The sequence below is a fragment of the Lytechinus variegatus genome, chromosome 5 (assembly GCF_018143015.1).
Source record: "Lytechinus variegatus isolate NC3 chromosome 5, Lvar_3.0, whole genome shotgun sequence".
In the NCBI taxonomy this organism is placed as follows: domain Eukaryota; kingdom Metazoa; phylum Echinodermata; class Echinoidea; order Temnopleuroida; family Toxopneustidae; genus Lytechinus; species Lytechinus variegatus.
Window position 1 is genome coordinate 47,515,406 of NC_054744.1, and position 72,089 is coordinate 47,587,494.

General features: G+C 35.6%; 1 protein-coding gene and 1 non-coding gene across 3 annotated transcripts; one reads left to right on the forward strand and one right to left on the reverse strand.

Annotated features, from left to right (window-relative positions):
- Positions 1-266: 266 nt before the first annotated feature.
- On the reverse strand, positions 267-50,267 carry LOC121416328 (peptidyl-glycine alpha-amidating monooxygenase B-like). 2 transcript variants are annotated; one of them, XM_041609890.1, is made up of 20 exons: positions 50,182-50,267; positions 45,366-45,896; positions 38,140-38,194; positions 37,469-37,559; positions 36,460-36,545; positions 33,676-33,762; positions 27,376-27,424; positions 22,707-22,774; positions 21,725-21,885; positions 20,263-20,363; positions 18,170-18,627; positions 17,343-17,472; positions 16,130-16,243; positions 13,697-13,989; positions 12,082-12,285; positions 7,605-7,717; positions 7,181-7,283; positions 4,937-5,038; positions 2,104-2,324; positions 267-1,045 (listed from the first exon to the last, which is right to left on the reverse strand). In XM_041609890.1, exons 2-20 carry the CDS (start codon positions 45,549-45,551, stop codon positions 878-880), a joined length of 2,790 nt encoding a protein of 929 aa, XP_041465824.1. In that variant the 5' UTR covers positions 45,552-45,896; positions 50,182-50,267; the 3' UTR covers positions 267-877. The 2 variants fall into 2 exon arrangements, with proteins under 2 accessions (XP_041465824.1, XP_041465825.1); XM_041609891.1 differs by lacking the exon at positions 4,937-5,038.
- On the forward strand, positions 10,683-10,814 carry LOC121416397. Its single transcript, XR_005970166.1, has one exon. It is a non-coding gene; the product is annotated as a U4atac minor spliceosomal RNA (small nuclear RNA).
- Positions 50,268-72,089: the final 21,822 nt, after the last annotated feature.

The window sequence follows — 72,089 nt, forward strand, 5'->3', positions numbered from 1 at the left end:
CTATAAATGCGTATACATTCGTAATTCCGAAGCTTCGTATATTCCAAAGGTTCGTTAATCCGAAATCGAAATACGGTTCGTTGTTCCGAAGGTTCTACAATGATCAATCCGAAAACGAAATGAGGTTCGTTGTTCCTAAGGTTCGTTAATCCGAAAATCAAATGAGGTTCATTGTTCCGAAGGTGCGTTTATCCGAAAACGAAATGAGGTTTGTTGTTCATTTCCTTTTCGGACTAACGAACCTTCGGAATTACGAACCTCATTTCGTTTTTGGATTAACGAACCTCATTTCGTTTTCGGACTAAGGAACCTTCGGAATTACGACTCTCATTTCCTTTTTGGATTTTCGATCCTTTGGAATTATGCCACAAATGTTCGGATTAACGGACCCTTTTTCGTTAACGGATTAACAAACATCGAGGCAATTTACTTGTTTCGGAATTATGAACCTTCGGGATAAAGAACCTTCGGAATTACGAAGTGTAACCCTATAAATGCTATATGTGACATAGTGATAAATTTATTCTTTATCATTTTTCAATAAGCTGAGTTAAGCTAAAAGCTAATAAGTTAAGCTTAAAGAAATATTGTTTAAATGCACATTCTTAAACTAACTCAACATTTTGTTATATCAATTTGAAAATATGTTTTAATATTTCAGCAATTGGTTACATTTAACCCATATTCTTTCAGGGAATTCTCATTTGACCTTAATTCATTTATGAAAATAATGTTTTTTATTAAAAGATAATCTGTAAAAAACATTCTGCCAAAAAAAAATGGTTTTGAGGATGATTATCTTGGTTAAGAAATGTAATCAAACCTTGTGATAGATACTGGCAATGATGTAAATGGAATAAAATGTTGATGAGAGGGTTTACAGGTTTTGTGTTCTCTTTGTGTTGTTTAGAATACTGTATTCCTCAATATCAGATTCTTCACTCCATTGTGCTGCATCAGGATCACTATCTTCAGTAGCTACTTGACTGAAACCATTCCTCTTATTTAGTAAGCTACCAAGACTGAATTTATCTCCTGCTGACACCTAAAACAAGAGCAAAACAATTCACACTCTTACAAATCTATGGCAAGATTAACTATGTTCTGATAGTTTGAAAACAAGTAAAATGACTCCCAATCTTTAATGTTTCTACCTCGGATGTATACCTGCCTCTACAACTTCACACAAATTTTTTTAGCGAAAACAACATGGATTTGTACTTTTCAAAATTTTGAAGCCTATTTCAAAACTTAAGGGAATGCTTTAACAATTTTTAGCATCATTTTTCAACATGAGAGCTCTGCTTGCTATTACATAAGGAATAGTGAAATTACTCTCCAAATCTTCTGAACAAAAATTGAGAATCTCATGTGCTTTCAAAATAAAATCAATATTGTGATCCCATGAGGTCTAACAGAGGGCCAAATCTCTTCATTCTGCCATTCTACCAGTGAGACTTTCATCTTGGCAAACTTAAATGGTCAAATAAAAAAATAAGCACATAAACCTACATGTACAATATTCTGAGTTGCATATTTGGCTTCTATGGATTCCAAAGCAACTCTGTGTAAGGTTTGGTGATAATGACATGGTTTTCACTTTAACTATGGAACATCCTTTATTAACCCAGGTTCCAAAATAATAAAAAAGAAATTGGAATAAGTTGACTCCAGATTACTTGTTAAAAATATATTTCACTCTACAGAACAGTTTTGTCAAAAATATCATAGACAAAACCGATTCTGGAATACATTGACAGATGGGCTAATACAAGGTGGGGGGGGGGGGTAGCATTGGGATATACAGAAATTTCTTCTTTCACATTATACCAAAACCAATTCTAAACCTGTACGAGATAAGCAACAGTAGCTACACAACATACCTTGCAATTCTAAACCTGTCTGATATAGGTTTATAGTGGAGGTTACATCACACACCTTATAACTCTAAACCTGTCTGATATAGGTTTTTAGTGGAGGTTACATCACATACCTTATAACTCTAAACCTGTCTGATATAGATTTTTAGTGGAGGTTACATCTCATACCTTATAACTCTAAACCTGTCTGATATAGGTTTGTAGTGTAGGCTATATTACATACCTTATAATTCCGTCTTTTCTTGAGCCTGAAGTGCCCTTGAGCATGTAACCTTATCGCCACAGCAACAAGAAGCATGAGTAGGATGGGTACAGCTAGTACAGCCACTATGATAGTGGTTGTACCTAGCCTGGCATCACTGCTCAATCCATTCACTCTTGTATTAACACTTTCATTCATCAACTGTCCATCTCCTGGTATTGGTTGATATGTAGTACTATTACCTGAGGGAAAAGATTAAATGAAGAAATATAAAAAATTATGTACTGAATATTGGACCATATCCTGTTACTGATTGATAAAACACTGAATAATTTGAGTGTCAGTTTGGATCTATTGCTGGTATAGTTTGTTGCTTGACTGGCATTAAAGTGATCAAAAATATACATTCCTAATCTTGTTGGTCAGGCAGGAGGGTGTCCATGGTTTGGTTCATACCAAGTACATTAATAACATCTGATAAACACAAATTTTCTTCGCTATCCAAATAAACATGAAACCTTATCAGAAGATTGGGTGACGACATAGAACAAGTTATTTTGTATACAATAACAATTTTGAAAGCTTTCATAAAAAAAGGTGAACTTGCTTTAAATAATGTATTAAATCTGCATGTAATGGCATATATAACAATTCAATAAAATAGCAGGGTCAAAATAACCTGTTCATTTCTCTTTTTCAAATATAACAAAATAAATTTCTGAGATAAAGCAGTTAACTAATTGAATCAAGAACCTATTTCATTAAAGCTTGCAACAATAACAATGTTAATATTGATTTCAGCTTTTGTCAAAATTTAGGGGAACTTGGAAAAAAGAAGAAGACACTTTACAAGTTATATTAGAAAAACAGAGCACTGACCAAATTATACCACTTTTATACTGTCAGCCGAAGTGGAATTACTCCAGAGTCCAGGAGTTACTCAGCTTTGGAGGGCAGTGAAAATTCTAGGATTATTTTGATCCAGATTCAAAGTAGAGAACTCAACCCACTTTGAGAACAGGGTTACAGAGTTAGAAGTGCAGTATCGCCTATCTCGCGCGTAACTTCATTCATTTCTGCATGGGGGAGATTCCGCACACCACATATATGGTGGAACTTGACGGAAACAACAGCTGATACCCTGCTGCGGAGCTTGCCAGTTTGAAAGGGGGTGTAATGATGGTCCACAGTACAAGCGTATCAACTCAATCTGGAGTAACTCCACTTCACCTTCAGTATGAAAACAGCATTACATGTATTGTAACACAATTAACATGAAGCTAGGTCAACGCATTTCCAAATAATGTGGATAATTGCCATGGTGCGGTCACAAGGTCACCCTTTTCCAACACAACAGCATCGGAAGGGGCGTGTCCAGTTGTCATGACGATTATCAGCCTTTTTCAGGACGGGCGCTCGTAAAAATAATGCGGCTTATTTTCGGTGTTTGTGAACACAATTTTTATTGAATTATCCGCATTACTATTAGGCAGCTAATTGGAGGAAAGGTTTATGGAAGGGATATAAGTCTCGCCTTCACCTCTGGTGGGCAAGACAACAAAATGCTACAAATATCCATTGAGAAGATGATCATGCAATAATGACTTAACTACTGTATTGATATTGTAATTTATAAAATGTGAAATCAATGATCATATTGCTTGGTAGACTGAACCAATCAGAATTGTTCTTTCAAATTAGCAATTAATCATATTTGTGTTACTGGGCCCTAGTGGGTGTTTGATAAAACTCTTTGCAAATTATGAATGACTTTATAAAAGACTGATGACTCTTTCTTGTGCTGAATGATACAACTGTGATGTATAGAAAACCAATAAATGTGGTCTCTTCATATGTGTAACAAGTTTTGAAGGGTTTGAAAGAAAAAACAATCCAATTCAAATTCAAACTGCCAACCCATTTTATGAAACAAATAATGCACATTTTTGAAATTTTGACGTTAGAGGTGATGTGGGCATCTTAGGTATTCACAATGTTATTCAAAAGTACTCCACATTGGTCTTTTATTTTGTAAATACCCTTGAGTATTATACAAATAATAATAATAATAATAATAATAGGCATTTATATAGCGCCATCTATCTAGAAATATTCTATTCCGAGGCGCACAAGAAAAGAAAGAGAAAGTTTGGATGAGTGTCAAAGTGCCAATAACTAATACTGTTAGAAAAGATAAGATTTCAGTTTTGATTTGAAGGTCTCCAGTGATTGTATAATTCTTAAATTTAATGGCAAATTATTCCAGAGAGAAGGTGCTGAGGCAGAGAAAGCTCGTGCACCATATGCAACACGTGTCTTGGGAGTCTTAAGAAGTTGCTGGTGTGATGATCTCAGGCTTCTAGCTGGTGCATAAGGCGTGACAAGCTCTTGTAGATATTTTGGTGCCAAACCATTACACACTTTCCAAGTGAGAAGAAGTATTTTAAATTCTATACGCTTCCGGATTGGCAACCAATGTAACTTTTGGAGAATTGGTCATGCCCGTGCTTTTAACTTGTATGATAGTAATGGCGCAGTCACATTTCCCCTATGGCGGCCATACGGTGAGTCGAAAACAGCTGTTTTAACATATTTTGTACCAGTTACATAGAGATGGACTGAAAGAAAATGAATAAACGGCTGTTTTCAACTGACTGTATAGCCACTGTAGGAGGAAATGTAACTGCAGCATTTGCAGCACTCATCCTGTTAGGGGGTAGGATTATATGGTATTACATTGATAGCAATGTCACTGATTTGCTTTTCTTATAATGCCTATATCACTTGTTTTTCTTGTCTATTGTTGGAGAGGAAAGACATAGAAATATTTAAGACAAGAAACCTATCATCTCACCTGTGTTATTAAGCATATGACCTGCCTCAGTAACAGTGGCAGTATCTGTTTCATTTGTTGACAACACAGTTTCAGATGAATTCACACTAAACGATAAAACCTCTAACGAAACCAAGGAAAGACAAAGGAACACCATAATTAACAAACATGCCAATACACAAATCATTCCTTTATCATGCAAAAATACTATATGGATGCAGCTGAAATTAGTAATTTAGAAAATTTTATATTTGATTTACAGCAAGCTTACAATTTACAGCAAAACAAATATAATTACAAGGTTGAGTCTTAAAGATTAATTGAATGTGATTGGAAGGAAAGTATCATTCCTGATCCAATGGTAACATTTATTTATTGCTATTCTGATAGAGCAAGATTCCTGCTTGAATGACATTAATTTGATGTTTCAAAATTGCCTTACTACATACTGGCCCGTATTCTGAAGTCGGGTTTAACTTCAGAGACCACGGTCTAACTCTGTGCTAAAATTATGGGGAGCCAAAAATTCTGTTTATGTTGTATATCTCTTTTATGTTTACTATTTTGTTTCCTGTTGCTTTTATAATGAAGAAAATACTTTAGAATACTTCAATAGACAATTATGAACAATGTGTCAAATGAGTTAATAAATAGGATGTGTACAATTAGGAATTTGTGCCCCAATAGGCTGTCCTTAGTTAAACCACAACTTTACACCAGAGTTTAATTTAAACCTGACTTCAGAATACGGGCCACTGAGTTTAAACTGAGAAGATAGATGTGGGTCAAGTATGAACAAAGATCTTCCATACATGTATCTGGGCAGCATCATGACAAAACATATCTTCTAAATCTGCTATTGAAAGAGTCTGCACTACAAAGTAGAAGTGTCCCCACCCCCTTACAATTTTTCAAGTAGAGGAAAAAAAGCAAGAACAAAACAGATGAAGACAATGGGGGGGGGGGGGTTATCAATAAAAGCGATGTTGGTATAAACCAATAATCCTATTATTCAATGTTCAATGGAGAGATAAAAAAATAATTCATTGGTTAATTTTACTACTTTTTCATAACTTTATGCATTCAAATCACTAGGTACATGTTGTGGATACAAGCTCACACCACCAGTGCATATTTTGATGAAAATGACAAAATTTTACTATTTTCATGAATATTTTTTGGACTGAGCAGTTTTTGGTATAAAAACATCAAAAAAGTCCCTGTCCGTAGAAAAGAAGAAAAAATATCACCTTTTTCTTTCCAAAATTTTCAACAGATAAACATCCCGTTCGATTTCCAGTGTTAAAGATGTTTAAATTGACAAAAAATTGGCATTAAACACATTAAAAATAGAAAAAACAGAAATCTTAATCATTCATGTTAAATGCCAGACTCTTAAAAACACAATTTAATTAATCTCAAATGATATCAGTGAAGGAAAGCGGTAAATTAAAAAGCATTGATTTACATACATGTAAAAACTCCAAAAGTGGATTTAGCTCCTTTTGGAATAAAACTTAATGAATAAATTGGCCAGTATTCTAAATTCTGATTTAACTTAGACCATCGTCCAACTCAGTGCTAAAATTAAGGGAGGCTGAAAATGTCAATTTTTTTGCATATACATGTAGTACGTTTCCTCTGTTCACTGTACTCTTTCATCATACTACAATGGCAATAAGAAGTAATTCAGTTACTATTCTAAGAGAGTCTTGAATGATCTAAGTGATAGATGAGCTGTTAGTGATTTGTCACAATTGGTTATCATAACTTTAGACGAGAGTTTAAATCAACAAAGAGTTCTGAATAAAAGGCCATGAACAATAAGAAAAAAAAATAAAAATAAGGAAGGAAAGACAGAGATATAAAGGCGTGATGCCTGACTCGTGCAACCACAAAGGAAATTACCATATATCCCATATACATGTATATTATTAAATTTGTATTGTAACAATGTTATCATTCTTAGTGTAAAATGAAAAGATAATAAAATCACCCGACTGTCTGATCTTTCATTCAATCAATCAAATATTGATTAAAAATGAGCATCAAATACAAAATTGCAAGAGCCAAGTTTAATGTTGATAAATAGCAGTTTGCTAAAAAAATAAGAGGACAAGTAACCCTCTGCCTATGCAATTTCTAAACAGCAAGGATAAGGTTAATATCCAAAAATCTAACCAAAACATTTCTTTAAGTGGAAGGGGGGGGGGGGGGGCTTTACCTGTGTACATTGAATTACAATGATAAAACAATACTTCTTACCTGCATTAGTTGTGAATTTCCAGACCTTATTTGGACCAATTTCAGCCACATAAACAAGTTTGCCATCTGGTGTGCAGGCAATATCATGTGGTTTCTCAAAGTTCTAGAAATGAAATTGGAGGGAAAAGAGATTCTTTACATCATCATATTAAGTAAATGCAAGTGATTAATAAAACATTAAAATGAATATGTTGGGTGGGAGGTGGTGGTGATTGATAAAGCGATTGTCCTTAAACTTGAAATGTGTATGAAATCAATATAAGCCACAACTGGACATATTTAAAGAGAGTCCTAAAGATATTTCCAAATTCTATTGATCATATGATCTAATTCTCATATGAATAGAAATTACCATTTTATTATATTTTCTTTGACATAAATAATTGATAATAAAAATGCAAAAGGTTATCTGTAATAGAACTACCTGACTATGTGGTTCCCACATGCGTAATATCTCAGTACTTGTATAATTGAGAGCAAATCCTTTGACAGGTTTCAGACCATTAGAGGGACCATTCACTGCATATAGTAATCCACCTTTAAAGGATTTAGAAAATATACATTAGTTAGTCATTAAAAAAAAGACAAACAATGTTTGCGGATTGTGACAAAAATGTGCGCGATAGTAGAAATTGATGTAATCTATGTGGTTCGACAGGTAAAATTCACAAACTCATATATTTAATTTCATATGATTTATTCTAATCTATTCATGAAATTACACTTTTTACTCTAATTCGTTGATACAACTCATAGAATAATTTTTCGTGAAAATAGCATACCTAATAATTGCAAATGGAACAAATTTCTGCACCAACATCAATTTCTTATGTATTTGTTTAATTTGTATTTCGTTGGTTTTATATTTGTTGACAAAATTTTTTAAAGACAGTATTGAAAAAAGATTATTTGAAAAGATTTCCGGCAATAAATTGTCAAACAGCATCAAATTACACAACAGTTGACAATAAAAGTGAAAACAAAAATAATCACTTATTTATGAATTTTAGCTAAAAAAAATATTTGGAATTGACTTTATACATGAAATCGTGAGTCTGACATGCACAATGTTGTGTAATTTTGTAACCACATACCCGAGCATAGCAAATTTGGTCTCAAGAGTTGCGTGAGACTTATCACAAAAATTGTCAAAGGGGAATCACGTACCCAACTCCATAGTATAGGGGTTTAATTGAAACAAGCCTCTTTTTAGGGTAGATTGTAAAATAAAGATTGGTCATTGGGTTCTTTTACAAGAACAGTGGCCCATAACACAAAGCTTAGCAATGATCGTAGAACATTTTTCTACGATTGATTCCATTGGCTACACTGTACAACCAATCGTAGAAATCAAGCGTACGTTTAATTGCTTACCTTTGTGTTACTGGACACAGGATTACATGATCCATGATATCGATCACGATGATCCCAGAATATAATAATTTGCATTACATATCATTTTATTGAATAAATACCAATAAAGAAAAGGGGATACAGATTCATGTTATAGAGTGAATGATGCTTATTCAAAAGATAGTCCAGGGGCCCTAAACACAAAGCTTAGCAATGATCATAGAATAGTTTTCTATGATTGATTCCATTGACTATAATGTACAATCAATCATGAATATCAAGCGTACAATTATTGGTAACATTTGTGTACGGTACCCAGGACATTACTGACTCGGGCAGAGCAACCCAACATAAAAACAGTAACCAAAATGAAATTATATACTGTAATCAACATTATCTCATGATGTAGGCGTGAGGCCACCGCACACCTTACGACCCAACTGGTCTACGACTGGCTTGCGACTGAGTGAGGTGAGATATGAGGCCACAGCTCTTGTCAGCTTGAGAGTTGCAGACCGGTCAGAAACAAGTCACGAGGAAAATTGTGAGGATTTGAAATGTCGAATCCTTATGACTGGATTACAAGCTCAATCCAACTTCCAGCCAATCAGACAGCAGAGTTGCACAACGCATATACGATAAACAACACGCATATGCAGAAGTGCATTTTCTCAGTTGCTATGGCAAAAGGCAAAAAGCGCATGCATGAGTCGCAGACAGCATGGTAGTCAGATCGCAAGGTGTGCGGTATCAAGGCTTATGACTACCTTGCGATTCATCTCCCCTCACTCAGTCACATACCAGTGGTAGACCAGTTGGGTCGTAAGGTGTGCGGTGGCCTTTCAAATACATACCTATAGCCCCATGATGTTCTATTGAATGGACCTTCATTCATTATGTCAATGAACCCTGTACAGTACATACTTAAATAATCTTTGAGCTTTTAGTCCTAATAATATCATATAAAACCATTGTCACTCCTATAATATAAGCCAAGTTGAAAGCTGATCTGCCATATTGGACCTAGGTAATCTTCATGAATAGATTTATCAGTTGTCATCTATATCCTAAATGTACAACCTTGTGAACCCAGATCTGATCAGGTGAGCAATGCTAACACATGTTGAGGTTGAAGCCGATCTCTCAATCTACAGATTTTAATTTTCAGGTAAATGACCTCTATGACCTTTGACCTCTTGAACCCCAAAATCTTATCAGATCATCGTTTCTCTAAACTGCATGGATGAGCCGAGTTGGAAGTTGATGTGTAAAATTATTATTGAGTTTTTAAATCTTGAGCAAAGAATTTTCAGGAGTATGTTGACCTGTATGACCTTTGACCTCTGATCTTGATAACCCTAAGGGACTCACATCCCAATCTCACCAAAATGCATACATGGACCAAGATTTAAGTTGATCAATTAAACATTCTTTTTTTTTATTCATTATAAAAATGAGCAAATTATACTAGTAAAACAGGTCTGTGAATAAGACTAGCATACATGTAGCATACAACTCCCTAATGAATATTAAAAATTACAAATACAATATCATACACATTCTGTCTTATCTATATGAGGACATCATTTCATTTATGTTGGATTCAATGGGGGAAATGAGAAGTGAAAAGCATGAGCAGATAGTTGTGTAATAAACACTTGACCAATTTAGTTATGAATTTGCTTTGACAGCAAAATAAAGCATACATGTATGATGACCAAATTTACCTTATTAGCATAAACCATTGTTTATTTCTTAATAATACAAAAGAATGAAATTGTCATTTATAGTTAATCAAATGTCATAATGTAAAATTAAGATTTTAATGTGCAAGCAGCTTTATTCAAACTAACAAGGCAATTTATTGTGGGAAATGAGTCAACCTAGTTCTCAGAACTCATATGAATATTCATTAACATCTAATTACATATGCACAATACAACTTTTAGTCATTTTATAATGGTTTCCTATTTTTACACATATTTCTTTTTTCTAACTTTTTGAAACTTTTATCGTTGGATATTATCACATGATTTTTTACAATAACAGATACAATAAATACATAACTTTATTTACTTTGACAATTTACTAACCATGACATAAAATACAGAATTTTGGATAGTGTCAATTTGCCTTCATAATTCAGATGACAGTCCTTATCTTGGGGAAGCATGATCATTCAATGAACGTATAGTGAGGATGATTTTGCTAACACCAATTACCAACACATACGTCACCGCCTCCAGTTTAGGCTGATAGGTTTGGTGCAATTTATGGAAGATTCCCATTCAGACCAGATGGGGAATATAACTTATGAAACAGTGAAAGACAAAAGCATAACACTATGTGGCCAGGAATATGTTTTGCAACTAATATCAATGTTTTAAATTCCTTTTTTTTATTCACTGCCCTATTGAAATATTTCTCTTTTTTATTTTTCACTCATTCATCTTTTTGCTTCCTTTAGTTCCAAATACATATAAAGTTATGTGTCAAGACATGGGCCTATTAATATTATTTATCATGTTTTTATTGACTTTGTAAATTTCTTTCCTTTATTGTGTTTTCAATAAAGTGATATTGAATCAAACCTTTTATTTATCATTTTTTATAATAAATATATATTTTTGTAGGAGAGAAAGAAGAGTTGGGGAAAACAATGATGCATTTAGCAGAAGGAATAAGGTAGAAGGAATGATAATGCTCCATCAAATTAGCAATGGTACAGGTAATAACTTCACAAACAGAGAGTGCAATGTATATTTCAAGTAATCTCACATTTTCTGAGCACATTAATGCAGGAACCATTTTAACACAGGAATTCAAGTATGAATGTATAAAGTCAAACTTAACTCTTTATGAGCTAGCCATATCTAAAAAAATCCCCATATAAAAAAGTACATCATGTATATGACTAGCTTAAATTTACATTGGATTTACAAAGTCCTGTATACAGTGGCAGTCAGCAATCTTTGAGTGTAATAACACAGAAATCTATACTCAGGGACAGAACAATAGCAGAACAATGGATTCACTGGACCATTTTCTTTATTCTTGCTCAAATGTAAAATCAAGTGAAATCATACTCAAAGATAACTGACTGGCTCTGTATGAGTGTATCTACCACTTGCGCTTGTATGCTCAAAGATTACTGACTGGCTCTGTATGAGTGTATCTACCACTTGCACTTGTATGCTCAAAGATTACTGACTGGCTCTGTATGAGTGTACCACTTGCGCTTGTATGCTCAAAGATTACTGACTGGCTCTGTATGAGTGTATCTACCACTTGCACTTGTATGCTCAAAGATTACTGACTGGCTCTGTATGAGTGTACCACTTGCACTTGTATGCTCAAAGATTACTGACTGGCTCTGTATGAGTGTACCACTTGCACTTGTATGCTCAAAGATTACTGACTGGCTCTGTATGAGTGTACCACTTGCGCTTGTATGCTCAAAGATAACTGACTGGCTCTGTATGAGTGTATCTACCACTTGCGCTTGTATGCTCAAAGATTACTGACTGGCTCTGTATGAGTGTACTTACCACTTGCGCTTGTATAGGTTACAGCATACAGACGGCCACCAAACTCAGGGAGATGGAATTGCTTGGTGAAATCACCTGAATCAGTATTGAAACACTGAATACGTCCCGCTTCTCTGTCTGCCACACAAACCTGATTCTTATCCGTTACCATGGTAATACAATGAGGAAGATTGAATTGTCCAACTGGTAAACTGGCAGGCATACCTGATTCAAAGATGGAAACAAAATTTTTTTAAGACTAGTAGTCATGAAAATATGTTGTTGTTATATGCATGGCTGTACAAGGTAGATAATATGGGTACATGTAGGTAGAAGGTAAATCAATTTTCTAAATGCTAAATGGACTTTTCATGAGAAAACAATCAATAAATCATTGCTCAGATATGATGCAACAAAGCTCATCATTTTTAAAAATTGTTATTCATACATGGTGAGACAAATTTCTCCTCAAAAATGCATACTATACGCTTCCAACTTAAAATTTTTCCACAATACATCTTATTATGTTGTCATGACTCACATCATAAGACATTGAATGCCATGAATTTGACTGACAGATTATTTTTGTATAATATGTGTAATTTAAAATGTGAACAAAGACTATCCAAAGGGAAACAAGAGATCACTATAAGCAGGTGGTCTTTATGGAAAGGTACCTATAATAGGAGGTTGAAAATGGAATATTATTCAAAAGAAGCTCAGCTTGTGGCATTATTGACAGGTGGTTCTTGTAAACGGGTGGTTGCTCAAGCAGGTTTTAACTATCATATGACTGATAATTTGGTTAGTATTATGTGAACTGCCACATAACAATTGTTAGACAATTATTAGGGACAGTGATTTTTTGCGATAGCGGAAAACGGTCGAAATTCACGGAATCGGCCTTTCGAAACGGAAAGTGGCTTTTCAAACGGAAAATCACGGAAAACATATTTTTTCTCAAAATGCACAGAATAGCAACAGAAATTACTCCAAAATCCTCTACAAAAATATGAATATTAACTGGAAAAGAAACACTATCTCACTTCGCTATAACAATCTTGACAATCTACACATCGTGACTGCACTTGAGCCCCTCCATCTAATCTCTTATCTAACTTAGTTTATACTCACGTCCGCATGTCAGCAGAAATGATCGCGGTATTCAACAAATCCAAAATGGCAGATAGGCGAAAGTCGTTGAATGCTCAAAACAATGCCCCCAAAACCCAAAATTAGCAATAAAATCTCATTTAACCATAAAGTAATGCGAATACTGTGAAAGGTGAGGATGTATTCATGTTGATTTTGTTTCTTTAGATACTTTTGTACTCGAATCTCATTGATTAAAATCAATTTCAAAGCATCGTTATTACAGTAGCAGGTACAAATTTTGACCAGCGTAAGCATTTTGACATCGCTACTCATAGCATATTTATTTTCTATGTAAATGAAATTGTCACTTTTTTCTCTACACAATGTCTAAGGGGAAATGGAATTTTGGTTTTCAGACATGCTGAAAAGGAATTTAAGATTTTCTGAAATGGAAAATGCAATTTTTAGAAACGGAAAATCACTGTCCCTAGATTATATTTCACATGAAGTGGGAAATGAAACCATAGGCAGGAAAGCTTACCCCTAAGTTGGTGTCCCCACTGTAATAACAGCTTTCCATCAGGAGAGAACTTCATAACCCTGGCATTGCAATAGCCATCAGAAACAAAGAAATTTCCAGTCTTAGGGTCAACTGTGACGTCTGATGGCTTGCAGAAATGTTGCCTATCATCACCTGGTTCAAGCTTGGTACCTAGAGTGAGTAGGGGTGTTTCAGATCCCCCTGGAGGATACTTGAAGACTTGATGCATAGCTACATCTGTTAACCAGATATTGTCTTCATGATCAATAGATAAACCATGAGGTAAGTAGAATCTACATACAAAACAAAGATTAATTATTTGAAATTTCTTTCAAAAAAGGATAATCAAAATGTAGAGAGGAATTTCAAGAGATTATTTAATTCAATTTTCTTGCTCAATATTAACTAGATTACAATTTTTACAAAATAGCATCTCATTTTTGTTATTGCAACCTATCCTGTACTAATGAAATCACATGACTCAACTATATGATGGAGGAGACAAGAGGTATGAATTCAATCTTTCAGGGTTCCCAGCTTTTCAAGAAAACAAAATTCCCTGATTTTTCCTGATGAAGTTTAAAAGTTCAGTGATAAATTATTTACACACATTCCCAGTTCCACATATTTTCTAAGTTGTTGCAGTGAATTACATGTATTTTTCAGTATAAATCAATCATGTAAAACTAATAAGTACCACCATAACCAGTCATTCAATGGCTATTATATGTAACAAAATATAACAGAGTCTGACTGACTAACATGCTTTGGACTTTTGTGCCAATAAAAATTCCCTGATTTTTCCCTCATTTGGGGCATTTTCCCCTGATTTGAGGTATTTTAAAATCAAATTCCCTGATTTTCCCCTGACTGGAAAAGGGTAAGATAATTTTCCCTGATGGGCTTTGAACCCTGTCTTTGCTTTAAGACTACAGACAGAATAATAATTGATACTTTCATATCTTTAATTCATGCATCGCCTTCTGTGATAAAGACAAGATAAAATATGATTCTTTCTAAACAATGATGACACAAAGTCTTGTCACTTGAGTCATTATCTATTGCAGGTTAGAATCACCATCATCGTGAAATTACTTAAATTTGATTTCATTTCATTAATTCATTGATCCATTTCTGAGAGAGTTGTACAATACATGGAAAAGTATATATACAGTGCTTATCAAAAAAAGTTTACACTTTGAAAAACCCTGGGAATTAAAAAATATACAACATGTGTGTAACTTTTCACATATATTCTTGGGTTTGGGCCTCATCTATCCAATAAGAGTAATAATTTTGACAGAATGTTACACTTGAATGAGCACTGTCCATTTTTGTAAAGCTCGCAGAAATCTGCGTAGTAATGCTTGTTTTCACGCTGTGTCAAGGGGAAAAGGTGAAATCAAACTTACCTGCAAAATATTTCTCATGCATTTACCTTGCACTCTTAGTCAATTGGGGTAAAATGGATACATGCAAACATTTTGTAACAACTTTGCCAACAAAATTAAAATTTTAACACTTAGTAAGCACAACCTTTTCCCTTTTTGTGCCGGCTGGATCTGAGGACATAACTACATAGCGACATAAACAAAAGCTTATATCAGGCATCTCCAACATTTTTTTTTTCACTATTAAAGTTTTTATCACTTAAAGTGGGTTAACATTTCATATTTGTTTCTCCACACTTTTCTGAAACTTGACAATGATTAACAAAATGAAAATCAAGCCTATGCCATTCCATGAAAATCACAGCTCAGTGTAAAGCAAATATCGTCATGATGGCCTCGGTGTGTAGGGGAGTGGGGTGGGCGCAATGGCACTCTTCGAAGTGTTTTGGGCAAGGAAACAAGTTAAAAAGGTAAAAGATATATTCAAATCAATTTCACTAGGTAAATTCTATGTGTTCCTTATGATTAAGGTCTACTTTCATTCGCATAACTATTTCAAAGTTCTGCGCAAATCATTTTTTGCGAACTTTTCAAAAGTAAGTGGTGCTCACTCAAGTGGAAATATTTTTCGATAGTTATTATATATTGTCATTTGCTTACATGGATCTGTACCAATGTTAAAATGTCAAAAAATCTTCAGGATATTACAAATGTATAATTTTACAGGACTTTTTCTAAGTGTTAACTTTTTTTGATACACACTGTATGTAAGTTGGCAGGGTTCCAACATAAGCATAGCTTTAACTGGTGCCACATGGCGGTAAATAAATACAAACACATAATAATCAAAATAACCAATGGGGGGATTGTAATCAACATAAAATTTGAGCTCATGAGGGCAACATAACAATTTCATTTGTCAGAAGGGGGGGGGGGGGGAGGGTGCCATGAAACAAAATAAAATCACCATGTTGAATTCATTCAAGACAATTTCTTTGAGTATGTGATAATTTGCTTGTATAAAGAGATGTGAAGTACTTACTGATTTGCTCCCCACTGACTGAGTACTTTGCCTGTGCTAGAATCATATTTGATGATTGTATTATTTTTTATTGGTCCTTGATTAGACTGAGTGAAGACATCTCCTTGAAATGAACTAAAATAAGGAAACAATCATGAAAATTACGAGACTACACACTTTACACTTAACCCTATATAGCCCGGGCTATTTTGAAATTGCATAGCCCGGGGGGGGGGGGGCCTATTAGGCCCCCCCTCAGATCTCGGCCGTTTATCGACCGATTGCAACCAAATTTGGTGTGTAAATGCAATGGAATCAAGCATGTTAGTAGCCAGTCATGTAATCTAAAAGACAGCTCACTCAACTGTATTGAAATTGTATAATTATTACATTATAATAGTAATTAATTATGCGCATATGCTAATTTTTCGCGATAATATTCTTGTTTCCTTTCGTGTTTTTCTAAATTCTTATGTATTTCTTTGTTTTTAATTTTTTATGTATTTCTTTGTTCTGAAATCTCTATTTTTTATTGTTTTTTTAAATCTAGAATAGTTGGTGATAGCCCAAAAAGGAAGTTATGTGAGGAAAAAAAAGAAAAAAACATTCATCTGACGACATTTCTTGTAAAACCCATACATTGTACACACAAAAGTCAATGGAAATTGCCATTTTCGGTGACATTGGTCACGAATATGTGCTATATCTCCGCAAGTACACCCCCGATATTCGCAAACAGGGTCTCAAAATGTGCGGGAGATGTGAAAGAAAAAAGTCATGAAATTTCAGCGTATTATTTTTTTGCATTTAGAAATTATCGCGAAAAATGTCAAGGGGGGGTGCCTTTTAGGCCCCCCCCTCCCGGGCTATATAGGGTTAAAACTTTTATTTTAATCATGTGTTCTTTATACAAATACATTTTTTATTTTCAGTTCAGGAAACATTAATCTTTGACAGTTTTTCATGATTAATTTCACTTTTTAGGAAACATTTTTGAAATTACATCTGACTTTTGGTTAGTACAGATTCATTTCTATTTCTATATTATTTTAGTTTTTTTTTTTTTTTACTTAACAGTACTAATACCAATCACTTCAGTATTGCAGGTCTAAATGCTGCAATAGTATTTAACTTACATGTAGCAATCATACTTTAATGTGCATTCAAAAGGCAAATAAAATATCTTCCATCTTTTAGTTATCATAGCAAGGATCATTGAAAAGTTGGTACTCACTGAATATCCCATGGTCTTGATGCACGATGAAAGATGTGAACGTTCCCTGATGAATCAACAGCGACCCCTGACACTTGACCTAAGGTCACTTCATTATCACTAGATGGCCATCCATCAATATCAGATACAGCTGCAATATAGAAATCAACATACACTAGGGGTGTGAGAGATCACAGATAAATATAGCTGAAATAAGCAGAACTGTCACACCCCTGTTAGACAGTGTATACAATTACAGAAAAAAGTAAGCATATTTACAATAAAAGCTTTCAAATACCATCCTACCCCATTTGGATGAGCTTTTTCTTCTCTTTTATAATGATTGAACAGATTTTGATAGTCTGGTATACGTTATGCAATATTTTTTTTTTCTTTTCAGAATATACTGCATTCTAGTGTTTTGGATATCATATTAAACAGTGACAACACTGTCGCATACTCCCCTTATTCTGATGGGCAGAGGTACATGTAAATAATGTCTCTTAAAAAGCTTCATTTAAATCAAAAGATGGGGCTCAACTACTGCCCTTTGAACAACATAAAACTTACTTCGGAGCAGTCTTAATAGTTATGTTGAAAAAATCATAAGTGATTTTATAAATGTTAACTTCAAATTAGAACTTTCCATTATAGAATTTTTGAGATTAAATGGAAACTAAAACTACGAGAATCTTTAACAAGATGCTTCATTCACAGAAATTTCTGTGTTTGGACTTTAACTTTTCCACGAAAAAAAGGCCCATTAGCTGTTGGGAAACATTATGTAAGTAACAATAGTTATCAGTCAACTACAAACCCCAAAATAGCTACAAATTGAAGCAACTTACTAAATGATTGTATTTTGCTTGATATGATTGGTTGAGTAACTGTATTACTGGGAGCAACCGGAGTAGAGTCTGATTCTGAATCTGGTGGAATGATGTCAACAGGCTTAGAGGTTACTGATGGTATTTCCTCATCACCACCATCCTCATCTTCTAAAGAAGGGGAAACATAATCAACATTGCTTCCATCTTGTAGGTAACTCTGTTGACCTTCATCATAATCTTGTTGATTATCATAATCATAATAACGATCCCATGGATCAACAGGAGCAGGTCGGTAACGAGAATGAGGTTCAGATTGAGAGTCAGGTTTCATGACAGGGATGAGATTGGAACCAGGAGGAACGGATGAGAAGAAGCTGCTTGGAGCAGGTCTTCCACAAGCTTGGAATGCTTCACCACGGGTTGCATCAGTGTAATACATTAGATACAGATTGCACATTTCATCATTGTGTGTGGCTCTGCACATCATAAAAAAAAGGAAGGAAGAAAAAAGTAAGTCAATTGCAAACAAGTATAAATGTAATACACTTGTGCTCAAGTTAGTAAACCCCACCATACGATGCACTTCTCCATGCTGAGTGTTGAATGTAGAAAACAACATTACAATGCTTGGCAAGCCCGGGGGAACAAACTTAATTGAATGTAATCATTTAAGCTGACATCACAATTAAATGTCTAAAACATAGCAGAACCTCAACACTCTACATATGTTCATTTATTGGTAAGGTTCACTAACTTTTGTGCACCACTGTACGTACATGTACAGTAGTAGGATTTTACAAAAGCTCATGATGATGATATATATAGCAAAAGCCTATTATCTGGGGGGCGTTTCATGAAAGGACTTGTCAGACATTTTATCCGACGAGTCCCATTTTCTCCGACAGTTACCATAGTAACAGTACCTCTCAGCCAATCAACATCAGAGAAAGATGTCAGATCTGACAACTTGTCGGATGAAAATGTTGATGAAACACGTCCCTGGTTTGTTTATTTTAATCAGCTCTTTAAATAACTCCATCAAGGGGTTAATTAATGGACTACCCTGAATAATCAAGCAAATAAATAAGAAAATGCTCCCTTTTAAATGTTTAGGTTGAATTCCCCTTCAATGATTAAGGTACACACATTATTTACACAATGACTAATTCAATACAAGTACATGTTCAAGGATGATAATCCATTTTATTAGAACATGTTAACCCTACAATGTATCTAGGCCGGGGTATTTTGGGAGTTCATATGGCTCGGGGGGGGGGGGGTGGCCCCCTTGAGATCTCGGCCGTTAGCCGTGCGATTGCGCCGAGAATTGGCACGCAGGTTGTCTGGGACATAATCTACAAAATTGTATAGTAATTTATTTCATGCAATTAAGTGATTATGCTTATTTATGCATAATTAGTATGCAAAATCATACTTTCCCTCTAACTCCCTAAATGAAGCTCCAAATGTTCTAATTTTTCGTTTAGAAACTCCTTGTGGTGTTCTTAGCAGGTGTACATTAAAACAAATGTGATATCAGATCAATTTCTTATGTATTATATTGCTTTTTACAATTTCTTATGTATTTGTTTGTTTCTTGGACCTTTTGTTTTTCATTGTTTTTTTAATGAAATTTGTTAGGGACTCTTCTGAGATCATAAACAGTACAAAATAAATATATTTGGACCAGCAAAACAAAAAATAATGATTATCATACATTTATGATTTTTGGTTGAAAACACAATTTGCATTGACTTTGTACACGAAATCACGTCTTTGAGCAATTTTGGGTCTAACATGCACTTGCATAATGTTGCGTAATTTCGAAACCGCGTACTCGGGTGACCGAAATCGGTTTCAAAAGTTATGCAAGACTTGAAAGTAAAAAGCCAGCGAGTGGCGCGGTCAAGAAATTTCGCACGGCGAAAATATTGCGCGAATCGTTGAGGGGGGAGGGCCTCCTGGGAGGCCCCCCCCCCCCGGCCTGGATAGTGTTAATGCTCAACTGTGTGCTGAACAATGCAATCCCCAATGCTAATAAAAGAGACATGAATGATAAGTTGCCCCGGCATGAAGACTGGCATCTAAAGGCCTTGTATTGTCTAGCTTACCCTGCATACGTAGCGACGTCTTTGTCCGAGTCATAGGTACATCTAGCAGCAAGGATATCACCAGGCTGAATAGTATAGGATTCTTCAATGGGATAAAAGGCCTAACAAAACAAAACACATAAATATCATCATTACACGTATATACAAAGGATGCAGAAAGTTTTAGACAAAAATAAATAACTTGGGCTTTACATTTAGGTACATCTCTCAACTGGACTTTTAATCAATATCTCATTTTTTCAGTCACATCAGTCAATTTAGAGTTCATTTTTGGTAATTCTTAAAAACAATTTTACAAATACATTATTGGTATCTAAGAACCAAGTGGACTTTGAAAACATGACCATGTCACAAGGTGAGAGAGAAAAGAATACAGGCTTGAGAGATTATATTTCTAGAATGCTCTCAGATTATTAGGAGACCTTCCAGGAGACCCAGTATTCGGATAGATACTACAAGATACAAAATCATTTGGTTTTGACCATATGGACCCTTATAATACAGGAAGATAAAGCAGATAGTGAAGAATTGCCATGGCCAACCCCATAGAATGAGACACAAAACAAATAAAAAAGCTACTGTTGATGCTGGGGAATTTGATTTATTACCTCTCTTTGTAATGGATGAAGATGGTAGGAGGATGGTCCTACAATAGAGTAAGATGCTTAGAACAGAAAAGAGCCCCATCATTTGCTTATTTTTTTTTGCAATTTGCTTACTTGCAACCCTGAGAAATTATGTGCAAATAATAATTAAAACTAGAAATTTGACGTGTCCAAATGACACAGATCCCCCGCCTAACGGGATCAGAAATTCATTCAATACTTAATTACTTTTAATAATTGAAGTTATCATGAATCAGAAATTCATTCAATACTTAATTACTTTTAATAATTGAAGTTATCATGCGGAAACCAACTCGCATATTTAATTAGCTGTGACCTTTGACCTGCTGACTACAAATTTGAACCCAGCCTGTACTTTGTTGTCATCTACATATACACCCAAATCTTGTTTAATCTCTTGAATATTTCATAAGTTATCATGTGGAAACCAACTTGTACATTTAATGAGCTGTGACCTTTGACCTGCGGACTCCAAATTTGAACCTAGCCTGTATTTTGGTGTCATCTATCTAAACACCAAAATTTTTTAAAATCCTTTAAATATTTTTAGAGTTATTGCGTGAAAACCAAGTGGAGGGACAGACGGACGGACAGATAGACGGAAGGACGTATGGACAGGGACAATGCTTAATGCCCCCTCCAGACATCGCCTGCGGGGGCATAAAAATGGGTTACTTCCGCATCTCCTTTACAAACTCACACATACCAAAGACACACAAGATGTAATCTCACCCACAATATGTTAAAGGTTTTGTTATGAGTACGAAACTCTGTGCATATCTGTCCCAGAAAGTTAGTAGGATCACTTTGGAAGGAAAGAGTAAAAGATGGTATACCTGTGGCCACTTAGGGTTTCCTTTGGCAATGACTGTCCATTCACCATTACGTATGAGATAACCAGTGATGACTTTACCACGATCATGAGCATGAGCTCTGAAGGCAAATGGATGGATGTTGGCAGAACTGTCATACTTACAAGCAATATCAACATGAGTATCTGGATAGAAAACAAAATAAATATTAACATGAGTGTCTGGAAAACAGAAATTTCTCTTCTAATCTCAGAAATTTCCTAAAGTCTTGGGCACTTTTGGCAGCAATTCAAATTATTCTATGAAACATATTTCTCTTTATAGTTTTTGAACTTCTACATGGGCTAAACAATGTGAGATTGAGAAAGCTGTAAAGAAATGCTACATACACTAAAGGCCAAAAGGTGTTAATCCTTTTGTTACAAAGATTGGTAGATCTGTGCCATACTTATGCTGCATTTCTTATAATACCAAGTACAGTAAAATTATCTATAGATTATCAATAATAGACAACCTAGGTCTAAGCTTTGTCTGACCAGGGCCCTATGACATATTCATTGGGCTTTAATATCTTTAGGATTGGTTGCATTAAATATTGTGTATAGTCAATCATAAACATCAGCCCCACAATCAATCACTGAGTTTTGAATTACACTGACCTGAAACATTCTGGCATACATGATACCATCTTCAGGTCCTCACACTTTCACAGATTTTCCTATCCTTACCAGTGATCATTAAAAGTGTATTGTCACCTCTTGTTTTCAATCATTTATAGAATTTTTCTTTTAATCCCAAGTATTTAACAGAACACAGTGTGCTTTGAAACACCAGTAGTAAGCACCTTTAATATGTATTAAACTATTCTCACAAAAAGAATAAAGTATGACATTAAGAAGAAGGTGAAGGGCTGTTTACAATGACCTGTAATTTATGAGTAGGTATTTCAATCTTTATCATAGCACACTATACAATATAAAAATAAATCACTCAAATGAATACTTACTTTTAGAATGAGGAGGAATATTAATATCACCAGACCAAAGCAAGTAAATTCCACCAATGAATGGCTGTCTGTATCATACAAAAAAAAACAGAATGAAAGTCCACTGAGAGATATATTTCAGAATAATAGCATGTACAGTATTTGCTGGTGCAATACATCAGAGGCTTGAAGGGCATTCTATTGCCTGTTTGTATTCTAAGGGAGATGTACAAATAGCGTGAAACAATAAAACAGTCTCAAGGACCCATATTCTGCACTCTGGACTAAATAAAATTCTATAAATTCAAATTAGAGGTTCAATCTACCAGCTGATAGGATCATACTCAATTCAAATTAGAGGTTCAATCTATCAGCTGATAGGATCATACTCAATTCATTCACAAATGTCTGGGGATGAAAAACAAATCAAAAGAAAGAAAACATCTTTTCTTCCCAGTATTGAGATTGATCTCAAGATTTTGATTCAAATATTTTTTCAATATTATCGAGCATTTACTACAGAATTCAGATACTTGTTTTGATTTTTTTGAGCATTACAGAATGGCTCCAAGACAGAGGGAATGCCCCTAAAGAGAGTAGACTTTTAATATTTGTAAGCATTACCATATACCAAGACAATCTATCCTAATGAACATGAATGCAGGTAAGTTACTGGTTCAACATTCCTTGACATGAAAAAAGCATTCGATACAGTGGATCGTCAGATTGTATTAAAGACGCTGGAGTATGTGACTTAGAACTTGATTTGTTTACTTCTTACTTCCATGAAAGAAAGCAGATTACTAAAGTGAATGGGGAAAACTCACAAGTGGATACTCTCAAGTATGGGGTGCCATAGGGGTCAATCATTGGCCCCTTAATATAATGTATATCATGTAAATTTACCACTCTCAGTCACCCAAACCTCCAACAAAATAAAAGTGAATATGTATGCAGATGATGTTATCCTTTTGTTTGATGGAACATGTAAAAATGACTTAAAAATATGCAAAACAGGATTCCTCATGGCTGAAAGACTATGAACTAACACTCAATATTACAAAATCTAAGTTCATGGTGTTTGGCACCAAGCAACACCTCGGTTCCTTTAACAACATTCATCTTGACACGAATAGAGGAAATTGAAAGTGACATAGTTCAAAAAATTAGGAGTCTATCTACATGAAAATTCTGTCACAGCAAAGAAAATATAAAAAAGAAGTGGAATTCTTAGAAGGTTGGGGAAAGAATATATTCCAAACTTCATGTTCAAATTGTTATACACCTCACTAGTAATGCCTCTTTTCAACTTTTGTGATGTTGTTTGGTCCAATTGTTAAGTCTGGTTGCTAGACTTGTAAAACTCCACAATAGACTTGCCAGGATGATATTGGGGGCTCATCCCAGAACCCATATCCATGAGCACTAAATTGGAAAAACATGCACTCCAGATGGGATTCACATATAGATTATGTGAGGTTTATAATGTGTCAATGGATTGTCTCCATTCTTGTCAATCTAAATTGCAATGAGTCATGGGAAACATTTTTCTGCCAAACTTCATTGATGTATGGAAGCAAATACTCCCAAACGTGTGAAAGGTAAATGTAGAAAGAGAAACATTTCTATCACTCACGAGGCTTTGACTCTCTCAAAGAAGAAGCAGAGATTGTGGAAAAGATACTTAGATTATAGGAGTTCTGTCGATTACAATGTTTATGCTCGTGCACGAAACTCTCTACGAGATATGACTCAGGATCTGTGCAATAACTTTGAACTTCAGCTTGCATCGGAAGTCAAATCTAATCCCAAATCTTTTTGGAGATATCTTAACAGCAAGACGAAGAGTAGAAGCAAAATAGGCAACCTACATGTATCTAAAAGTAATGGATCAACAGCTACTTACATTAGGAGAAAGCTGATGAATTAAATCTATAATTTAGTAGTGTTTTTACTTTTGAAGATACTTCATGTATACAAGCTCCCTTTGCGTATTCACATGACATTTTGCTTGACACTGTTACTTTTCCACCTGCTGCTGTGAAAAAGAAGCTATTATTGTTAAAGAATAGTAAATCAGCTGGACTGGACAAATTGCATCCACGTGTATTAAAGTAAGTAACTGGCAGACCAGATTAGTGAACCACTTGCCATGATTTTCAACTAATGGAATTTTGTCACTAATGGAACGTGTCCTCCCTTTAGAATGGAAGGCAGCAAATATTAATGCCATCTTCAAGAAAGGTAGCAGAAAGGATGCTGGTAACTACCGGCCCATAAGTCTCTCGTCTTTGGTGGTGAAAGTTATGGAATCCATTCTGAGAGACGCCATTGCCAAGCACATGAGTCATCAGCAGCCGTTTTGTGAAGCACAACATGGATTTGTACCTTGCCGTTCATGTACGACACAGTTGCTTTGCCAGCTTGAAGATTGGACCAGAAGTATTGATTGTGGTGATCCTGTTGACGTGATATACCTGGACTTCAGAAAAGCCTTTGACTCTGTTCCACACACCAGACTCATAAGAAAAGTTGAATCTTTTGGAATACTTGATCCCCTTTTAACATGGGTCAAGGCCTTTCTTTCTGAACGTTTACAGCGCGTTGTTGTTGACGATCATAAATCGGATTGCAAACAAGTACTTAGTGGCATACTGCAGGGTAGTGTGCTCGGGCCAACCCTCTTTGTTATGTATGTAAATGATCTGCCAAATGTTACTTCAAGCTCTACACTATTATACGCTGACAACGCTAAGATATATGCCAGAGTACCAAATTCTGACTGTAGTCAATCACTGCAAGATGATTTGAATGGCATTGAGAAATGGTCACTCTCATGGCAGCTTCCTCTGAACTCTGATAAATGTAAGACTCTTCATATAGCAAATAACAATATCCATCGTTCACACTCTATGGATAATTGTTCACTGGTTGATGTCAACTGTGAGAGGGATTTCAGTGTTCTCATTGATAGCAAAGTCACATTTCATCAACATGTATCTGCATCTATAAAAAAAAAACTAACCAAATATTGGGCATCATCAAACGTGCATAGTTTGTGAACATTAAACCGGATATATTCCTGCCCCTGTACAAGGCTCTTGTTCGACCACATTTGGAGTATTGTAGTGTTGTGTGGAGCCCTACATTCATCACCGATGATAGAAGGATTGAATCTATTCAACGTAGAGCAACAAGACTATTTCCAGGATTTAGCTCCTTATCCTATAGTGAAAGACTTGTGAAACTAAATGTGTACTCCTTACATTACTGAGAACGAGGGGACATGATACAAGTATTTAAAATATTGCATGGTAACTATAGACTGAGTCGATCCAGAATCCCTCTTCATGAGGTCCCAGTACCAGGGAACAAGAAGTCATCCCTTCAAACTGTTCACAACTCACTGTCGGTTGAACGTCTGCAGCAAATTTTTCATTAAAAGAGGGATCCAAGCATGGAATAGTTTGCCTGCAACACTAGTAATGTCTTCCAGTATCAACGTGGATTAAATTCTTTTTGGTCTACCAAATATTTTGAAATTGTCTGACATCCACGCCCGCATGGTACTGTTTAGACTTATAATCATGCATCAAGTGTTTACGACTGGGAGATCCACAGGACTACCTACTCTCCCGTACAGATGATGATGTATTTAAGCCAACGTTTTACCAAACCCAAATACACGATTCAAACACATTCAAGATCAATTGAATCCCTCCAACAAACAGGTGTAATTGCTATGGAGAGTGGTAAAAGAACAGAACACTTCAGTACTTAGGAACAAAGAAATTAAATCTTCTTTTTAGTGCTTCATGAAAGAGGAGATCAGCTTCACCTACTCATTTAGCCTATTATGTGTTATTCAGGATGTTGAATAATAGTAATTGTTTAATCTTTTTGAGTCGTTAATTTTGTTTACATTCTGATTATGTTTATTATCGAGTGTGGATGGTTGTATCACACCTTTTCAACCCTCCAAAAGCTACCCCTTTTCTTCCCACTCTAACCAATCCCTCTCTCTTTCTCTTCCCCACACCTCCCCTAATCTTATTCTCTCTCACTTTCTCCCTCTCTTTCCCCTCTCAATCCAAATATGTGGTATCACCAATGATGAACCAACATTTTCATTGTAAGCCTTTATTGTAAAAACAATTTTATGTTCATATGTACATGTACATGTATATATTGCTATATCTTGTCTGCCATATACATTGATATTTATTGTGAAGGGCCCTCAGTGATAGCATTTTGTAAAACTGGAGAGGATACCCTGTTGAAATAAAACTGGAAATAATAAATGTAATAACATGAGCACACTTACTTTGAAAAAATACACTGTACAATGTTTAAATTTGACATTTTCAGCTTCCCATCATTTCAACACAGGGTTTGTGTGGATTAGCTTAAACTAAATAAAATAAAGCTCATCGCACAGTTAAACCATATGCTAATTTCCTAATGGAAATGATGAAAACTAGTTTCAAATAGTACAGCTATTATCCCACATGTATCACAACAAACAACATGGAATTGTCTGTTTGGAGCATGGAACATATCAAAAAGGCAAATGACGGTATCTAGCAGTACACAATCATCAACTCTCATACAAGTGCAAACAAACATGTGAAGCACACAATTTTCCCCTCTCAGTATCAGATTTCAGCAGTGTGGACAAGACGATACTTACGGAGTATGAGTCATTGTAAGAGAGATGCCTGAGTGATCACCAGACGTTCCTAAGGGAAGAGAAAGAGGAGAAAAGATTACATAGATTCACACAGATTCATGCACAATTGCACATCATTCATAAATCATTGGTTTCTTAAACAAAATATGACCATTAGAATATAAGAACTAGTAGGGCAATTCCATGGTAATGGAATTACATGTACGAGTCAGAGAATTTTGGCTGTTAGTTTTGCTCACAGCAGCCAGATATCCCAATATTTTCCCATTTTCTGTACAACAATGCATGGCCACTCATGCTATACTCTAGACTAAGTTTTTAAACCTCTCATACGTTCAGATGCAAATGACTGATATGTGCAATATATGTGCAGAGTGTGGACAAGATGATACTGTTTATAATTACTTAATAGTAACAGAAATACCAGAGAAATGAGTCAATTTGCAACTTGCAAACTGCAACACAAAGTTTAGGAAAAGTTTCTCTGAAATCTAAAGGACACTACAAGTAGCTTCATATAATGTCAACTTTATTTTAAAAGCAAGATTTTTTTTAAATATCATCAACAAGGTTATATGATAGATCAAACTTTTTGGGAAGAACATGGTAATGAAATTACGCCTCTTTCATTCATGAAGGAAAATGTTACTTTTAGGCAATTACTTCATGTACTTTGATTCCCAACAGCATCCCAATCATGTGAAAGGAATAATATGCTCTTTCATATGATACCAGATTTGTCATGGTAGTACCTATATTCCTGAAGATATAGTAAATTTTACAATGTTTGGCAAGCGAACAAATTTCACTGAAATCTATGTAGTCAGGCAGCATATGTAATTTACTTCAACAAATTGGCTAAGTCTGATTTTTCACTTTTACGTGATTGGTGGCATGACAAGGAACAACTTTCAACTTGGTGACAAATTTCTAAAGGTCATCTTGATCATGTTAGTGGTCAAAATGGGGGTCATTAGGGGTCAATTTTTTTAATTGCCCCAATTCTGTCAAGGGACACATCAAATTGTTTGTCTTGTTATACTTAACAAAAAACTGTCCACAACCTCCCGTTTAAAAAGTTATGACCGGAAATGTCAAAAGGTCAACAAACTTTCGTTGAATAGCAAATTACTCTGAAGGTGTTAAAAAAGCTCAATTTCCGTGTTTTTATGCATGTGTATACTTTTTTATTTTCGATTTTTATAATTCCGTCGTCAGAAATCCTTATCCAGAAGATATAAAGGGTCAAGACAATTTCAGGGAAAGGTCAAAAGGTCAACAAACTTTCATTGGAAGCCAAAATACACGTCCAAGTTTAGAAGTCTTATTTTTGTGGGTTCTTTATTGTGAAAAGTTTATATCTACATGTAAGAAGACATTTTATATAAAGGGGTCAAATGTGCTTATTTAGGAACAAAATGGATAAACAGATAGACGTACGTCGAATACATTCAGTGTGGTATCATGGTATTGCAGGAATACTTTGAAACGACTTGACAAACCCGAATGCCCTTTAAAGTCATATCATCTTAATGATGTTATAAGTGCAACCAGCTCTTTCCGAGTTTCTTGATTTAGGAATTCAATTCAAGTTTGATTCATTTTCAATTTACTATACATTTCATCTATTTGCTTTGTACATAATATTTTAATCAACAGGAAGTATGTAATGTATTGGGTATATATGTGCAATATGTTAACAGACACATCGATTGATCAGTGCTCCCAGCTCCAAAGAAAGATGCCTAACATCTTATTTGGATTAACTTACGAAGAAGATAATGAGGTATAGGATTGAGGATAAGATAAGTTGGACTCCAACTGCTCCTTAATTAATTCTAATGTGTGACTGTTACATGTATATTATTTCTGACAAAGAGGCGACATCGTGCAAGCATGCTCATTGTAGTCATTCACGGATGTCCATCATGCTGATGTGATATATTCTGACCATTACTCAATCTCTGGAGCCAAGAAGGACTACACATTCCTGATTATGTGTTGCCTTTATACGGCTTGTAATAATTTATCAAGTATGTTTTTCCAGAGCATACAAAATGAAACTATACTTAATACCAGATGCAGATTTTGTTTTTGTTCTTTTGTCGTTCTTCTTTTTCCTACATTGTACTTGCTGAATTACCTGAATGTTACTAGAAAGAATAATCACATATGCCATTGAGGTAAACAAAATGCAAAAAGCTCAGAACAGCACATGCACCATAATTGTGTAGTCCTTCTTGGCTCCAGAGATCGAGTACTGGTCAGAATATATCACATCAGCATAATGGACACCCATGACTACAATGAGCATGCCAACAAGATGTTGCTTCTTTGTCAGAAATAATATAACCATCATACTTGAGGAGTAATGGGAGCCCAACTTATCATCCTCTATCCTAACATTACAATAATTTCTGTTAATTAAGATATTCTGTACAAAGAAAATGAAATAAGCACTTCTTTACATATCAAAGACTAGAAAATTGAAAATGAATTAAACTTTAATTGAATTCCTAAGTAAAAATAACTCCCTGGTTGCACTTATCACATCATGAAGATGATAAGATTTTAAGGGCATAGGGTTTGTCAAGTCGTTCCAAGGTGTTCCTGCAATACGATGATACCACACTGAATGCATTTGACGTCTATCTCTGTTTATCTCTTTTGTTCCTTAATAAGCACATTTGCATGACTCAAATATATAAAATGTCTTCTTAGATATAGACTTAAAGTAAAGAACCCACGAAAAATAAGACTTCTAAACTTCTAACCGCTTTTAGACGTGTATTTTGGCTTCCAATGAAAGTTTGTTGACCTTTTGACCTTTTCCTGACCTTGTCTTGACCCTTTAATATATCTTCTGGATAAGGACTTCTGACGATGGACTTATCAAAATCGAAAATAAAAAGTACACACATGCATAAAAACACAGAAAAAATAAACTTTCTTAACACCTTCAGTGTAATTTGCTATTTAACGAAAGTTCGTTGACCTTTGACATTTCTGGTCATAACTTTTTATCGGGAGGTCAAGAGTATATGGTTATGTACAGTTTTTTGTTCAGTATAATAAGACAAACAATTTGATGTGTCACTCGACATAATTGAACCAATTTAAAAAATTGACCCCTATTGACCTTATTTTGACCCCTAACATGTTCAATATGACCATTAGAAATTTGTCACCAAGTTGAAAGTTCTTCCTTGTGATGTCACCAATTCCATGAAAGTGAAAAATCAGACTAAGCCAATTTTTCGAAGTAGCCGGTAAATCATGACATATGCTGCCTAATGTGTTTTTATTAACTTTTGCCTCAACTGTATGTACATGCGGGGTGGGGGTCTAGGACCGTCTGGGGGTTCTGACTCTCGCCTCTCAAACAGAGGACCGTGGGTCCTAGCCATGGCGTTTTCCTTCAGCAAGAAATTTATCCCCACTGAGCTGCACTCGACCCCGGTGAGGTTAATGGGTAGGGGAGATCAGGGTTAGTTGGAAAGCAGGTTAAACTGTTACATTGTAATTTTCTTTTAAGCATGTAAAATAAATTAATGAAATACTGCCCTCAATTTATTGCTAATAAAAATACAAGAGTGTTGTTTTATCAATAGCAATAATTTGAGGGCAGTATTGCATAAATTTATTTTACAGGAGTTAAAAAGAAAAGAAGTGGAATGCCTCTGGCCGTCTCACCTGCATCACGCGGTTCAATATAGCAGCAGTGCTGACTTTGAATACTACTCTAACTCGCACAAGATGTTCAGTGATACATGGTTACTCTTATGTCCACTTTTTATGAACTAGACCAATAAACTTACAGAGATATGATGGTTATTCAACAAAAAACCCCAACATGGCCGAAGTTCATTGACCTTACATGACCTTTGACCTTGATCATGTGACCTGAAACTCGAACAGGATGTTCAGTGATACTTGATTACTCTTATGTACAAGTTTCATGAATCAGATCCATAAACTTTCAAAGTTATGATGGTAATTCAAAAGATACACCCAATTCGGCCAAAGTTCATTGACCTTTGACCTTGGTCATGTGACCTGAAATGCGCACAGGATGTTCAGTGATACTTGATTACTCTAATGTCCAAGTTTAATGAACTAGACCAATAAACTATCAAAGTTATGATGGTAATTCAACAGATACCCCCGATTCGGCCAAAGTTCATTGACCCTAAATGACCTTTGACCTTAATCATGAGACCTGAAACTTGCACAAAATTTTCAGTGATGCTTGATTACTATTATGTCCAAGTTTCATGAATCAGATCCATAAACTTTCAAAGTTATGATTGGAATTCAACAGATATCCCCAATTCGGCCAAAGTTCATTGACCCTAAATGACCTTTGACCTTGGTCATGTGACATGAAACTCATGCAGAATGTTCAGCGATACTTGATTAACCTTATGTCCAAGTTTCATGAACTAGGTCCATATATTTTCTAAGTTATGATGACATTTCAAAAACTTAACCTCAGGTTAAGATTTCGATGTTGATTCCTCCAACATGGTCTAAGTTCATTGACCCTAAATGACCTTTGACCTTGGTCATGTGACATGAAACTCTAATAGGATGTTCAGTAATACTTGATTAACCTTATGGCCAAGTTTTATTAACTAGGTCCATATACTTTCTAAGTTATGACGTCATTTCAAAAACTTAACCTCAGGTTAAGATTTGATGTTGACGCCGCCGCCGTCGGAAAAGCGGCGCCTATAGTCTCACTTTGCTTCGCAGGTGAGACAATTACAATGTTTCAACTTATCCCGCATTCCAACTTACCCCGATCTCCCCTACCCAGCAGGGTTAATTCCTTGCGTGCACCGAGCACTGGTGATGGTAGCTCGAGCTAAAGCCAGGGTAATAATAGCAGCACTTTGTATCCTCAGGCATAAGTGCTATTATTATGATGACTTTCATGTACCTAAAAGTGCATGCATATGTACATGTACCTTAATGTATACAGGATTTTTGGTTTGTTCTGTTTTAGAGTGCCAATGTACATGCATGTACCTACTCATGTAGTTTGCAGGTAGCTATGAATGAGACCGTCATAAGAGAGAATTTTGACTGTACAAATTATTGCAGCATCACGGTGATGGCTGTATTCCAAGATGAAAGCAATGAAGGGAAATTGGTTGCTAGAAAATAAGTTTTATCACACTTACAGATCTGTCTTGGGGGAAAGGATATGTAATGCAGCCATTTCTAATTCAAAGAAACTTGCTAGGAATATAATTAAATTAGGGGCTTCCATAGTAAATTCATCTCCATGGTAAACCGATATAAAGCAGAAGTCATTTGAGCTGAGTGCTTTCACTGCTGATCTAGATTTTAAAAAAATAGTGCCAAATATACATTCATGCAAAATAATTTTCCTAATGCATTTTCTTTAATAAACAAAAGTGAAATGGCACAAACAAAATAGACACATGCATGGACTACATTTATTACAGCAAAATATCTAAGATTAAAACTGAGGCTGAGACCTGTACAATGTAGTACAAGTATTAGAAACATAATTTTACTGTCAAATTCCAATTACATGTACTGTATTATTTAAATATTCTTCTCAAAAATATAAAATCAAATCAATGTTAAATACTTTAAACATAATCTATATGTACTTCCTGTTTGAAGCAAAAATGTCAAGATCTATTTTCCTTCTATACTTCCCCTTTCATGCTTACCAGTCAGTGGCATACAGTGTAACAGTGTATGTACACTGTATCTAGGAACAGAACCAGTGCTGAAATCATACCCCCATGCAGGTGAGTATACCCACAACCTTGAAATGGAAACCATTGCAATGCCCCCCTCCTATCAGAGAATGTCAGAGAAATGGTGTTTCCCATGCCCAGACACCCAAACCCCTACACAACATGTCCACATCTCTAATGACTTCTCTCCTCATGATAGACGGGTCCATTATTACCTGCTCTACATCAAGTCAAGTTTATAGCAAACAGAAAAAGTCAGATATTTGAAGGGAATTTCAGTAGGTACATGTACATGTATATTCCCCTGCTGACAAGGCTTGGTAATATTGGTGTAATGAGGAATATCTAGTCAGTGTACTGTCTTTTATGAGTGTGATTGATCAGATCAAGAAAGGATCTTCAAGAATGATTGAAACAATGCAAGAAGCCATATTCAAATGATTTATAAAATGACATTACTGGCTTTTTATGTCAGTGATATCAGCATTATTATGACCACTAAAACCAATTGTCTACAGGAACCAAATAATCTCTTACAAAGTATATAGGAATGAGAGAATACCTGTTAGGTGATCCAGTTTGTCTCCATAGTGCATTTGAATCATGATATAGTTGATACCACTCTCCCCGCCCACATAGAAACCAACACCTATATGAAACAAAAGCAATACACGTACATAAAAAGTTATATTCTGATATTCATACAGTGTATCAGGTTATCACTAGTCTAAAGTTAGTGATACAACTATCTCGCAGTATAAGTGCAATTTTCCAACTCACTCTGATCATTTATACTGACTGGGGATTACATGTAATAACTATAAATGGTATTTTTTTCGCAGTTAAAGCATGATGAAAGAGTATACATTAAACAAAGTAAACATGCAATTTTAACCAAATTATTCTTGTGGCAGTTTCGGCTTCAAAGAATTTTAGAATAGGTTTAGATCATGACCCAAGTTTATTACAGGCCACTGAATTTAAAATAAGGAGCTTAGTTTGGGAATGCTATCATTGATATTTTTGTTGGACAATAGTTTGTACACATGTCTATGGCACCTTCACCCTTTTCAGTAGACATTTATGTAAATTTAGAGTGGTTTCAGAAGTGCCTTGATAAAGGCAACTTCATTTTGGCACTTTATACTGGGATTAGATTGGATTATTATTTTCTACCCCCCCCCTCCCGCTCCTCTCTTTCTTTTTCTCACATTTTTTGTCCTGTTATGTGTGATTGAGAGGGATGAAAACAAGACAAGAGCACATTGTATTGAAATGAAATAATATTAAGGGCAGCATAATTTGAAATTGTGCATCCTTGGATAGATACAGTAAAGCTACTATGCTCTTCAGTGAAAACTGCTGCTAAATGCATGTGAACATGTAAAACAGGACCCCTTTGTCACTACTATACATTATGCATGCTCTCCATATGGAATCTCCCTGCCTTTTCAGACAACTCCTAAAATAAATTATGATTTTTTTTAATTCTCAAATGAGAAAATAAGCTGGCAGTCTAGTAGCATGGGCAATTGTAGCCGTCTGCACAGCTGCCAACCTGAACATGAATATTTCCATATATTTTAAAGCTGAAAATCAGTATTTTGGTGAGGAAATCAGTATTTTTCAAAGAAATACCATAGGACAACTCATACCGCGTAAAATTGAACTTTAGAATTGCATGAAACCATCAGTATTCCTATTATTTTCAGTACTAAATACTGAGAACTTTAACTACTTGGTAGCTCTATGTCTGCTACTATATGTACATGAATGTAGCTTTCAAGTATAATTAAATTTTGAAACATTTGATACAAAGATTCATGAAAGAATACTCTTAACTCCAGAGGGGTGTTTCACAAAGATTTAAGTGTGACTGACATGTAGAGTCGCAGTTAAATGCCTAGTTGCGTGCGGTATAAAAGACATCACCGCATTGGTCAGATCATGGCAAATGGACGCACACTACTGCGTATTAATCAATAAGATTGTGCATTGCATATCATGTACGTGTCGGCATTTAAGTGCAATTACATGTAGATCATACTTAAATCTTTGTGAAACACCCCCTGGATCCCTTCAAAGTACTTGCACATCAAAATAATGGCCAGCAATGTCACTTGTCATAATAGTTCCTTCAACATATGAACAAGTAGGGGAAGGCGGGGTAAGTTGTGACACTTTTTGCATTTTGCATGTTAGAATTGATATGACTAGTACTATTGTAGAAATAAGGACCTTGCCTTTAAATTTGATTCTTAGGAAATTTTTTTCACCTACATATAACTTTCTACCCCCACACTGAAAGTCATCGTGACCTTTGAAAAAAAACGATGTCAAATGGCTCAACTTGCCCCATATATGGGGTAAGTTGTGCCACCTTCTAGGGTAAGTTGAGCCACAAAAACTACGTACAAAATGTATGGGGGGAGAACCCGCATGTCAATTTTTTGTTTGAAGTCTTTTCACTTGCTAATTCTCTATAAATACTAACATCATTTAAAAGGAAAAGAGCAGTCATGTAAATTTGCTCCTTTCAGCCTGCATTTCAATCGATTTTTATGGTTTGTTTTTAAGATACATTTCCATAAGAATTACCATGGCTCAACTTGCCCCATGCTGTTTGGCTCAACTTACCCCAGTCCGAACTTAGTGCGATAATTTTGTATCCACACATTTATTATGCATCCATCATATAAAAGACTATATGACAAGAATGAAGATCCATACCTGGACTAACAATGTTGTTATCATGTCTTTACTACATGTATGTTTAAAGACGTGTGTAAGAATTAGTACTTATCTATTTCACACTCTATTTTACTTTTTTAGCTGAAATTCATCCCTCTAAAAAACTACTTTTTGTTTCAAAGTGGAAAACAATGTGGTGGGGTTAGGGGTTATGCTATGGGTCATCAATACATGACACCACCACAATGTCTCACTCATTCATTATTGGCCTGGGGGTGGTGGCTCAACTTGCCCCTATGCTCAACTTACCCCGCCTTCTCCTACTGTATAGCACATGGCTAAAAACATTCACATTGTACAGATCTATCACATAATAGAAAACAATGGAAGAGTATCGTTATCACATTTTTTGATCCCGAGTAATCCCCATAAAAAATCAAACTTTAAAAAAGCTGTAATTTTGTTAATAATTTTATATTATTAGTAGTGTACTGTAAATAACATTCATTCAAGAGCATCGTCAGAATCATTCATAACCTACACTAATAAAGAAGCAAAAGCATATAAACTTTAACCAAATAATACTACAAAATTACATGACCTACATGTAGTATCATCATTAGAAAAGTGTGATCAATAATACAATTTCTCTCACCTTGAGGTATATTGGGAGATGCAGCATCTCTAGCCCATCCAAACATGATGTTACTCTTCCCTAAACAAGGACTCCCCTGACATTTACTGAAAAAAATGAAGGTAAATAATAAAAGTGACTTCATTAGTGCATAGATGTACATGTAGTATTAAACATGGTAGATACCGTCACCCAATAATATGAAAAAAATTCAGAATTAGGAGAACACTTATGAAGCCTGGCTCACCCCTTTGCATTTTGGGCTTGCATTCAGCTGCAGCTTGGCTGAAAACAGACTAACACGGTCAATGCAACACAACGCAGTATTTAACGTGTCAATAAGAAGTCAATCTGCAGACCAGCTCCGCTGAGCAGTAGTTTGAAAGTTTTAGAAACATTCCCAACTGAACGCAACCAGACACAACCAAAATTTATACAACCAATACAAGTGGAAACAAGCAAGCACGATCAACAGCGAGCGGCAGATATTAACACAGTGTTTGTGATCCATTAACCATGAATTACCTTGTTCTAGCTCGCAACACCTTGCTTGAAATCCTGCCTGCAACTTTGTATGAGTTCTGATTGAGCTCAAAGGCAAAGTGTGATTGCAACCAAATATATTGCTGTGTATGGTGTGATTAATAGGTGGTGTATTGCTGTGTTTGGCTAATGCAGCAATATGGATCCTAGAACAATCAGGTTTTAAGAGAGGAGACATGTAAAACTGACTAAAAGTTTGTAAAACCGAATACAATTTAAAATAAGCAACTCCTACATGTACATGTAGCTCCCATATACCAATACACTAAACAAAACAAATTATTTAAAAGCAAAACAAACGAAAAGCAAAAGAAAACCTAGTATAAAGTACTGTGAAATGATTTGGTATGTTTTATTCTGGTAAAGATAATATTTGACAAAAGAAATGTATCATTCAATTAAAATACAAGTGCACTCTTTCATTTTTGTTATTTCTTGCCATCATGGAGAGCATTACAGAAACAATACGATAAAGAATGATACTTACTCAACTTCCCCTTCATTGTTAGGTATATTTGTACATCCATATACAAGCATGTGATGTATGGTTTTCATCGATGCTCTCGGCTCAAAACTTACTGTAAATTTCAACAAATTAAAATAAAATCAATCATGCTAGATCTGAATATGTAGTACAAGTATGTATTTTTTTTACATTTTAAAGACACATGTGCTTCTACACGTGTATCACTAACTAATAAATTTGATGGCCATAACAAAATAAAGGTTTTGAGTGAGCCAAACATTGGCTGTAAAAAAATTTAGATTGGGTGGATTTTTAGAAGGCCTTATTCTTGATATTGAAGGGAAATGATTTGTAGTGCCCTCGGCTGATAACAGGTTTGTTTTACTCTGCTTTTATAGAAAATGGAATATTGTTCAGTAGTTTGGGAGCATTGATGCCTTATGGTTTTGCCAGCTCAAATGGAAATGAATATAATGACTAATCAAACTTCTCATCAACATGTTTCTATACTTTTTTTTCCACAAACAAAATGAAGTGTTAATCCCCTTTGCAACTTTAAAAAATTACAGAGAAAAAAGTAATTAAATTTAGATTATCCAGATTGCAACTTTGTACTGAAGAATTATTAATTGGAGCATCAACTTGTCAGACTAGGGTTAGTAATATGAGCAGACAATTGTTGTAGGACTTACCAATATAAGAATCTCTTGGTGGAGCAGCTAAAGCATAGCAGAGATACTCTTCAGGCTGAAAGAGGAATGTGAAAGTAAATTATAATATATATACATGCCATACACATAACCTGCACAAAAAAAATCACATTTTTACCTTTATGATGAGAGGAGTTGCCCAAGATCAAATTAATCTAAGGTTTCATCATACATGTACATTGCTCATGTAGGCCTACAAGTATGTACATGTACCTCAGTACCTCACAATATTTGAAGTGTTTGGGTTCGTACTCTACTCCATTTCATTTTGTTTCATGTTTCTTTTATTGACTTATACCAAAACACAATTTTACAACATAGGACATATACAATTCAAGAAATTGCAATGAAAATATGAACTGCATATTAAAAGTACAATGTATGCCATTGGCCTTGAGAAAGTAACAAATATAAAAGAACGAAGACCTTTAAACTTTGCAAAATTACCAGGTTTGTTTTAATACCAAGCAAATCTTTCTTTTTACAAGGCAAACGCCAAGTGTTGTCTGACTTGTCTCGCCTGCATATTGCAGTCATGAAGAGACTGCATGTCAAAACTATACATGTACATGTAGGTCATGTCATTAATGGAACAAAAAGATCATACAAAAAGCATCCGAACATACAGTAACAGTCAGATATCTTTAATACCTGTTTCAAAGCTATAGAAAGTTATTGTGTGTACAACACAGCACAGTGCCAGTCATTGAAAGTTCATTGACCTTTGACCTTAATTAAATTCACCTCGCATTCGAATTTGACATGCATGCACCTTCAAGATATGGACCTCTAGTATGAATTTGGCAATCCTACCTCGAAGATATAAAAATTTATTATGTGTACAACACAGCAGTGCCAGTCATGGAAAGTTCATTGACCTTTGACCTTGATCAAATTCAACTCACATTTGAACTTGACCTGCACCTTCAAGAGATGGACCTCTTGTATGAATTTGGCAATCCTACCTCAAAGATATAGAAAGTATTCTGTGTACAGCACAGCCAGTGCCAGTCATGGAAAGTTCATTGACCTTTGACCTTATTCAAATTCGTCTCACATTTGAACATGACCTGCACCTTCAAGAGATGGACCTCTGTAATGAATTTGGCGATCTCACCTCGAAGCTATAGAAAGTTATTAGGTGTACAACACAGCACAGTGCCAGTCATGGATAATTCATTGACCTTTGACCTTATTCAAATTCGACTCATATTCGAACTTGACCTGTGCCTTCAGGAGATGGACCTTTGGTATGAATTTGGTGATCCCACCTCGAAGCTATAGGAAGTTATTGGGTGTAGAACACAATTGTTGATGACGCCGCCGACGCCGGAAATAGTGATAGGCTACAAGTATGTCTCGCTCCGCTAAGCAGGCGAGACAATAATCAGTACCTTTGGTACACCTGCATACATAATGTGCAGTATGCATGATGAAATTCACACAAGCCTGTCAAGATAAAACAATATTTAGCAAAATATACAGGAGCATTATACACCCATCTACTCAGTGACCATCATGTAGAACAGTTTCCATGGTGATATCAATATGACATCATTGGTCCTCCAGTGCATGCTGTTTACACAGTTTTGTGATTGAGTACTGATTCCGGAGAGAAGGGAATGTGTGTGGCATTATAAAATCAATTTTATATACATGATGCATGGTCAAGCACTGTACAATGTAGGGCCTACTGTACAGTGTAAGGCCGACACATCAAAAGGACATGTAGGTCATGATGAAAGCAAATAAATTGACCACAGGACAGAATTAATTTGGTATTCATGTATTAATTTAAGTTTATAAATATGGGATGTCCATGTACACTACAAGCCAGCTTACTCCTGGGGGCCCGTTTCTCTCGAGAACCTCGAGAATAACTTTATCCACCAACCACTATTAGATACATGTAGATCTTTAACACCAAACCCATTTCACAAAAAGCTTCCTAAATTTCACAAAAGGCTTCTTAAGTATGTAGAAACCCTTCATATCAAAGCCTTAGTCACAAAAAAGCATGATTAAAAATAATCAAAATAATAGCAGAAGTAAAACCATGTATACCTAAACCATGAAGACTGGAGCATTCAATTGCTGGGAAAATAAATTATAAATAATTAATTTCATGAATAAAAAAAACACATACTAGTAGATGTTGAGATGGGTACCCCCCGGCTCTTAAATTTTAATAGTTTACAAAACTATAAAACATTTTTTTGTAAAATATATAATTATGCTTCTTTTTATCCCAAACATCCAAATAAATTGTAACATAAACTGGCAAAAGAAGCTGCTGAAAACTGCTTTTCTAAAAAAAGAGCCAATGGAGTAAATTAGAGAGTCAAAAGGGGCCTAAGCTTTCGATCCTAGCAGAATCGTCTTCGGAGGCAAAATGACAAACATATAAAGTGGAACAAAAGAAAACACTAAAATACAAGTACAGAAAAATCAAACATATATGGATAAAACAAGACAAATTAGATAAGGAGGATCACATGGGAGTGATACAACAGCAGAAAAGGAGATCAATGGCAAAAGAAGCTGCTGAAAACTGCTTACACTGTATCTAAAAAAAAGAGCCAATGGAGTAAATTAGAGAGTCAAAAGGGGCCTAAGCTTTCGATCCTAGCAGGATCTTCTTCGGAGGCAAAATGACAAACATATAAAGTGGAACAAAAGAAAACACTAAAATACAAGTACAGAAAAATCAAACATATATGGATAAAACAAGACAAATTAACATAAACTGTTAAACTGTTAAAATAGGTGCCCTAAATTAGCATAAATTTGCATATCAAATTTTTATAAATGAAATTTAAAAATTCAACATTTATTTGGGGCTTTCATATCGCACCAAAGATAACTGGGCAAGTCCAAGAATTCGCCCGCGTTACGTAAGGGACATTTCAGAGGGTTTAATGACGTGAAAAATAGTGTTTAAGGACTTTCATTAGATTGAACACCCTCATGATGGTAAACAGAACACAAAAAATGGTGACATGTGACCTTGACCTTCTAGAGAAAGAGATGTGCCATTACATATGGGACGCAGAAAAAAAGACAATTTTTAGAACATTTTTTTTAAAGTTGAGAATACTCTGAAAGGGTTCTAGGACAATTTACCCCCCGAGGACAATTACCCCCCCCCCCCGGACAATCACCCCCCCGAGGACAATTACCCCCCTGGACAGTTATCCCCCGGACAGTTATCCCCCGAACAATTATCCCCCGGACAACTACCCCCCAGACATTTACCCCCGAGGACAATTACCCCCGAGAACAATTACCCCGGACAGTTATTCCCCGGACAACTACCCCCCGGACAACTACATGTACCCCCCAGAAAATAACCCCTCCCGGACTATTATTTCCCCTGGAAAATTACCCCCCTGGACAGTTATCCCCCGGACAACTACCCCCGTACAATTACCCCCGAGGACAATTACCCCCAAGAACGATTACCACCGGACAGTTATTCCCCGGACAACTACCCCCCGGAATACCCCAAAGACAACTACCCCCGGACAATTACCCCCCCAGAAAATTACCCCTGGGGGGTATTCTGAAAAGTCTCGTAAGTTTCTACTATTAGCGCTCAATAATCACTTTAGGCCACTCCCCTACTGAGCCGAATTAGCCAATCAAATGCACTCTTACAATGTAAAACGTTCTCCTAGCGCGCAGTGTCTCTTCACTTTGCTGGCTTGCAGCGCAGCACCCGGCTAGCCGGCTGCTGCAGGTGCACTGCACCACGATCTTGATACAAAGAATTTTGCTGAAAAATAATGCTAACAGCATTTGCATTGGAGATTAGAGGTTCGTTATGGTGTTGAAATTAACTGTTGTCTTTTCTCTTTCTCTCTCATTTATCACGTTTATTGTACCTTTGTGCTTTTCTCTTTTTTCGAACGAGTTCTGATTTTCACACCCCCTATTTGAATCCATTTGTAGCTTTCTTTTTTTTCCTTTTTTTTTACAATATTTTATTTGCTTCTGTCTCGGGGTCATGATGGGAGGGGGAGGTCTTCTTTAACTTAATTCCTACTTATTTTAAAAACTACGTACTTTTCAATATATGAGAAATCTTCTCCAACAAGCATAATTAAAAAAAGCCGATTTGAATAAAAATATTTCAAAAATCAAACAAGCATAATTAAAAAAAAGCCGAAATTTTATTAAAATTTGGTGTGAAAACATGACATATATAGGTTTTTATAGGTGGGGAAAACGATGGCATCACTCACTATTTTTTTCTTTTGTATTTTGTTCTATATTCGTTGTACTAAAAGGGTCTGCCGGTATGCTTATTTTTTCATTGTCAGAAACAAGGCTTAAATCACCCCTGCAAATTGCTGCATCTACCATGATTTGGCAATCTCATTATTGTCAAAATAGTGTGCAAAAACAAAATAGTTTATGATGCTGATAAAATATAGACAAAATAATAGTCATATTTCCCCTATAAGTACACAATTTCTGTCTCCTTTTCCCCTTTTTCCAATTTCTTTATTACCAAATATAGTCCTTTTACTTGTTTCTATATACTGTTACCTTTTCCCTCTTTATTCTAATTCCCTTTTTATACCCCTCTCTTATTCTCTTCATTCCTCCTAATTTTGGTCGCAGTATTAAACCGATTTGACAATATTTATACGAAATGAAAGCCACATTTAGCAAGATATGATGAGACTTAATGGACCTCTTATCATCATTATCTAAAGTCCGCTAATTGAGCGCTATGAGACTTTTCAGAATACCAAAAGTCTCGTAACTACTCAATTAAGTCTACGTGCGGTCATTACGCGTACTCTTGCAAGTGCGCGCACCGCCAAATAAGCCTGCCAAATAAGGAAAGGGGCATTTTTTCAGAATACCAAAATGCTAATTGAGCGTTAATTGAGCTTTCAGAATACCGCCCCTGGACAATAACCCCAGAGGACAGAATTAGAATTGATGCTGGAGAGAAGGGGGGATTTTCTGGGGGTAATTGTCCAGGGGGTAATTTTCCTTGGGGGCAATTGTCCAGGGGTAATTGACCTCAGGGGGTAATTGTTTTCGGGGGTTATTGTCCAGGGGTAATTGTCCGGGGGGAATTGTCCAGGGGTAATTTTCTGGGGGATAGTTGTCCGGGGGTAGTTGTCCAGGGGGTAATTGTCGGGGGGGGGGGTAACTGTCTGGGGAGTAATTGTCCAAGGGATAGTTGTCTGGGGGTAGTTGTCCAGGGGGGGTAATTATCCTGAGGGCAGTTGTCCTGATCCCCTCTAAAAGTGTTTCATCTGACAACTTGTAACTTAGTGTGATAAGTCACAACACTCTACAGGCAAGTTTCATGTCATAAGCCAAATCCCTCTAATTAATGACATGCTACATATACAGTTACTAGTTTGTCCCAATAGAGAACACACACAGTTTTCCAAATAATTTCAAAAATTAAAATAATTCAAAATATGGAAATAAGAGTTATTTGTTCTATTGAGACATATGATATGACTGAAACGGAAATTAGCCATTTCAACAATTTTTTGTTCTTGTTTTTCATGGTTTCATGAATTACTTTAGTATGTATTTCTATTTCTTTCTTCACATTTTTCCATTTTTACAATTTTTTGCTTTGATTGTTTTCATTAATCAGTATTCATAACAAATCCGTCTTTAAATACTGAAGAAAAGTTCAATAATCACTTTTTAGAGCACTCTTTAAATTTGTTTGTCTACCTTCACTTTGTACACAAATCTCCCTATTGACATTGTGTGTTAATGTCCCATACATAACAAATTTTTAATTAACTTTTAATTAAAAAGTTAACTATATTCTTGAAACGTTTTATGGTACACATTTTCATACATAATAAATTAGAACTTTCCAGAGATGCAACAATACAAGAATTGTATTATGAGAAATAACTTTTGAAAAATCCTCAAGTATGGGACATTCCATCCTTGGACAAGACCTAATTTAGATGACACCACTTTTCCCCAAAAAAGTATGTTTACATAAGATTTATATAGCGCACTTTCCATCTTGATTAGATTAGATTTACCACTTATTTATTTTGCTTTTTTTCATGTTTACTATGTTTAGTTTTTTTCTTCTCAATACACCCCTCTCTCATACAGCATCAGCTTCTTAATTTGCTTTTACCCTTTTGGGCAATTTGGTTCCCTTCCATATATACAGGGTTTTTTTCCCTACTATATAGTCTTCTGTTTTTTCCCCTCACACCCAGCAGATTACAATATCAGTTACACCATTTTTATATATATTATTTTTTCATTTTGGATATATTTATATACTTTTATACTTACAGATTTATTTTTACACTTACTTTCTTCTCTTAGTTTGTTGAATGCTCTATCATACATACTTATGTTTTTTGCACATTATCAGTTGTTCCCTTCTCTTTCCCTTTTTTCCCCAATCTTATGCACCAGTTTATTATGCCTTTCTTTGTTACCTGTTTGACCCACCTCTCACTAATTCTCTTGTTATTCATATCTTCCTCATACCCTCTATCACTGTTTTGTTCCAGATCCTGTTTGATGTTGCCTGCCTCATTATCTTAATCCCTCTTGGTTTGAGGTCTTTCTTTCACCTTACTCACACTACCCTTTGTGTCTGCCTACTCCTTTTCTTTCATCCCCTTCATTAACCTGATTGGTGTTTTGTCTCCTTGTTCCAGTGTTGCTGTTGAAGGTCTGTGGTCTATATCATGGTTGTTCCACCTTATATGTTTGCCATTTGCCTCCGAAGAAGATTCTGCTAGGATCGAAAGCTTAGGCCCCTTTTGACTCTCTTATTTACTCCATTGGCTCTTTTTTTAGATAAGCAGTTTACAGCAGCTTCTTTTTGCCAAAAAATAGAAAAGGAATAACATATAAATTTGCAGGGAAAAACTCTGATGAAACCCAAACCTTACAACAAAGTGGGTTCTTTGCAGTTTGTTATCAAAAACCAAAAACTTGGAAAAAGTAGGTTCTGTACCCTTCCCATTTTAAGGACCATACATGTATGGAACTCTGTGACATGGGCAAGGTGTCAAATTAAAGTTGACTTTTAAAGTTTCTCAGTTGTGAAGAATAAAATTCACAAGAATACATGTACATCATTTATTCCTTCAATAGCTGACCTTTAAACTTTGGTTACCACACCCTTTTTTTAGAAACACTTCTACATTTACATGTAGGCCTACATATAACCCTTGACTTACTCTTGATGGTTTCACTCCAGGCATGAGGATGTCCATTGTGTAGTAATCATTCTCTTGTCTTGTATATTGTGTTCTACTCCGAGAGAAAGGTTGATAGTAGTAATTTCTTGCATCCGACATGGACAAAAAGTTCCACAACATCACACATACCACATGAAGGAGAACATACACGTAGATATTGGTCATCTTGGCGAGATTAATTTCTTTCAATATTCATAAATATCAGTTGAATCTCACTTTAATGTTGGAATAATAAATTTAGTACTGTCACTCATCTAGATAATAATACATAGGGAAGTTGTAGGTAAAGTTATATTTTAACAGAGGAATCTCATTATCAGATGGCCTGTGAATTTATTAACCAGCTTCTGAGAAATGGTTACAAATAGCACTTTTCCAGTTTCTCAAAGCATACTTCTCCCCAGTCCTGATCTACATGTATGTTTGTGATTTTGGTGAGTAGGTCAGAGGTCAAGCATCCTTGTCTGTTGATCCCATTCTCAAAGCAATGTCTTCATTCCAATGCACAACCTGAAAAAAAAAAATTGTTGAAAGGGTTATGATTTGTTGTTGCTTTGAAAGCACAATGTCACCCTCATGGTCTGAAAAACAGAATCCTGTGGTCGAGGCACAAACTGGACCCTCAAAAAAAGGAAAAGTTAGACCTCGTCACGTTCGTTCTCGGTATCAATCAGCCATTTTGTTTTCAATTCTTGACGAACAAGACAGAACTTTTCCTTTTTTCGAGGTTCCAGTTTGTGCCTCGACATCAGGATTCTGTGTCACGATAGATTCATAATCAAGGTAAGTGCATATAATTTATTTTTCCCCCTTTTATTTGGAGTGCTATGCGACCCCATTCTACCCCATTTTGGAGAGTATGTGTCTGCCTAGTATTACACGGACAAGTCCAGGGTTAACATCGTAGTAGTGTGCTAGGACAAGTACGAGTAGAATTGGAAAGAATTAGCGCACACCCTGACAAAATAAATGGTAGAGAATTTAATGCTGTCATGTCACTCTGGTCTTGACTTGAGCGACCTGGAGGTAGAGTTGGACATTTCACAATGTCATGTTGGAACAGGGAGGCAGCGTAGCTCAGTCGGTTAGAGCGCATGTTTCGGATAAGATCGTAGATCTCAATGTGAGGGGTTCGAATCCCGCTCATGCCGAAATGCATCTAACAAAAAAATCTGATGCTCTAGCATTGTGTGTTAGCGTGCCTCACCACTGTATTCAGTGCAGGTGAGAATGCAGTCGGTAAACACTCCGTCCATCGGAAAGGACGCAAATGTTGGTCCAGCGTACCATATAGGAGAGTCACAACCTATGCACGTTAAAACCAATATATTCGTAAAAGAGAAGGGTGTTCACCCGGTGTATTGTATACTTGTTATTGAAGTCTCTCACTTTAAAAGTCACACCAGAAGGAGCTTGCTACTGACTTTTAAAAGGTATAGTTCACAAGGAATACTGTATGAAATTATGAAGGAAGTTGCATTCCCATCATGCAAAAAAAATTACAATGAAATTGTTTTGTACATGCACTTACCAAGTACGTAATTGTTTGTATCAGTAGATTTTTGTTTGGTTTTCGGGGGGGGGGGGGAGGGGGTACTTTTCCAAACCTATTGCCTAAATCTGCAACATTTTTTAGCTTAACATTTTGATGAAGGGTATTTCCAGTGTCTCTTTTTTAGTTTCTAGGATTCTTTTGAGCATTGCCTCGCTAAAAGTAAATTCCTGGTTTTATGCCTGTTATACCCTTTTTACACAGGCTAAAATTTCCTTAACCCCGTACTATAGGTGGGGCTAAATTGCCATTTAGCCCCACCTATAGTACGGGGTTAAGCTTAGCCCACTTTCTTTTCACACAGCATTTTTGCAAAGTGGGCTAACCCCACCTTTAGTACGGGATTATTTGGCCCTGCAAAAAAGCAGGGTTATCCCAGCAATTGCGGTGCTAAGAGCGATAGTACGGGGTTAAGATCGCTAGTGTAAAACGAAAGTGGGCTAAGCTTAACCCCGTACTATAGGTGGGGCTAAATGGCAATTTAGCCCCACCTATAGTACGGGGTTAAGGAAATTTTAGCGTGTGTAAAAAGTGTACGAGTGAAGTACTTGTACTACGAATGATCGACAAAAACCACTAGTCCGGGGTTAGCGAGTTTCGTGTGTGAAAAGCAATCATTCCTTATCCGGGGTTAGCAATAACAATTTGGCATGTGTGAAAAGGAAAAAAAATAGTACGGGGTTAAGGATAGTACGGGGCTAGCGATAGTCCGGGGCTAAGAAAATCCTGTGTAAAAAGGGTATTAGTAGTGTGGATGTGTGATACAATTTTTGTTGTTGGTTTACGAGTATAGATGAAAAATGAAATTTGACAGTTGTGATCAATGTTGCATGGATCTACTAAAACTGTGTTTTGTTTTTTTCTAATTTAAAAATAATTCAGATTCAGTTTCGAAGCTGGAGTTTATTTTTTGTTGACAGCTTGAAAAAGAAATTAGCAAAGAAAATTATCAAACAAATTATGAAGAGAATTGAAATCTGACAGATATTAACAAGCATTGCTTGCACTGACCATAATAGAAATCAATAAAACTACATGGTTGAATGAGATTCGGGGGAGGGGTTACAGGGTACATGTAGTCAAGGGGAGGAGACCCTTATTCATTTTGCCTTTTTTGAGGGGAGGGGGAGGTTGGAGAAGGAAAAGGTTTAAAAATTCAATTGGTATTTATAAAACTGATGAATATATTATGGGTGTATAGTCAGAAAAATCTATGTGTAAAGTCAATGTAATATTAAATTACTATAGGAAAACATGTAGCTGCTATGACCCCCCCCCCCTCCCGAGTAAGTAAAAACATACATTTATCTTTTGATGATTAAAAATGTGAAGTATTATGAAACTTTTATGACTTTAAAAGCCTTATACACATAAGTACCAAGAAAGTTATCCCTTTGAAAATCATATAGCACTGGTAAATGTTAATACCGACAAGTAATGATAAAAAAAATTTCAAATCAAAGAAAGGAATTAAGAAAAAGATTTTTCATTGAAATGTTCTTAGAAACTTGGGTAAAAGACGGGTATACTTCCACATCAAGCTCACTTTCATGTGAGGCCCAGCCTGCACAGAAGATACAACACAATGATTCCACATCATTCCCAATGATTTGACTTCAATGTGTAATATCTCTATGGCAAATTAAGTGTAATGTCAGTTACCAGCATGGTTGTAGCCCCCAAAAGACAAAAACGAATTGTTTAATATTTTGACACTAGTAATGGAGCTGGAGGTATATTAACATCTTCTCACTCTCAGGGACATGAGATATTTCAATTTGAATGAACACCCTGAAATTGCATGTCCTTTCATTTGCGTAATGTCAGTTACCAACACATTTTTGCTTGCTGATGCCTTAAAAAAATGTGGTTACATAGGAAAACTTAGTATCAGAGTATACAGCAAGGTTCACTTTACTAACTGTATCAAAAGCAAACTCCCATCATTTGTTGTTTAGATCTAGAGTATAGAGTAGAGATACACAAAATGAAAGGTGTGAAAACATCGTGCCATGTAATGTCAGTTACCGTGAAAATGCCCATATGTGGGCATTAACCGAAAGACAAGAAGACAATGATTGTGGACATTAACGGAAAGACAAGACAAGACAATAACGTTTTGTCGTATATAGACCCTGGCCAGCTCGATCAATACAGTACACAAACGTAAACAGAGCCGAGGTCTAGTACTTTAGTAGTAGGTACCAGCGCCAGCCGGCTGTCAATTACACAAAGTCACAATTACGATGCCATCTCGTAAACAGATGTTCGCAATTTAATCAATTTATCTCACACTTACTTCACTAATTTCAACACATTAGAGGTGCTAAAACAAATACAAATCGAATTCCGTAAAGCTTGAATATTAATCACTATAGAGTTATATCAGTAGATATATAGATAGCGTTCATAACCTTATTTTATTGGCAGTGTATACAGCCACACGCGTGTGTCTTTACCATCCAGCCACACGCGTGTGGTTATATCCAGAATTAGAACACCTATCTGTGGATACCGCCACACGCTGCCAGTAATAACAGTAAAACACGTATGTAGGTCTGACCGTCTATATCACGATCAAAATAACCTCATTTCTTCATTAAATTCTTACATTCTAAACCCCTTTGATATCCTTAGATCATTTCATTCTCACCGTCTTCTCTCCTTGCTTTTCTTGTCTTGTTACAAACGGTCGTCTGTTTAACAGCAAATTCTCTTTTTCTACTTGTGTCGATTCTGGCTTCCTTCGCGGTACGGTGGCAGACCCATACAGGGTTAGCGCAGCGCAGTAGACATACACAGTTTGGGTTACGTTTACGTTTGGTACGAATAATTTTCGTACCAAGCGTTAAGCATGCACGAATCCCGAGTTTCGTACGTACGCACGTACACGCACATAGCCTAGAGTCAGTAGAGAATCGACACAAGTAGAAAAAGTGTGGAAATTTGCTATTTAACAGGCGGCCTTTTGTAACAAGACAAGAAAAGCAAGGAAAGAAGACGGTGAGAATGAAATTGAAACGATTTAAAGAAATCAGAGTGGTTTAGAATGTAAGAATTTAATGAAGAAATGAGGTTATTTTGATCGTGATATAGACGGTCAGACCTACATACGCGTTTTACTGTTATTACTGGCGGCGTGTGGCGGTATCCACAGATAGGTGTTCTGGATATAACCACACGCGTGTGGCTGGATGGTAAAGACACACGCGTGTGGCTGTATACACTGCCTATTTTATTTACCTCTTCAGGTCCCAAGCTCTCTCTCCACCGGTTTACTCTCGCTTAAATGCATACAGCAAGCTAGCTAGCTCAGTACATGTACCGTACGCGTATTTTTTATTTACACCACTGCTCCGCCAAAATATTGAAAACCCCCACAGAAACGGCTCGCGCAAGAGTCTAACACGTTGACCACACACGTTTCGTCGTGCACTGTGACATCTCATTGATTTCTTTCACAGTAACTTATAGTACTTAAAAAAACTCTTCTGGTTTCAATGTATAGCTTTTTTTAAAGCGTTTAGTTTGTTGGGACCTTATCCGCTTGCATTTCATATCAATTCTACAATAGTGTAGGAATCGTATGAGCATTTTTTCGTAGTTATTGCACCTCCAGACATTCAGATGCATGAAACAAAGAACTAGGGTTCTTTAATAGCTGCAGCTAGACTAGATTTATTTTCTTCGTCTAAAATTTTCACTTCTCTGATATTCAGCACTCACCTGGCTCTCTCTCGCTCTCTCTAGGTGATTCTTCTGTCTGTTTTGGGGCAACAGTGGTCTCCACATTGCTCTCTTGCTTTTTGCTCAACTCAAAAGACCTTTATTTTGTTGTCATTAAATTAGGCACATTTTGTCGATGAATTTTGTCTGTATAGGCCTATTTATTGATATGCACACCTTGATACTTTTGTTTTTCTCTAGCTATTCATTATTAATATCATTATTACTATTATCATTATTATTATTATTATCATTAATATTATTATCATCATCAGTATTACTATCATTATTATTATCATCATTATTTTTATTTGGCAGATAAGATCTCTCTGTACCTCTCTTTTCTTTCTTTCATTCTTTCTTTCTTTCTTCCTTTCTTTCTTTCTTTCTTTCTTTTTTTTCTTTCTCAATTCTTTTTTAAAAGGAAAGTCTATACCCCAAAATAACTTTTTTTTCAACAGGACAAGAAAAATCAGATAACAGAACTAAAAGTCACTTTGAGGGAAATCGGACAACTAATAAGAATGTTATGAATTTTTAATGAAATCAATATCACTAGGCAATTGCCAACTTGCCGCCATCATAATATAGGTGCACGACTAACCATTTATTTTATACTACAAAATTTAACTTTTTCCGAAATTTTGATTTCCTCAAAACTTTTTCCAGCTAGGATCATCTAGATAATAGAAATGTTTTCGTGTTTCCTTTATTACAGACTGTATAGTTTTATTTAACAACCTTGAAAATATGAATTTATGATTCATAATGATTATTGAGAGAGTAAAGGTACAAAAGTATAGTAAAGCTCAATATTTTGAGTTCATATACATAACAATGAAACTTATTCGAGTTCTGAAAAAATCATGTAATTGGTCAAATAATGAATTTTTGCAGTATAAATACATTTGTAAACAAAATAATGGTTAGTGGTGCATCCATGACTTCATAAAATCGGCAATTTGTCTTGTGATTTCCCCATTTTTTCATAATTTTTATTATGATTAAAATTTCACAACTTGCTTTTCTGAGTTGTCCAATTTTCCTCAAATGTTTTTTGTTTTGCTCATCTGATTTTTCTGCTTAGTGGTAGACTCTTCTTTTATTCTCCCTCTTGCTTAAGGCCCAAAAGTTTATTTTTTTTATTCTCCCTTTTGCTTAAGGCCCATTTTTTTATTTATTTTTTTCTTCACAGTATCATTTTCCAAATCAATCTCCTTCTCACCCATTCCTTCAAACTCTCCCCTTCCCCTCTCTTTGGCTTTTAATTTTTCTCGGTCATTAAAATATCACAGCTACTACTGAACTTTTTCCAAAAGGTATACTGCCAAGCATTGCTGCAAAAGTATTTCAGGTTGGGAAAACCTCGAACAAGTCAATACTAGAAGGCCTATAGGCAAAATACAATGCCCGCACACTTTCTCTCAGCACTTAATATATTGGCTCAACGTCAATTCGTCATGTTCGTATAGACAATATCTTTTACACATTCATTTTCAATACAAAATCACATATCAGCTCTGTAACAAATTCAAATGGTTTTAGAACCCGTTTCCATAATATCAACAATAACCCTAAGAAAATAATGTGGTAACGGGATGACTTCAGGTGGTTTTGGATCAGGTTTATCATTCAACTTCGCGAGAATTCCGAGAGCTTTACTTGAGCGCACAGATTAGACTTGCCCGCGAGCCGTTTCTTTCGTATTTTTTGGAACTTTGGCGGAGCAGTGGTGTAAATAAAAAATACGCGTACCGTACGTAGCTTCTCAGCTAAAACAGTCATGTAGCTGTACAATGAGGGCGATGTACCAGTACCAACTTCTACCATCATTGACTTTCTCGGGCCTATGAGCTTCTGATTCAGTATAGTCAAACATTACCTAAAGAAAGTGCAAAATATATTGGAGTGATTATTGACCCGGGGGGGGGGGGGGGGGCACTTACATTGACGAGTGCATAGATACCATGCGCGACCAAAAAAACACGTAAAAGGTAACCCAGGGGGCTCCCGGCCGCTACGCGGCCGGGAGCCCCCTGGGTTAGTAAAAAGGATGTCTTTTTCACGATAGGGCACGTTACGTACGTAACGTGATAAGGGTGTCAAAAACACAAAAATAATGAAAAAAGGGTATCTATTTCGCTAGGAAAATTACGTGTTTAGGGTCGAATTTGCGGGGATGATAAAACAAAGATAGAATGATTTATAAAGGATGTCTTTTTTGCCCCAACACTTCGTGTTTAGGGTCCGATTTGCGCGAGGTGTAGAAGGTGGGGTCGTACTAAACCAAATAAGGTAAAACCGACGACCGAAGGACCCGTAACAATAACTGAAACATTCCTTTACTTGTTTAGGGGTTCATTTCAGGGAACATTTGCCAAGAGTATCGTTTTGTTTCCAATACTTGTTAAGGGTAGGGTTTCAAACGCCAATACTTGTTAAGGGGTGCATTTTCAGAAAATGGAAATTACGTGTTTAGGGTGCTTTTCGAGACCCCATGGTCGCGCATGGTATCCACTTGTGAATGGAAGTGCCCCCCCCCCCCTCGGGGTATGATGATCATCATTTAAATTGGGACAAACATAATTTCGAGTAAGCTAACTCAAAAGTGATCCAATCATTTTGGATAGTTTGCCTGCAATACTATTAATGTCCTCCAGCATCAACCCATTCAAACACGGATTAAATTATTTTGGTGAAGCAGACATTTAAATTGTCTGACGTGTACGCCCGCATTATGCATCAAGTGTTTACGGCCGGGAGATGTACAGGATTACCTACCCTCCCGTACAGATGATGATGATGATGATGATGATGAAACGTTTTTTGGGCCGTCTTCTACAATAAGGCTAGCTTGAAATGTATTTACCAATCAATTATTATTCTTCATATTTTTTACTATACTGTCTGTAGTGTGCGATGTGTCAGTACACAATTGCAAAAGATGCAAAACAGGAGCTGGAAGAATAATACTCATATAAAACAAATATATCGAACTCAACATCATATTAAACTGGGAATTTTTAGAATGTCGTCAACAAAAACATATGCAATCCATGGTTTTCAAAATCATTCATGATCTCAGTGCCCCTTGCATGAAAGATTCTTGTAATATCAGAACTATTCCTTACGCTCCAATGGAAACTTTTATTTACCTAAGCCACGTACTGATTTACGTCGTCGAATGTTTTCACACCGTGGGGCCTCGCAATTTAATTCCTTATCTCCTTAGAATATAAAATCATCTTAAAATACATTCATTAGAACACGAACATAGGGAGGAGGGGGCAAAGACGGAAAAAACTTTTTGCAAGCTACAAAATCGAGCGCGATGCGCGAGCTGAAATTTACACAAAATAATTCTGTCTTGAAAAGGAACTTGGAAAGGATTATTTGCAGTAACTCCTGAAAATGATATATACTTATCTCACCAGATGAATAATGCGAGTGCAGAGTGCGAGCGAAATAATGACCTGAAAGATTGTCTGATATTGAATCACCTTTCTATGTCACAAGTTCATGTCTTAACCTTTCTTTCCCTTCTCCTTCCGCCCCCCCCCCCTTGTGTATCCTGGATCCGCCTATGAAAGCTACAGCATGAACTCATTCTATTTGATTTCTGTAATACACAATAAACCTTTTTTGTCCACACTCTTAAAAATATTGGGTAAAAATGCTCCATGATGGTAATTATGTATCCAACCAACATTGGGCACTTCTTTTGGGGATTATTATTTATCCAGTGTGATGAAAATTTGCTCATTCTAAAGTAATTTCTGCTTATTTTTTAACCTTACTGGACAATATGTTTCCCGCATTGGGTAAAATACTGCCCCAAATTGGTTGGATACATATAATTACCCTCGTGCTGGTTAAAATTTTGCCCAATATTTTTTACAGTGCAGGGAATAATTTTGGTAGTCAGAGTGAAGTTTATTTCTTGGTTTATATCTTAACCCTATCTAGGCCGGGGGGGGGCCTCGGAGCCCCCCCCCCCTCAACGAGTCACGCGATTTTTTGACCGCGCTGCTCGCTGACTTTTTACTTTCATGTCTTGAGCAGCTTTTGAGACCAATTTTGCCTCACCCGGGTACGCGGTTCTGAAGTTACCCAACGTTATGTAAGTGCATGTCAGACCAAAAATTGCTCAAAAACGTGATTTCGTGTACAAAGTCAATGTAAATTGTGTTTTCAACCAAAAATCATAAATGTATGATTATTTTTTGTTTTGCTGGCCTAAATGTATGTATTTTATGCTGTTTATGATCTTAGAAGAGTCCCCAACAAATTTCATTGAAGAAACAATGAAAAACAAAAGATCTAATAAACAGAGAAATACATAAGAAATTGCAAAAAACAATATAAAGCATAAGAAATTGATCTGATATCACATTTTTTTCATGTACACTTGCTAAGAACATCACAAAAAGTTTCTATGCCAAAATTTAGAACATTTGGAGCTTTATTTATGGAGTTAGAGGAAAAAGTATGATTTCGCATAAAATTACGCATAAATTATCACAAGATTACGTAATAATAATTCGCATGAAAAAAAAACCTCCGAAAATACCCCGGCCTAGATAGGGTTAAAGTAAAAAAAAAAGTCCAGTCCATATTTTATTGGTCGAAGTAGACTTGAAATAAAATATTCCGAAAATTTGCTTTGCCCAATTATTGACGCTCTTGCAATGGAGCCAACACACCGGTTGAGTAGTGTGCCTTGATGCTAGAAAATAATTAGGCATTGAAGATGCAGCTTTTTCTTTGGTGAAAGGTGATGTCAAAATGTTATAATAATTTGGTTACATGGAAATAGGAGTTTTTGGCACCCCATAAAATAATTTCAGTTGTCTGTCTAAGGGAGAGGAGCTCTTTATCTTTTTATTGTGCAAGAAAATTTGTTATTTTATTTTGATGGTAAATCTTAGCAAGTTAAATTAGCAGTTCTCAACCAATAACATGATACACACACTGTGAGATAATTAGCCATAATAGATGTTAGTGACTTTTTGGAGCTAACAGTGACCGAATAGGACAATTGTCTAACTGGAACTTGAAGGGTGAAAACTCCTGTTTAATTTGTACTTTACATTTTTTTTTCTTCAGATCTTCAAAATTTCGGGGGGGGGGGGGGGGAGGTAGTAAGATAATGATTCCCGCCATGGAGCCGCCACTGATCCCGTCCCTTGGATCGGATGTATAAATCAGAGGTCCCATGTTGAGATCAGCACATAAAAAAATTGACGCACTTCAAGAAAAGTAAAAGGTGGAAATGCAACGCGGTTGTGGTCACATAACAATATAAATCAAAACAGTGGACTAGCCGCATACATTCGTAATTTCGAACCTTCGTAATTCCAAAGGTTCGTCAATCCGAAAACAAAATAAGGTTCGTAATTCCGAAGGTTCGTCAATCCAAAAACGAAATAAGGTTCGTAATTCCGAAGGTTCGTTAATCCGAAAACGAAATGAGGTTCGTGATTCTGAAGGTTAGTCAATCCGTAAACGAAATAAGGTTCGTTAATCCGAAAATTAAATAAGGTTCGTATTTCCGAACATGAAAATTATTTATTTTGGTAACAAAAACGGTGTTGTCATTACAAGATTACACGATATCATGCAATGATAGTAATAACGATCGATGATACCTGCGTGTGTTGTGGCCAAAAGCATATCATAAGAATAGGCGCCCTGATCAACTTAGGCTAATTTCGATTTTATCTGAGCAATTGCTGCCTAAGCAAATGGTTTAAAGATGCGGGGATCAAGTGTGTTGGTCGCGTGCGAGTAACCTCTATAGCATTTGTATTGGAGGGGATGTCATTTTTAATAACAGCTTCTGCTGGTAATAAAAATAATACTAATAATGATCCTTGTGAGATGTTGAAAGCGCGAATCGCAAGCTCAAACTAGTAGACATTTCTTGTAACAAGACGTGAACTTAAACATTCTGAGCATTTTTTTGCAATCGTGAGAAAGATGTGTATCTTTCTAAAGAATTAACTCGAGGGCGAGCTGTAATTTGTTTATATCTTTTAAGGACTGCATTTAGTGACTCATGAATAGAATATATATCTCACGAACTAAATAATGAGAGCGCGAACCGCAAGCTTAAAATTTGTGATATTCCACCTGAAAACTGGACATTTTATACTTTTTTGTAACCAGGAATAGAATGAGTTCCTCAATAAACAATACTTGATGCGAGCGAGAAACGTGAGCCAAAATTTTCCGATTTTCCAACCTGAAAACTGGACATTCCAAGCATTCTTGTAAAAAAAAAAATAGCTGGGAGAACAGTTTTCGGAACTGAAGTGGCTTCCCAGGGTAAATAATATCTATATCATTATTATCAGTATTATCATTCTAGGCCTACATGAAATTTCCAAAAGTCTGAGCACCTGACTCGCTCGCAGCATCTCACAATGATGCCCTTTAAACAGTAATTGACCAAAAAGGCGAATTTTACATCTTCATATTTGATTTCTTTCCCCCCAAACCGCTTGCTCGCTACGCTCGCAGAAATGAAACGTGAATATATAATTTATCAATCAGTGATCACTTACAAATTTTTGCTCAATTCAATTACTACAAAACACACAACCTCTTTACACAGATGATAATCTCACGGTGAAAATATACGTTTGCACCAAATTGCCCCTATTGGCCCCTTTTTTTGCTTTGCCCCCCCCCCCCCCCAGGAAAATATGTTCCGCCGCCACTGGTTGAAACACGCATCGTCTTCATGGCTAACTGCAAAAAAGTTCTTAAAATGTCCCCTTTAGATCAGGTCAGAGCTTATATATTTAAAATTTCTGTTTGCGCTTCTTGCTCGCAGTTATTATCTAAATTTAGTTACATAGGCATCTCGTTTTGAAGATCACAAACATATTGCCCATCATATAAAAAAATATATAGCTCGCGCTCGCATTATTTAAAAAGGGTTTATCATGTTATTACATATTTACTTTATTAGTATAAAGCTAATTATTGACTGTTAGGACTACCCTTTCAAAGAAACAAACAAAAATCAACTTTAAGCTGCCGATCGAGGAAAATATGGCTGAAATTTTTTTTCCCCCCCCCCTATTTGACGAAAGTTGGATCCGCCGGGAGGGAGGCAGGGGGCACTTGCACCCCACAAATGTAACAAAAAACAGGTAAATGAATATTTTCCAAAATGGGAAAGTTCCTTTTTCAAAAATAAATATCCCGTTTTTCGTGTTTTTTCGAAATAAAATACTCTTTTTAAAGTATACAAGTTAAGTTAAGTTTTCATGAATGCTGGAATATTGCAAATTTTCAGCTTGCGCTTCGCACTCTCATTCGATTGGTGAAATATGCATCCTAAAGAGGTCACTAAATGCTTTCTTTCACAGGTTCCTTTTCTGGTCAGTATGTTTAAGCTGGCGTTTTGCGCTCGTGTTGATTTTTTAGTTAGATGCACATCTATTTAATGACAGCAGAAATCTGCTCGGATTTTTGAAAACTTATTTTCTTTTTTTTATTGGAATACCCTAAAGTTTTAGCTTGTGATTCACACTCGCAACACCTCACAATAATGCCATTTAATGAATAATTGACCCCCAAAAACGTTTTACAACTTCAACTTTGAATTTGTTTACCAAGCCGCTCGCTCATTATACTCTCTCCCGAAAAAAGCCTAAATATACGTTTTACCATAATAAGAAATCACTTCAAAAATGTTTTTTCTCTACTTAATCACTATCAAAAACACAATGACTTCAAGCAGATGATAATCTTAAGGTGAATATATCACAAAAGTGTCCATTTTGACGCATGAGTTTCATTTTTTGGCTTTACCCTCAAACGAAAATTCGTTCGTCCGCCCTTGCCTTCCCATCCTCATAACAATTGAACGGCAACAGTGTCCCCCGCCCCCCCCCCCCTTGCCTCTGCCTCTGCTTTCCCGGTTTTCATTTTTTCGGATTAACGAACCTTATTTTGTTTTCGGATTAACGAACCTTATTTCGTTTTCGGATTAACGAACCTTCGGAAAAACGAACCTCATTTCGGATTAACGAACCTTATTTCTTTTTTGGATTAACGAACCTTCGGAAAAACGAACCTTATTTCGTTTTCGGATTAACGAACCTTCGGAACAACGAACCTTATTTCGTTTTCGGATTAACGAACCTTCGGAACAACGAACCTTATTTCGTTTTCGTATTAACGAACCTTCGGAACAACGAATCTTATTTCGTTTTCGGATTATCGAACCTTCGGAACAACGTACCTTATTTCGTTTTCGGATTATCGAACCTTCGGAAAAACGAACCGTCGGAATAACACCACAAATGCTCGGATTAACGAACATCGAGGTATAGGCAATTTACGTGTTTCGGAATTACGAAGCTTTGGAATTACGAAGTGTAACCAATTGCCTTATATTAAAATTGATTAAAATCGCTTATCTATGTAGTGCCGAGTCATCCGGCATGATGACAAGCCAATGATAATGATGAAAATTCTTATTAACAAAACTGTTTCACATTTTTAGGGGGGGGGGGGGGCTTGTTTGTTTGTTTATTTTAGGGCATTATATTTTGTGTCGAAGTATGAAAATGAATTCAATTCAATTTGATGTCTAATTTGCAATGACCTGCACATAAAAGAAGAGTTGTAATTAGCGCCACTACAGACCACAAAACAGGTTTTACAACTTGAAATTTCGTCTTTTTTTTAGTTAGAGCCTCATCAAAACCTGTTTTTATTTCTCTTAACGTTTTGAACATATACCAACTCAATATTGCACAATGATTTTACTGTTTAAATATCACAAACAAACGAAGACTTATATCTTTTATCACACTATCAGTATTGTTCCAAACCCACAAACCAAAATATGATCCACTGCCCCTGTTTCAAACTATTATTCCGTCATGTAAACTCTAATAAACTTTGAGATTCTGTACTATAAAGTTTAAAGTCGTTGGTAGGAAATTGAAAAGAGGAAGGAGACAGTTTTACCTGAAAATAGCTTAGGACTCCCTCTCTCCCTACCTCTTCCGTTAACTATTTATATAACAAGTATAGCATGTATAGTTTCAAATTATACACAGTATACTCTAGCATGCACAATATTTATTTTCACTGGCATAGTACTAATAAACGAAAATTATTTTTCACGCTTTATCCAAGTGTAAAAGAAAGTACAATGAGAATAACATTGCATGAGAAACAATTATATTCACGTGGCGAGAGTAATGAAATAATTAACATAATGTGACTAAATACAATATAGGTGTATCAATTTTAGTTTCTGCACAACCCTATAACCTAGTATTATTATGTTTCATCTTCACGACATTTAACATGTATAATCCAATTACTTTGAAGGTTTAAAAATGAGAAAAACAAATCCACGGATGTTGATCGAAGGCCATAATCTATGATTGAAACGAATCATTTAAAGTGTCAAAAAGAACTTCCACCATCGCCTCATACCGAATTTGTTTCTATTTCTTCACTTCAGTTTAGCTTGTTTTATGTAATTCTCACTGGAAGAGTAATTTCCAACAAGCCAGTTGGGCCTGTTATTATCGACTGTTTGCAATTTTTGCCCATTCAAATGAAATGAATGAAACTTTCTATCTGTCATTCTTTCCGAATTTATTGTAAATGCATAAGCAATATCAAATTGAAAAACCGATTGGTTCTTGGCTGTTTTTTTCTAAAAGGTTGCCTCTTGTAAACTCTGCATTTGTAATAAAAGTAACACAAAATTAAACACACATTAGTTTGAAATTCTTGATAAGAAAAACTAACGCAATTATAAGTTTTCCCGGTCAATTTCGCACTTAGTGCATGCAAAAGTATAGATATAGTTCTTTCAATTTCGCTAAAGAGCAACCAAAAATTGAAACTAGTAATTCAAAATCGCCATAGGGCCGCCAAAAAATCAAAATGGGCATTCAGTTTGGCTATAGAACAATCAGGGTGACCAGACGTCCCGTATTTCCCGGGATTGTCCCGTATTTTGTTCCTGTGTCCCGGCGTCCCGACAAACCCTTCCCGGGACACCTATTTGTCCCGTATTTCAGAATATTGAACAAAATGTAGATAAGACATTCAAAAAAGACGAATTTTCATTAAATAACCAACAGCTGACGAAGCAGGGACAACAATTAAATCGATAACTGTAAACTTTTGCAAGTTCTGCGGTGATTTCTTGCTAACCCAATTATTGCAAACGAACTGGCCTCCTGCCTGTGTGTGGCAGGCTACTAGCTAGGCTATAGGATCGAAGCAAATTCTCAATTGTGCAAACAATCTCACATGATAAACAGTTTTTCCACCAAAATAATCACAAAATCGGCGGGAAATTCTTATGATTATACTATGGATTTCATATTAATGATTTAGAGATGTAATCAGAGGAACAAGTTATTGGCTTCTCATATAGATCTAGTTGTTTCAGCTTTCGTTTCGAGTCTTGGTGTGTACGATGCCGCGATGTTTCACCTAATTTTTAAGTTTGACAATATGTTTCACTTTGAAATTTTATTCATTTCCAAAACGTTTTATTTCTTAAATTTCAATAATACATTTAAAAAAACACCAATTAAAATTATGATTTTTATTAGATGATTGGATTATTATGTTTACTTGAAGTTTGAACTTTTCCCTTTTTCTTTCTTTAATATACTTACTCTAACCTTTATGCTTGCCCTATTTTGTTCCATCTATTTTTATTTCCTCTCTTTCTTTCCAATAGACATTTTCTTTTCCCTCTCTCTGCTCATTTTTCTTTCTTTCCTTCTTTCTCTTACTTTCCTTCTTTATCAAATATCCTTTTTTATTTCCTTCATTCTTTCTTTCCTTATAATTACCTTGGCTTCCTTTTCTCTTCGTCTCATGTTTCTTTTCGGTCTTTCTATCCTCCCATTATTTTCTCTTTTTTGCGTTCTCTCCTCCCTTCATTCTTCCCTTGAACCGCTCTTTCTTCCTTTCTTTATTTTTTCCATTCTTATTCTTTTCCCTTATTCTTTCTTCCTTTCTTTCAAAGAATGAAGGAAACTTGTTTATTTTCTTCATTATTTCTTTCCTCCTTCTTTTTCTCACCCTTTCCTCCTTTAATTCTCTCCTTTATTTTGTCTTTCAGACATTTTATTCATCTTCCCTTCCTCTTTCTTTCTTTCTTTCTTTCTATATTCATTTCAAAGAATGACGGAAACCTTTTTTTATCCCTTTTATTATTTCTTTCATCCTTCATTTATTCTAACTTTCTGTTATTTTTTTTTGTTTTCCTTTATTTTCTTTCCTTCTCAATCATTTCCTTTCTTTCTCTCCTTTATTCTTTCGTTCACCTTCTCTTCCAATTCTCTATATTTTTTTCCCAAGTCTAACACTTTGTGTGGGCTTCTTTGTTGATCTTCGTTTGTCAATTGTCCTGTATTTTTATTTTGTGAAATCTGGTCACCCTGAGAACAATCATAAGTGTGAAAACATCATTCAGATTCGCAATAGTGCACTCAAGTTAACACCGGAGGTCACGTGACTGAAGACAGAGCGTTCAATTTCGCTATTGGGTATCCATGTTCATAACTAGTGCATTCAATTTAGCACTGTATATGACTTGTAATACATATTCAAACATTCTTCGCTTGTTTTTCCCAACCTGCAGTATGTGTGCCACCAGCATGACCAGTGACCATTCATAAAACTGCACTGGACAATTTACATTATTCTTTAGATGCTTGTAAAAAATCATGTAAATTACATAAAAGCAGTGGCCTGCTTATTTTGGAAGTTATATACCATCTGCAATTACGATATCATATCAAGTATATACATTTAGTTATTACGTTTTTTTTTAGAATATAAAGGGTTCAAAAAGAATTATATAAGGGAAGAAAATCGAAGTCAATGTCTTAAGTTTTGATGAAAAGATTATTGTTTTAAATGATTAAAGTCATATGAAAACAGATGCGAGATAAAAAGAACATTAAACGTAAATATGAAAGAAGATAATCATGATATTGTATACATGCTATGATTATGTCTCTAGTCAATGCATATATCGAAGAGATGGTGCAAAATACAAGAAAATATACATTAAGAACAAAAAATTACAAAGATAAAAAAGACATATTAATTAAAACAGGGAAATGTCAGGAAATTTTCCCTTTGTTAATTCGCCATCCGATATTTATATTTTTTTCGGTAACTTAACCCTACATAGACCGGGCTATTTTGATGCCAAAGAAGACTGGGGGGGGGGGCTGATTCAGCCCTCCCTTATGATCTCGGCCGTCGATCGCGCAACCGCCACGAAAATTGGCACGCGCGTTACCCATGGCATTATCTACAAAACTATAATATCAAATTCTGCGAAAAATCTCATTGCTCAGTAATTATGCTAATTTATGCGTAATATCATAACTTTGCTCTAATTAATAAAACAATGCCCCTAAAATGCTAATTTTTATTTCACATACTCTAGATAGGCATCTGATCAAATTCATTTTGAAAAAAAATCAAAATCACATTTATTTTCTTATGTATTCTATTGTTTTCTAAATTTCTTATGTATTTCTTTGTTTTTCGACTTTTTGTTTTTTATTGTTTTTTCAATGGAAATTGTTGGGGACGTTGTTTTGACCATAAAACAGACAAAATAAATTGATTTTAAGCTGTAAAAGGAAAAATAATGATACATTTATGAATTTTGGCTAAAAACACTATTTGCATTGGATTTGTACACAGTCACGTTTTTGAGTAACATTGGGTCTGCATGCTCTTAGGAAATGTTGCGTAATTTCGGAATCGCGTACCCAGGGGTCACAATTTTGGTCTCAAAAGTTGCGTGAGACTTGAAAGTAAAAAGTCAGCGAGCGACGGGGTCAAAAAATTTCAAGCGGCGGATTTATTGCGAAAAATGTCGAGGGCAGGGGGGGGGGGGTGAATCAGCCCCCCCCAGTCTTTTTAGGGTTAAAGAGAAATGCAAGTAGTTGCAGTAAACACTGATTTCATGAGAAAGTCTGTAAAACCAGGCTTGTCAGTATATCATCGAGGATCTAGATCTGGTACAGTTACCTAAACTGAACTTTGTGAAATCTTGAAATCTACGCTGAAAAATGTTCACACTGAAGATCGCCAACACAGATAGGCACACGTGGGACAGTGTATTATTATTGCTGGAAGACCCGACGGAAGTGACGCCTATTTTGCTTACTTCCCAGCAATTACACAATTTCTTCCAGAATCCTTTGGTACATATTTCTTATTCATACAGACACTTGGGTGGTCATTATATTAGATTCTGTAAAAAGTCTTTTTGAGATCGTTACCAGAACTGGAATTTATCTTTAATATGGACATAGTGAGCCCATAAAATGGAAGAAAATATAAACATGAGAAAGTTATAAAATAAATAGAAAAAATACGTGTGCTAAATTGCATGCACAAAATGTACTATTGGATGCACAATGGCGAAACTGAAATTGGACGGGAAAAACTATATTTTGGTTTTAAAAAGTTAGAACTCACAACCATATAGGCAAATTAGAGAGAGAGAGGGGGGGGGGGGGGTGATGTCACACACTTACGTATTGTATTTTATGATATTTAGTAAAAGCCAAATAATTGTGTGATTTTGACAAGTTAAAAAGCTGTTGGTTGAAATCTTATTGATTTTAAATTTGTATTAGCAATATGTTGTGAAAACAGTCATATGCACACTGTCATGCGTATTCCGAACTGATGATGTCATTCAACACTTTTTTCCTTATATGATTAGATGAAATCATAATTTTACGTTAGCTGTTCAAATCATGCTTATTTTCAGTCTATCAATGTTTCGCTTATTTTCACAAAGCAATAACATGGGTGATAAACACAATGCCATAACAAATGGGCCATACCGTCGCACAGTTTTTGTTTCAGTTTTGCATTTTATTAATTTATTTGTAGATTTGGCAAGGAAGGTCTTGATTGTGTCAAGAAAGTTTACAACAAAGAGATGAAAGACAAGTTTACCCCAAATACATGAAGGACAGTTTACCAGTGGCGTAGCTAGGATTTTTTTTTCCTGGGGGGGGGCACTGGGGGGTCCTTGTTTTTTCAAGGGGGGCACCATTTTTCCGGTGTGTGTGAACAAGGGCGGATCCGACTTTCGTCAATAGGGGATGGGGCCTGAAATTATCTTCACCTATATTTTACCCGATCAGTCACACCTTAATTTTATTCTATAAAATAACATAAACATGAAATAATCCCATGATCCTTATAAAAAAATACAGTGCGAGCGCGAAGCGCGAGCGATTTTTTTTTTTTTTTACTTGCATGTGCTTTGTCCTGAAAATTTGATATTCTGGGCAATGTTATGTGTGATCCTGCACAAGATTCGTATGTAACTAGATGGTTACTGCGAACGCCAAGCGCGAGCAGAAATTTTTATTAACTGTTCAGCATTACCGAAAAGGGACCTGTTAAGGACTGCTTACAGTTACCTACGAAGACGGTATATATTTCAATAATACGAGCGCGAAGCACGAGCAATTTTTTTTTGACATTCCGACCTAAAAAATTGTCATTTTTATAAGCACTTTTTGTATAAATAAATAGGATAGGTATGTAAGTAAACAATTGATTCGAACGCGAAGCGCGAGAGGAAGAAAATTGAGATTTTAGACCTAAAATAGCGGGACACTCTATTCATATTAATTTTTGTAAATCATAAATAGGATATAGTTAACTGGGAATCATTAATAATGCGATCGTGAAGCGTGAGCAGACAATTTTTGATATTCTGATGTGAAACTGGATAATTTAAGTACATTCTAAATAAAGAACATGCAGGCTATCGCGCATGTTTTAGAATTAGACCTAGAATCTGGGCATTCTGAATACATTTGTTTAATGGAACATTATGGAATACAAGTAGACAATAGGAACTTGGCAAATCAAACAATGTGACCACGCAGCGTGGGCTTAATGCTGATAGTCAGGTCCAGATTTAAAAAAACGTGCTCAGAAAAAGTGCTTTAGGCATTTTGTGTTAATGCTGATTTATCAATTGTTTTAAGGTAATACCATGAATACAGGGGTACTGAACCCAAAAATGCTGTTTGCCAAACTTGATTCCGACGTTTTCATCCTCAAATCGGCAAAAAACAAAATGGCGGCATTTTTAATGCAGTTTCCCATATTAGACGATTTTTATGGGTGATAGTATTTAAAAAATTGGGATCTATGCGTTATTTTTGATACCCAGGGTTGCAAACATAATGTGTCCGATTGATTCGTCAGCCATCTTTAATTCCAAGATGGCTGCCATGATTCACAGCTGCTGATTTGATAAATAATATGGCGAAATATTTGATAATTTGGGTGCAATGCTGGCATATTCACATTGGATATTTAGGAGAGTCAGTCGATAATGTCCGCCATTTTTTCCTCGCCTGCATAGCAGAATCAAGACATGGACGTCGCTTTTCCGACGGCGGCGGCGAAGTCAACAACAAATCTTAACCGAGGTTAAGTTTTTGAAATTTTATAACTTTAGGGTTTAGATGTCTTATTTCATGAAACTTAGGCATGTTAGGATTAAACAAAGTCTATTGACACAGGTTATAGTTACAAAACGTTGTCAATGTTACCGGGAAATCCAACATAGCGTCCACAACGGCAGTCGTTGTACTATCAACTCCAAAAATAAAGTAAATCCTCAAAATCAAAATCATCAAAAAGCTTTCAAGGCAAATAATGAATCAGGACATGTTTACAAGATAGTGAGTATGTCAGAGAATTCAAGATTACCTTCCAAAATGGGGTCTATAATGGACGTTGTAACTTTGAAATGGTCCAAATTCATATAATATCCTCCTGGTAGAAATATGAAAAATCATGATTCCAAAGGGAAAAATTACATTGGAAAAATTTCAAGATTTATCAGTGATGCAGTTTTGCCCCCCCCAAATAAAAAATAATGATGGCTTAAAAATAGGCTATTTCTTAAAAATCTGGCTGCAAAGTTCATATACTATTTACCTACAATGTAAGAACATTTTTGTGCCTTTCTCATGAGGGTCATATGATATACATGTAGGTGAAGACAGATTACAGGGAACCACTGTTGTCCATTTTATCAAAAAATTGAAGAACGCTCCAAAAATTACATTCAAATTGGCTACCATTGTTACAAAAATGACAATACTTCATATCTCATCTAGTGCCACTATTTTGGTGCCTCTGTTTCTAAGACTCATGAAAATATGTTTTACAAGAATTAGTGACATAATTAGGTAGCGATGCAACAATAAATAAACATCCAAAAACAAACTTTAAAAAATGAGGTAGACTTTCACCTCAAAATTTCCATAATTCACTGATAAGTATTTCAAGACACGTCATTTTTGTGCTCAGGACTATCCTATGGTTTAATGATTAGGGGACAGCAGTCTTTTCACGCAATTTTAGAAGTCGCTTTGGACTTTTTACGACGAAAAGGAAACTGACCATCTTTTTTATTTGTTCCAATTATTATTTCAGCCTTCAAACCACAATACATGTAGTGAAAATTTTGTTCACCTAATTATGACTATGTTTAGCTGATGGAAGTAATTTAAGACTCACTTTGAAAGCCAACTTTAAATAATAGGCAAAACTGACTGCTTCATACCATTGTAACTAATCCAAAAGTATTATTCAACCCTTTAAACTATAGTGTAGACACCAATATCATATTTCCCTAGTGGATTTTAAATAGATTATGTCAATTTTTGAGTATCAGTATCCATTTTAGACTCCTTAATTGGAAGCCATCTTGGATTTTTAGACATACAGGACCATTGATTGCCCTTGTAACTTATCCTAATGTATTACTTGACCATTTAAACAAAGGGTTACACAACATAGTCATATACCCAGGCGGATATTAAACAAACTATGACAGTTTTTAGTTAACAATAGCCATTTTAGACTCCAATTTTGGAAGCCTTTTTGGATTCTTGGACATGCTGGACCTCTGACTGTCCTTGTCACTTGTCCTTATTTATTACTTGACCCTTTAAACCATGGGTTAAACACCAAAATCATATACCCCGGGCTGATACTAAACAAACTATGTCAGTTTTTCGGTGAGAACGGCCTATATAGACTCCATTTTTGGAAGCCATTATGGATTTTTGGACATAATGGAACCACTAACTGTCCTTGTAACTTGTCCCAATCTAATACTTGACCCTTTAAACCATGCGTTATACTAAAATCACATTCTCCAGGCGGTCATTAAACAAACTTTGTCGGTTTGTAATTAACGAGAGACATTTTATACTCCATTTTTGCAAACCATCCTGGATTTTTGGACATGGAGGACCATAGACTGTCTTTTTTACTTGTCCTAACGTATTTCTTGACCCATTAAACCATGGGTTAGACACCACTATCATATGCCCAAGGCAGGTATTAAACAAACTATGTCGGGTTTGGGGGTTTTTAGATAACAACAGCTATTTTAGACTCCATTTTTTAAAAGCCATCTTGGATTTTTGGACATAGTGGACTGTTGACTGTCCTTGTAACTTGTCCCGGTTTACTTCTTGACCCTTGAAATCACCAATGAATACAACCCAAATAAAAGACAATAAAATACGTAAAAGACGAATTATGAATTTTTAGGCCATGGCAGCCATTTTTACGCAATCTTGGATTTTCAGGTACCCTGGAGTGCTTATGTTCACTCTTTCCTTTTTCGCCCTCCACCATTGAACACATGTATGCACCGAAAAAGGTGTCTAGGGTAGATAAAGTGCCAGTTATTTTAATTTTCAGTTCATGGCGGCCATCTTAGACGCCATCTTGAAAATAACCACTTTCCCGGATACGGATATTGGTGGATTTTTAGTATGTTATTTTTGAGATCAAATAGTACCAAAAACCGTTGACAAACATTTTTGTTACAAGTTTTGGGGGTCAGAATAGAGTAAAAATGGGTGTAGAATGGCGGCCATTTTGTTTTTGCCAATTTGAGGATTTTAACATCAAAATCAAGGTTGGCAAACAGCAAATTTGGACTCAGCGCCCTCAAATTATGTTGAAACACTTCTCAATTCAGCATTAACACGATTTGCCTAAGGCAGTCTACTTTTCTCAAATCTGGACCTGACTATGATATGTAAGACCGTAAAACGAACATTTTACGAAAGCTCGATGTCCGAGCTAAAATATGTTTTGTATATTGATTGATATTGAATCTCATTGAACAGGCAATTCTGGCGCGAAGCGCAAGCAAAAATTGTATATAGTAATATGAAAGATATTTTGGCAAGTCTTCCCCTCACATTATTTCATTCTTCCTCCTCTTAGTTTCCTCTTTTTTTCTGTCTTTCTTCTTTTCCTTTTTTATTGTCTTCTTTCTCCCTTTTTTCTTTTTTTTGCTCTGCCATTGCAGTCTACACCTAAGACATGACAGATAAGTTCACCCCAAATACATGAAGGACAGTTTACACCTACGACATGAAAGAAAAGTCTATACCAAAGACATGAAAGACAAGTTTACACCTAATACATGAAAGAAAAGTCCACACCAAAGACATGAAAGACAAGTTTACCCCCAAAGACATAAAGGACAGTTTATGCCAAAGACATGAAAGAAAAGTCTACACCAAAGACATGACACAAGTTTACCCCAAATACACGAAAAACAAGCCCCATGCACCAAACGTGTCAAACACTGCACGTGAACGACAAGTTTACACCAAACACATGAAAGACATGTTTACACCAAAGACATGAAAGACAAGTTTACACCAAAGACATGTAAGACAGTTTACACCTAAGACATGAAAGACAAGTTCACATGGAAGACATGATCACATTAATATGATTAAGTTCCCTGGGAATTAACACTTATATGATAATATGGAGAATATCATATTTCATATAACAGAATTGAGAAAAATGGTGACATCGTTTCCTGTGTTATAGTTTGTTGCAGTAATCTTTACAGGGAAACCATATTTTTCCGACCCAATTTACGAAAGACCCAAATTAACAGCGGAATCAGTGTAAAATCCCTTAAAATTTACGATAAATCGTAACATTTACCGTGGAAATTTGCGCACGATTTCTGGTCAAAGTTATTTGGTTATACAGTGCGTCCCACAAAAAACGAAACCGAGATTTATAAATGATTTATCATGCCTTAATCATGTTAATCGCAAATGCAATAGACAAATGACATATCATTGTAAAGCTTAGGATCTCTTATTTCTTTCATTTGTAATAACTTAGATTATTCCTCATTCATGCATGAGTGAGCAAACACAATTTGAAAAAAGGAAAACCAAAAAGTCACTTAACGGGCGGTATCTGAGTTTCGAAAAGAAAATGACACTTTTAATAAGTTCAATATCTGCTCTTTAATTTGATACCTTACAGAAAACGGTCAAGAAAAAAGAACATTCTGTTTATTTGAAATAAGGCTTGAATTCCAATAATTTCATGAAGTGAACAGGTGAAGAGGTTTTTTACAGGATAGCTTTTAGACTTACTCCTAACATGCCTAACTCCGTTTGTTGACGATCAGCAATGCACACGTATGTTTCATAAAATTATGGAAATAATATTATAAGCATTGTTTCGAATAAACATAACTTCGTTATTTTTTTTTACCATTTTCTGCGATTAAGCTATCAAATTAAAGAGCAGATATTGAATTTGTTAGGCACGTGATTTGCTTTTTGAAATTTTAAAACGCTCCGCCAAATGACTTCTTGATATCTTTTCTTTAAATTGGTTTCACTCAATCATGCGCGAATAAAAAAATATTGTATTTATACCACCTAAAAGAGGACATTCTAAGCTTTACAATGGTAGGTCATTTGTTTGTTGTATTTGTGATTAAGTTATGATAAGTCATCGCTAAACTTTCGTGTTTTTTTTTTTTGGGGGGGGGGGTGGACGCACTGTATGTTGCGCGACTTTCCACCGACATGACCGAGAAATCATACGGTTCACGGTGAAACAGACTTCATCGTCGGTTTAATTTGGGTCTTCGTAAGTTTTACACTACTTCCACCGTAAATTGGGCCAATAAAAAAAAATGCGATTTTGCCGTAATGACTATGCTTAAATGTGAAGACCATCCTATAAAAATGTTGATTTGAATCAAGAGAAAAATCAAACAAGCATAATGCTGAAAATTTCATCAAAATCGGATGTAAAATAAGTATGACATTTTAAACTCTCGCTTATTTTTCACAAAACAGTTATATGCACACTTCAATGACATGCTTATGAAAAAGACGAAGCGTCCCTTACTCATTATTTCTTGTTTTTTATTGTTTGAAATATATAATATTTCAATTTTTGCAGAGTTGACATTAAGGACCAACTTGACAAAACCACAAATCTTAAGGCGATGGTAATTCCACGTGTTCGGGGAGGATGCGGAGAAAGTGGGAATAAATCATATTTCATATAATGAAATATAAAAGAAAGAGTGAGTGAGTGAGTCAGTGATGTCATCAGTCCCCTCATTTGCATACCGGACAGAATATTTTGTGAAATTAAGTGAAACTCCGAAATGTCATAACTTTCTTATTTTACAACCGATTTCGATGAAATTCTTGTTATACTCGTTGGATTTTTCTCTTTTTTATTCAAGTCAACTCTCTGTTAAAGTTTCATCAGACCATTACTTCATCATGATAGCAAATGGCAATGAGATGAAAAAAAAATAGTTCAACCAAATTGCTAAATTGAAATCAAACATCATAAGCAGTGATCGATAGGTGACAAGATTGCTTTGATATCTGTAACGATATTCGGTTACCAAGGTAATAATGAGAAGAGCTAATAATGAACGAGATGGGAATGATATGGAAATACAAATAAATTAAATAGAGAAAACGTTACAATTGGTATTTCTTGCGATTCATTTATTGATTAAATACATTTCTGATATTGATAAAAAATTATCGAAATATAGAGCTAATATATAGTATATAAAATCATCGCATTTATACAGTACGAATTTCCTTTTATGAAAAGATAATTACGTATCTTAGATGGACATTTTACAAGTTAAGCCAAACATAAAATCTAACCTCAGAAACTGAATAAACCCTAATCCTTATCTTTACATTATTCTGAACCAAAAACTCTATTATAATCCTTACCTATGGCCACTGAGATGACCGATTTCGTACATGTATCACCATCTAGGGAGACTGCTGCAGTCACGTTTTTTTTTCTTCTGAAAAAGCTGAGGAGAGAGTAGTAAGAGTAGGGAGGGAGTGGGTTGTCTCTCACAAGGCCGTAACCATCGTACTTTGTACACGTGGTAAGTGAGATGTACTTACGTGCTCACAACGTCTTTACAATGTTTTTTCTTTTTTTTTTGCAAATAGACATCATGCATTGCAGGTACGGGTGGTTCTTACAAAGTCTTTTTAGCC

Coding starts and splice junctions, on each gene's coding strand:
- LOC121416328 (XM_041609890.1), bottom strand. CDS start 45,551: ATGACCAATATCTACGTGTATGTTCTCCTTCATGTGGTATGTGTGATG. Junction 27,425..33,675: donor CAAACTGGATCACCTAACAG/GTATTCTCTCAT, acceptor CTCTTCCCTTAG/GAACGTCTGGTGATCACTCA. Junction 5,039..7,180: donor GAAATTCACAACTAATGCAG/GTAAGAAGTATT, acceptor TGGTTTCGTTAG/AGGTTTTATCGTTTAGTGTG.